At 40.1% G+C, this 72089-nt stretch overlaps 1 protein-coding gene and 1 pseudogene across 1 annotated transcript; one reads left to right on the top strand and one right to left on the bottom strand.

The window, feature by feature from the left end:
* Positions 1 to 15539: 15539 nt before the first annotated feature.
* Positions 15540 to 16730, top strand: LOC128047544 (ferritin heavy chain-like; annotated as a pseudogene).
* A 22321-nt stretch (positions 16731 to 39051) lies between these two features.
* CDK1 (cyclin dependent kinase 1) lies at positions 39052 to 48354 on the bottom strand. The gene is made up of 7 exons (XM_052640500.1): positions 48318 to 48354; positions 45652 to 45808; positions 44748 to 44871; positions 42727 to 42897; positions 41456 to 41619; positions 41203 to 41344; positions 39052 to 39150 (listed from the first exon to the last, which is right to left on the bottom strand). Exons 1-7 carry the CDS (start codon positions 48352 to 48354, stop codon positions 39052 to 39054), a joined length of 894 nt encoding a protein of 297 aa, XP_052496460.1.
* Between the last annotated feature and the right edge of the window lie 23735 nt (positions 48355 to 72089).

The raw sequence follows: 72089 nt of genomic DNA on the forward strand, positions 1-72089 counted from the left end.
TCTGTATGCAGGTCAGGAAGCAACAGTTAGAACTGGACATGGAACAACAGACTGGTTCCAAATAGGAAAAGAGTACGTCAAGGCTGTATATTGTCACCCTGCTTATTTCACTTACATGCAGAGTACATCATGAAAAACGCTGGACTGGAAGAAGCACAAGCTGGAATCAAGATTGCCGGGAGAAATATCAATAACCTCAAATATGCAGATGACACCACCCTTATGGCAGAAAGTGAAGAGGAACTAAAAAGCCTCTTGATGAAAGTGAAAGAGGAGAGAGTGAAAACGTTGGCTTAAAGCTCAACATTCAGAAAACGAAGATCATGGCATCCGGTCCCATCACTTCATGGGAAATAGATGGGGAAACAGTGGAAACAGTGTCAGACTTTATTTTTGGGGGCTCTAAAATCACTGCAGATGGTGACTGCAGCCATGAAATTAAAAGACGCTTACTCTTTGAAAGAAAAGTTATGACCAACCTAGATAATATATTCAAAAGCAGAGACATTACTTTGCCAACTAAGGTCCGTCTAGTCAAGGCTATGGTTTTTCCTGTAGTCATGTATGGATGTGAGAGTTGGACTGTGAAGAAGGCTGAGCACTGAAGAATTGATGCTTTTGAACTGTGGTGTTGGAGAAGACTCTTGAGGGTCCCTTGGACTGCAAGGAGATCCAACGAGTCCATTCTGAAGGAGATCAACCCTGGGTGTTCTTTGGAAGGAATGATGCTAAAGCTGAAGCTCCAGTACTTTGGCCACCTCATGCGAAGAGTTGACTCATTGGAAAAGACTCTGATGCTAGGAGGGATTGGGGGCAGGAGAAGAAGGGGATGACAGAGGATGAGATGGCTGGATGGCATCACGGACTCGATGGACGTGAGTCTGAGTGAACTCTGGGAGATGGTGATGGACAGGGAGGCCTGGCGTGCTGCGATTCATGGGGTCGCAGAGTCGGTGACTGAGCAACTGAACTGAACCGAAGTGAAAACAGCAAAGTTTGGAGGTGTGTAATATGCTATATCTAGCATATTATAAAGAAATGTGAGAATATAAGAAGCCCTATTTGCATTTGCTTTTCTTTGCACAGAGCAGCATCAGAAAGATACTTATGGGAGGAAGGGGAGTGGTGTTAGACATAGATAGGAGAAACTTTTTAAGTGCAGATCTTTGAATGTCCTTCTGACTTTTTGAGCCTCATGGATTCAATGCCTATTTTAAAAAAAATACATTGTTAGTTTTTTGGTTTTTTTTAAGGAGTATGAACCTCAGAGTCATGATATTCTGAACTCTGCCTCCACCACTCACTAGCTCCAAAGCCTGGAACAAAATTACAAAAGTTATGACTTCACCAAGGCTGAGATTTTTTTTCCTCCATAAAAATCATACCCATCAGTAATTGAGATATACCAGTAACATGTCTGATGTAAGGCAGGCCCGTGACATGTGTTCAGACAGTGTTAAAGGCCTCTGATTACACTTGCTCTTCACTTCCACTTTCTTCCAGGTGCCCGCAAAGACGCTGATTCTCCTCCTCCAGCTGCTGGCATTCCAGAACTAGAGACCAAATTACATGGGGATGGAAGAGGAAGGCCAGACTCGGGGGTGAAATTAGAGCAGAGTTCAAATCCCAGCTAAGCGTATTATTACCAACAGCATGGACTTGAGCAAGTGGCCTCAGTTTCTTCACTTGTGAAACAGAAACCATAAGAATGTCTCCATCTTGTAGGGTTGTTGGGAGAACTAAAAATGGTATTTGTGAAGCACCCAGCTTAGCACGGAGGAGGCACTGCATCCATGGACGTGATTGTGAAGCGGAGGGCTGGAGAGGCTGGGAGAGATGGGGAATGACTTTTATTCCCAGCTCCTGCTCTTCCAGTATTGACAGTGGCTTAAGCATTGAAGGTGGATTACTAAGTCTTGCCCTCTTCAGCCTCCTGGGGAACCAAGAGCATCTGGGTTAAGTGGTCACATTATCATTCTCAGTGATGCTAACAAGGCAGATGAGGCCCCAGTTCTCAAAAAGTCTATACTCTGGTGAACCACAAACAAGCAAGCACAGAGGATTAGGATCGTGTTTCTGGGGTAATGTCAGAGTGAGATGATTACGAAGGTAAACTGGGGAGCTCAGGTCATTGGTTCAGGGTTTGACTATGCTTTTTTCATTGGAGAAGGCAATGGCACCCCTCTCCAGTACTCTTGCCTGGAAAATCCCATGGGCAGAGGAGTCTGGTGGGCTGCAGTCCATGGGGTCGCGAAGAGTCGGACACAACTGAGTGACTTGACTTTCACGTTTCACTTTCATGCATTGGAGAAGGAAATGGCAACCCACTCCAGTGTTCTTGCCTGGAGAATCCCAGGGATGGCGGACCCTGGTGGGCTGCCGTCTATGGGGTCGCACAGAGTCGGACATGACTGAAGTGACTTAGCAGTATGCTTTTTTCATACTGAAGATGTCTTAGTCTCCAGTTTTTTGAAAGATTGAGGACTTCATCTGAGGGGGAAGGGAGAGGTCAGGTAGAAGGCCATTTAAATCCTGCCTCCAAAGAGACACATGAAAAGATGTTCAACATTGCTAATTATTACAGAAATACAAATCAAAACTGCAATGAGATATCACCTCACACTAGCCAGAATGGCTATCATCAAAAATTCACAAACAATAAACAATGGAGAGGGTGTGGAGAGAAGGGAATCCTCCTACACTGTTGGTGGGAATGTAAATTGGTACAACCACTATGGAGAACAGCATGGAGTTTCCTTAAAAATCTAACAATAGAACTTCCATATGACCCTGCAATCCCACTCCTGGGCAAATATCTACAGACAAACATGTTCCGAAAGGATACATGCACCCCAGTGTTCACTGCAGCACTGTTTACGACAGCCAAGACATGGAAGCAACCTAAATGCCCGTCGTCCATCTACAGAGGAATGGATAAAGAAGATGTGGTATAGATATATATACCATGGAATGTTATTCAGCCATCAAAAAGAGTGAAATAAGGCCACTTACAGCAACATGGATAAGCCTAGAGACTGTCATACTGAGTGAAGTAAGACTGAGAAGGGGAAATATTGCATGACATCCCTTCTTTGAGGAAATCTAAAAAGACATGATAAAAATGATCTTACTCACAAAACAGAAAGAGACTCACAGACTTAGGGAATGAACTTATGATTACCAGGGTGGGTGGTTGGCAGAGGATGGAGAGAAAGGATAGTTAAGGCATTTAGGATGGACATGTACACAAAGGACCTACTAAAGGGCACATGAAACTCTGCTCAGTGTTACGTGGCAGCGTTGATAGGAGCGGAGTGCAGGGGAGAATGAATATAGGCATATGTATGGCTGAGTCCTTTTGGCACTGTTCACCTGAAACTATCATAACATTGTTAACAGCTACACCCGAATACAAAATAAAAAGTTAATAAATAAATAAATCCTGTCTCCAGCTTTTGCCTGGGCCTGGTCTCTCAATTGATGAAATAGCAATTGGGCTGCAAGGTGGCTACTTCTCAAAGTTCTGACACCGGGATCCCACTGCTCAACTTAACATTAACCATAATATTGATGTGATGTCATTGCACAATATGATTTTTATGTCTTTGTGGACTTTTTATTTTTTTCACTTTTCCTCTTGCTGAGAGCCATGTGCAGCTCCATGTATCATGGAGTCAGGTTTTTACTATCCTGAACGTGAAAGGTCACAATTTTGGCAAGATGTGGATAAGCAAAACCCCAGGTGTGTCTATAAAACTAAATAGTAATTCCAAAGTATCTCTTAGCATGTGCCTGGGATGTTTCCCAGGTTTTAAAATATATAGTTTAAAATTCATGATCCTTTTGAGAAAAAATGCAGGAAAGTCAAATAAATCTTCTCTTTTATATACACATACCTCAGGGAAAACAGGATTTTATGTAAATAACTGCAGGTGGTGATGTAACAGTACTACAATAGCCCCTATAAATTCTGGAGTTTTTCAACTGTGCTCTGGGCAAAGGCTCTGAGTCTCTGCAAATTCTCTTCCTTCTCCCTGGAGTACCCTTTCCCTTCCTCCCTACTTATACCTAATTCACCTGAAAATTTTCTAATTTTCTTTTAGTTACAAGGGAGACAACCCTTTCTCTGGGAAGAGGTCTTTCTGTAATCTAAGACTGGTTAGTTGCCCCTCCCCTGTGCTCTCAGCTACCTGAGTCTTTATGAAATGACTTAAATAATCTTCACCACACTATTTAAAGTTCTTTTTTGCCCTTGACTTCATAGGCACAGTAATGGCTGAAAAATAATCCTTGGTTTGTAATGCATTATCATTGCTGATTTGTACTTAACCCTGTTTTATAATCATGTTCTAATTTGTTTTATTTTTGGCCACACTGCATAGCCTATGCGTAGAAGGCAATGGCACCCCACTCCAGTACTCTTGCCTGGAAAATCCCATGGACGGAGGAGCCTGGTAGGCTGCAGTCCATGGGGTTGTGAAGAGTTGAACACCACTAACAGACTTCACTTTCACTTTTCACTTTCATGCACTGGAGAAGGAAACGGCAACCCACTCCAATATGTGTTTTGTTTTATCTCTTTACTTATTTGTAACCATACCACCTAGTATAAATATAATGGAAGTTACGTATGTAGCTTTAAATTTTCTAGTAGCTCTATTTTTAAAAGTATAAAGTAACAACTGAAATTAATTTTAATAATAAATTTGTTTAACCTAATACAGCCAAAAGATTATTACTCCAACAAATAATCAATACAAACATTACTAATGAGATATTTACATTTGGTTTTTTTTCCATATGAAGCCCTCAAAACTTGGTATTTTACATTTAGAGCATTTATTAACTGTTTCTAGTCATATTTCAGATGATCAGTAGTTACACACGGCCAGTGGCTACCATATTAGACAGCACAGATTTATAATATAGCCAGATTCCACGCACACATGACCAAAAACAAGAACTAAAATATTGCCAATAACTTATATCTACCTCGGAGGAGGCAGTGGCACCCCACTCCAGTACTCTCGCCTGGAAAATCCCATGGACGGAGGAGCCTGGTAAGCTGCAGTCCATGGGGTCGCTAGGAGTTGGACACGACTGAGCGACTTCCCTTTCACTTTCCACTTTCATGCGTTGGAGAAGGAAATGGCAACCCACTCCAGTGTTCTTGCCTGGAGAATCCCAGGGACAGAGGAGGCTGGTGGGCTGCCATCTATGGGGTCGCAGAGTCAGACATGACTGATGTGACTTAGCAGCAGTATATCTACCTATAGATGCTTCCTTCATCTTGATTTTTGTCAACTGCTCTGTTGACCCAGCTAGAGGTTAAGTTCATGGAGGACAGAATATGTATTAATATATTATATAGATGTTTATGTTTCATGGTCTTCTCAAAGTGTGATCTCTAGACACAGAATTCCCGAGACACTTTCAGTTCAAAGTGTTTTTATAATAATATTAAGATGTCATTTGCCTTTTTCATAGGCTGACATTTGCACAAATCATGAAAGCAACGGTGTGTAAAACTGCTGGCACCTTAGCATAAATCAACATAGTAGCCTGATGTAGTATAGTATTACTATACCATACTGGTAGTCCTTGTAATCATCAATGCCATGCACTGTTGGTTTTTTTAAAAAAAGAAAAGTTTCACTTTAAAAGTCCTTAAGCATTAAAATGTATTTAATTTCATTAAATCTTGACCCTTTAATGATCATCTTTTTAATATTTTGTGTGAGTGATGATATGCATAAAGCACTTCTGCTGCACATCAACGTTCAAGTGCTGTCCCAAAAAAGCATTTGTGCAATTGTTTGAGCTGTGAACTGAGCTAGTGGCTTTTTTTCCTGTAACACCATTTTGATCTGAAACAACAACTGACAAATCATGATCATTCAGAATTGAGACTTCAGTGGACATTTTGTCAAAATAAACAAAGTAAACCTATCACTTCAGAGAAAACAACTTGCAATATTTATTGCCAATAATTTAAATTTGAGTTTTCAAATGAAGACTCAAATTTTGGAAAATTTGTATCTACCACTGTGAACTTCACAGCTTCTCAATATCTAAACACTTTTCAGAAGAAGTTAGGGGGGATATTGACAAATGTGAAAATTTTTTTGGTTGTTATATAAAGAAGTGGCAACATTAGGAAGACAGGTATAGCTCAGAGTGCCAATATTTTCCAAATGACCAGCGTATAATGTTAACAAAATCATGCATGGGTAACAGATCCAATCAAAGTACACGATAAACCAGAATTTTAACCTAACAGAGAACAAAATGTTCATTGATGTGGTTTCAGGTTTTATACTGCAAATACCTTTAAGAAATTATACTCATTGAGTTTTAGTGCAGTATCAAAGATTACTAAGGTTACTAAGATACTTCTTCCTTTCCCAACTGTGTACATATGTTTTTCTTTTCCTTCATATACTTTAAGCAAAAAACATACTGTAAAAAACTGAATCCATATTGTAAGGAGATATGAAAATTCAGCTGCTCTCTATTAGGCCAGACATTAAAGAGGTTTGCAAAAATGTATAAGAGTGACACTCTATTCATTTTTATGCTTGGGAAAATATAGTTATTCTTATAAAATATATATTATTCATGTTTCCATGTAACAGGTGCATCATTATTTTAAAATAATAAGTCAATATTTTGAAATTTCTGTTTTAATTTCTACTACAGTACGTATTGATAGACATAATGAAAATAAACAAAAGTTCTTTGAGACTCTCAATAAATTTTAAGACTGTGAACTATTTCTGAGATGAGACCAGAAGTTTAAGAACCACTAGCCTAGCACATTTCTTATCATATTATACTATACTATATTTTGCTTACATATTATATTTCACTCAGATATTATATACTATATGTGTTACTATATATTTTATAGTTTTCATATTATATTTACTGTTATCTTAACAAGTTATTGAAGTTACCACCCCCAGTGATGGGACAAACCAACATCATGTGCTTTCCATGTAATGTACTGAGAAAGACACAACATCATTTTATGGTATTCTTAACACAAATGCACATCCTGAATCTAATCATAAAGCAACATCAGACAAACCCAAACACTGACATTCTACCAAATATTTTACTTGTATTTTTAAAAAATATGTCAATATAAAAACATAAAGCTAACAACAACAAAGCAAAACCAAGAAATGGTTTCAGTTAAAACTAGCCTAAATAGATATGACAACAGAAATGCCATCTAAATCTGGGGGTAATATTAACAGCAATTGGAAAAACCTGAACAAGTCTGAGATAAGAAAATAATAGTCAATGTTAATTTCTTGATCTAGCTCATCGCACAGCGATTATGTCAGAGAATGTTCTTGTTTTTAGGAAATACACAGTTAAAGAGGGAAAGGTATAATTTCTCTTATTGACTCAGATGGTTCAGAAAACAATATGAGAGGGTGGAGAAGAGAAAAGAGCAAACGTGGTAAAATATTAATATTTGGAATTTGGGAAAAGGAAGTTCAGAAATTCCTTGCCTATTTTTGTCATCTGGTGGCTCAGATGGTAAAGAATCTGCCTGCAATGTGGAAGACCCTGATTCGATCCCTGGGTCAGGAAGATCCCCTGGAGAAGAAACTGGCAACCCACTCTGGTATTCTTGCCTGGAGAATCCCATGGACAGAGGAGCCTGGCGGGCTATATATAGCCCATGGGGTCGTAAAGAGTCGGACACGACTGAGCAACTAACACACACACGGTTGTCGTTCAGTCACTCAGTCGTGTCTGACTCTGCAACCCTACGGACTACAGCACGCCAGGCTTCCCTGTCCTTCGCCATCTCCAGCAGCTTGCTCACACTCAAGTCCATTGAATGGGTGATGCCATCCAACCATCCTCTCTCAGTCGTCCCTTTCTCCTCCGGCCTTCAGTCTTTCCCAGCATCAGGGTCTTTTCCAATGAGTCAGTTCTTCACATCAGGTGGCCAAAGTATTAGAACTTCAGCATCCTTTCAATGAATATTCAGGACTGATTTCCTTCATGTTGACTGGTTTGACCTCCTTGCTGTCCAAGGGACTCTCAAGAGTCTTCTCCAACACCACAGTTCCAAATCATCAATTCTTTAGTGCTCAGCCTTCTTTATGGTCCAACTTTAGTTCAACTTTTCTGTTAGTCCAAAATTATGTCAAAACAAGGAGTTAAACGTAAAAGGTTTACTTGACAAATACATGAGTGGATCATTTTCTAGATACTCCACTTTCTTTAGTTTCTGGATTTAGATGTAAGAAGGATTATATGGAGGAAAAATTAAAAGTCTCTTACAGATACAGAGAACAGACTTGCGGTTGCCACAGGGGGTGGGAGTTAGGGGAGGGAGGGATTGGGAGTTTGGAATTAGCAGATGCAAACTAGTATATATAGGATGGATAAACAACAAGGTCATACTGTATAGCACAGTATTCAATATCCTGTGATAAACTGTAATGGAAATAATATGAAAATGAATATATATATATATATATAACTGAGTCATTTTGCTATTCAGCAGAAATTAAAACATTGCAAATCGAATATATTCCATAAAAACGTTTCAAAAAACAACAAAAATCAAAAAGTCTCTTAATGATTATTATATCCTTAATTTGCTTTAACAATGTGTGCCAAAACTACCTCCCAAATTTACCTCCTTTTGTCATTTTTTCTTAAAAGGGCCTTTGGATCCCAGAAATTGAGGTTTTCATTACATGAACTGCAAGTCATTTTGCTCCTACTTTGATGTGGAGGGAAAGAGGATCGTTTGCCAGCCTTTAGCACAAAATGAAGAGGAAAGAGTAATTAGAAAATTACTCTTGGAATAAACTAGAAAGGCGCTTGGGTCCCATTTTAGCTTCGGCCACCAGGAGTTAGTACAGCTGAGAGCGAAGTTGATCCTCAGCGGCTCTCAGTTTCAGGAGGCTCTGGGCAGCAGGGCCAGGGGGCGGGACGAGGGAATCTGTGAATCTTCGTTCCGCTCCTCTGGTCTGAAAGTGCATCTCCTGTGGCTTGACTGCTGGGAGGGTGAAAAAGGAGTCTAGGCCGTCTAGGATTGGCTGAAACGTGTGTGGTTAAGAGTCTAGCCCAACGGATAATTAGAAGCGGATTCTGGGAACGAGCAGAGGATTTTTTTCTTTTTAAAACAACACACCCTCCGTCTTTTCTTAATTCAATTCTGCACAGGTTGCCTCGCCCGACTCCCTCTAGTGGCCCCGAGGAGGATAGTCACGGCAGGAGCAGCCTTTGTGTTTCTGACCGTGGCTTCCCTGTTCAGACAAGAGTCATGAGAAGTGGTTTCTTGTTTTAAGAGGAAGAGCCTTATAAATTAGTTAATTCAACCTTAGTTAAGGATGTTAAAATCTAGAGAGGTTAAAGAAATGTCCTGAGGCCACAGCAAATTAAAGGGGCAACCCAGGACAGGAACAGCAGTCAATTGACTGCAGTCCCTAGCCTTTCCCAGGATAACCTGAAGAGGAGCCCCACTGGCTTCCCACATGCACGGAGAATCTCCAAAGCCATACTTAGAAGAAAATACAAAGCCCTTATCTCCTTATCAGAGTCCTGCAGACCTTGCCCAACTTCTTTTCTGCCCTTCTCCCAGGTTCCATGGGCTCCCACCAGTTGCTTTGGTGTCGAGCCCGCAGAACTCTGACTTTAGATGGTGCATCCATGTATCTGTTCATAATCTGTGTTCCAAGGTAGAGTAACCTCTACAAAGGCTGCTTTTTCTTTCTTGCTGTTTCCCCAACACCAATCACAGGATAGGTGTATTTGATTCCCATGACTGACCTAACAAATCACCACAGCCTTGGTAGCCTAAGGCAAGCCTATGCGCTTACCTTTCTGGAGGCCAGAAGTCTAAAATCAATTTCACTGAGCCAAAGTCAAGGTTTTGGCAACTCCCTTCCAGGGGCTGTATGGGAGAATCAGTTCTTTTTCTTGCAGTCTCTGGTGGCTGGTGGCAGTTCTTAGCTTGCGACTCTATCATCCAATCTTCAAGGCCATCTTTAAATCTCTCTTTGTCCTTCTCATAAGGATACTTGTGATGACATTCAGGACCCACCCAGTCCCTTTGCAAGGCAGGAAATTGCGGTTCCTGAAGACTTAAGTGATCGTCCTAGTCAGACAAGTAGGAGGTCGCAGACATAGGTTTGAACCCAGGCAGTCTGACTCCAGGGCCCCTCCACTACCCTGTACAGCAGTCTGACGACACTTGTGCTTTTACAGTTCCTACTTTACAGTTAAGCCCAGTTAACTATCCTAAGTCCTATTCTAGACTGCAGGGATACAAGGAGATCTAGGGTCGATCCTTATTCTCCAGGATATATCCATTTATGTGTAAAGAAAAGGCATTAAGTCAGAGAGTGGTTACCCTTGTGTGGCAAACTGACTAAAAGAGCATGAAAGGCTTCTGGGAGCCTGTAATGTCATTTCTTGCCCGGGAGCCTGTAATGTCATTTCTTGCCCTGGTGCTGGCTACAATAGTGTGTGAAACAGTTTGGAAAAGTTCATCACTGTACACTTGTAATTTATGCACTTTTGTCAGTGGGTACTATATTTTGAAAAAGACCAAAGAGGGCATAAAGTCAGGGCTCTAGGAAATGTCAAGAGAGGCCATAAGGCAGTCTCTCCCACAGCGCTGAATGTCTAGGCCATTTCTTAGCCTTCTCACTAACTATCTGACTAATAAAGGGCTGTGAGGTAGGCGGTAAAGAAGTGAGGATTTTCCAGGGTCTTTCCTATCAAAATTCCCAAGGTCAGCCCACCTCAAATTCAGTTTGGCTGTAAAGCAGAAATGAACAGACATTTTTAAGTAACATTTAAAATGTTGCCAATAAGGATTAACTCCTCTCCCCAAAGAAATCTGTTAATATTATGACATAAACTTTGAAAATCCTAGGCTAAACAAATTTTGATCCCTTTTTGACTGCAGGACTTATCAGAGCCTTTAATATATTAACATGAAATGTAAGACTATCCCTGGGTCAGGAAGATACCCTGGAGTAGGAAATGGCAACCCACTCCAGTATTCTTGCCTGGAAAATTCCATGGACACAAGAGCGTGGCGGGCTACAGTCCATGGGGTCATAAAGAGTAGGATACAACCGAGTGACTGAGTACACGTGCACACACAATGTTCAGTCGCTCAGTCATGTCCATCTCTTTGCGACCCCATGGACTGCAGCACACCAGGCCTCCCCGTCCATCAACAACTCCTGGAGCTTGCTCAAGCTCATGTCCATCAAGTCAGTGATGCCATCCAGCCATCTCATCCTCTGTCATACCCTTCTCCTCCCGCCTTCAATCTTTCCCAGCATCAGGGTATTTTCCAATGAGTCAGTTCTTCACATCAGGTGGCCAAAATATTGGAGTTTCAGCTTCAGCATCAGTCCTTCCAGTGAATATTCAGGACTGATTTCCTTTAGGATGGACTGGTTGCATCTCCTTGCAGTCCAAGGGACTCCCCAATGCCACAGTTCAAAAGCATCAATTCTTCGGGGCTCAGCTTTCTTTATAGTCTAACTCTCACGTCCATACATGACCACTGGGAAAACCATAGCTTTGACTAGACAGACCTTTGTTGGCAAAGTAATGTCTCTGCTTTTTAATATGCTGTCTAGGTTGGTCACAGCTTTTCTTCCAAGGAGCAAGCGTCTTTTAATTTCATGGCTGCAGTCACCATCTGCACTGATTTTGGAGCCCAAGGAAATAAAGTCTGTCACTGTTTCCATTGTTTTCCCATCTATTTGCCATGAAGTGATGGGACCAGATGCCATGATCTTAGTTTTTTGAAGATTGAGTTTTAAGCCAACTTTTTCACTCTCCTCTTTCACTTTCATCAAGAGGATCTTTAGTCCCCCTCTTGTGCACATGCAAGAGGGAGATATATTTTGCTTTTTTTCACAGACTTATTTTACTATGGAATACTTTATTTGTATTCTTAAGACTTTCATGATTAATGTTCTAAGGGACAAATTTTGGGAAGTGCTATTGTAGAATCCTAATTCACAGATCCATTTCACCCAAAGATTGTGCAGACTGATGTTTCAAAGTATTCCCTGAGGCCTGTCTAGGTTACTCTCACTGTCCCTCCACAAGCCATAAGTGTTGCTTCAAGTGACCAAATAAAATATCCCATAACCTAAAGGTCTGGTAAATGATGGGGGCCAGAAGACAGCTGGAGAACAGAGAAGGATTGGAGAGCAAAGAGAAAGAATTACAGTGACTTGAGCTCCAGATTATCCTGAAGAGTCATAAGAGTATTTTGGTTGAACAAAATGATCATTTACTATGAAGATGCAGCATGTTCTCTCCTTTAAAAAAAAAAAAAGGAAAAAAGAGTGGACTCTGGACTCAAGGACAAGATGGAACTGGAAACCTGGATGCCACCAAGGCTTCCTCTCTGTCAGTGGTCCTCAGGATCCCCTTCATCATTCTCTCTCTGTAGACTTCTGATTTTGCTTCTTGGCTGGCAATATGAAAAATATGGTGACCAACATTTCCAGAGTTTGTCTGTCATTGTCCAGTCATTAGGAAAAAGGGTCAACTGACTTTAATCCCAAATTCCTAAGAAAGAGATATTGGTCAGGCTGCTAGCTACTGGTGAGAACACTGGGTAGGTCACAGAACATGCCAGTCATACAATGATTGTGGGGTATAAGGGTACAGTATGGATGCCCATATACAGGTGTGGAGCTGGGCAGACCACCTAAAAGATGGCTGTTCAAATACAAGATGTGTTCTGGGTGCAGCTGGTTTTTAAAAGCACTTTCTCGCTTTCTATAAATAAATAAACAGGATTTTTTTTAAAATGATTTTCAGTTCTTCAGAATCATGATCCAAAGCAGTGGCTCTCCTCTGCTGACCTGTAGATGTGTCCTATGGAGGGGATGCTACAGTCTGTGCTAGCCATTTCTGAAAATCATTTCAGCCAAGAAACATGAGAGATTGCATTTTTTAAAAAATGATTTGTTTCTTTCCTCTAAAATCTGAGTCCATGGAGGGAAATTTGGTTAATTAACAATATTTGTTTTGAGAAACTGGTTATTTAAAGCTTCACTGGGCGGAATTTCAGTTGTTTTAGACTATTACATCCTCCATATTTAATGCCATCGTTTCGAAAATGGATTGACTTCAGAAGTACTTTTCTCTTGCTTTGGAGATTTTGCACATTGGCCCAAATGGGTTTTTATTTTCCATTTTAATTTATACAGTATAAATACAATGTTGGACTTCTTCAGAGTTAACAGTTTCACTGTGCAGATGTTTCTTGAAAGCCTTTTCAATTCATGTGCTGGTTTAAAAAAAAATTTTTTTTTATTAGCCTGGCAGGCAGCCAGAAAAAAGAAAATTCCATTTTGCATAGAACTATAAGATTTTCTTCCTTGTTCTTTCCCCACCCCCAGCCAGCTACAGGATTATTAGGATTAAAGATGCCATAGTGACATCTTGTGGTCAACTGCCAGAGACACAGCAAAAAGCGGTGGGATGACAAAAGTGATCTAGTTCATTCTCCCACAAGTATTTCTTGATTTATGTTATTTGCTTTTTATTTACCAGTTGGCTGAAATCACTCTAGAGTTCCAGGTTGTTTTGCTCTACGGGAACTACTCAAATTTACCCCATAGAAAGGATAAACATGCTGTGTTCTGGAAAGGAAAAGAAGGACATAACTTTTGTTTTGCCTTTTTGTTGGACTCTCTCCTGCAAACAGTATTGCACAAGCTACTCAGTAATAACTCTGAAAAATACTGAACTCTTTTCACTAAAAACAGACAAGAAACAGTGATTCTAAATGAGCTCTCATTCTTTATAATTCTAAGCTTTTAGCAACTAACAGATTGTTTATTTAGCTTGTTTAGTATTTAGATGAAATGTATAAATAATAACCTTGCAAACTTTATTTCTTCACCCAAACTAGTGTCAGTTCAGTTCAGTTCAGTTCAGTTGCTCAGTCGTGTCCGACTCCTTGCGACCCCATGAATCGCAGCACGCCAGGCCTCCCTGTCCATCACCAACTCCCGCAGTTCACTCAGACTCATGTCCATCGAGTCCGTGATGCCATCCAGCCATCTCATCCTCTATCGTCCCCTTCTTCTCCTGCCCCCAATCCCTCCCAGCATCAGAGTCTTTTCCAATGAGTCAACTCTTCGCATGAGGTGGCCAAATACTGGAGTTTCAGCTTTAGCATCATTCCTTCCAAAGAAATCCCAGGACTGATCTCCTTTAGAATGGACTGGTTGGATCTCCTTGCAGTCCAAGGAACTCTCAAGAGTCTTCTCCAACACCACAGTTCAAAAGCATCAATTCTTCGGTGCTCAGCTTTCTTCACAGTCCAACTCTCACATCCATACATGACCACTGGAAAAACCATAGCCTTGACTAGACAGACCTTATTTGGCAAAGTAATGTCTCTGCTTTTGAATATGCAATCTAGGTTGGTCATAACTTTCCTTCCAAGGAGTAAGCGTCTTTTAATTCCATGGCTGCAATCACCATCTGCAGTGATTTTGGAGCCCAAAAAAAATGAAGCCTGACACTGTTTCCTCTGTTTCTCCATCTATTTGCCATGAAGTGATGGAACCAGATGCCATGATATTCATTTTCTGAATGTTGAGCTTTAAGCCAACTTTCTCACTCTCCTCTTTCACTTTCATCAAGAGGCTTTTTAGTTCCTCTTCACTTTCTGCCAGAAGGGTGGTGTCATCTGCATACCTGAGATTATTGATATTTCTCCCAGCAATCTTGATTCCAGCTTGTGCTTCTTCCAGCCCAGTGTTTCTCATGATGGATTCTGCATAGAAGTTAAATAAGCAGGGTGACAATATACAGCCTTGACATACTCCTTTTCCTATTTGGAACCAGTCTGTTGTTCCATGTCCAGTTCTAACTGTTACTTCTTAACCTGCATATAGGTTTCTCAAGAGGCAGTTCAGGTGGTCTGGTATTCCCATCTCTTTCAAAATTTTCCACAGTTTATTGTGATCCACACAGTCAAAGGCTTTGGCATAGTCAATAAAGCAGAAGTAGATGTTTTTCTGGAACTCTCTTGCTTTTTCGATGATCCAGCGGATACTGGCAATTTGTTCTCTGGTTCCTCTGCCTTTTCTAAAACCACCTTGAACATCTGGAAGCTCACAGTTCACTTATTGCTGAAGCCTGGCTAGGAGAATTTTGAGCATTACTTTACTAGCGTGTGAGATGAGTGCAATTGTGCGGTAGTTTGAGCATTCTTTGGCATTGCCTTTCTTTGGGATTGGAATGAAAACTGACCTTTTCCAGTCCTGTGGCCTGACTAGTGTCAATGGAGATTAAAAACCTGCTTGCATAATTCTTGATTTTTAAAAAATAAATATAGTAAATAATATACAACAATAAAAAAATATTATTGGAAGCTTTGTAAAATATACAAAAAAGATATGATATAGTGTTAAAAAAGCACAACACCAAATTATATATCAGCTGTGATCCTATATGCACACCAGTGTGACAATCTATACAGTGTAGAAGTCTACACAAGTATGGATGCGAATGTCAATATCAAGGCCTACGTGGAGAAGGGTGTAGACACAGAAATAAGCCCAGAAAAAACACTTATACTAATAAGCATTTTCTGTTTCATTATACTATTGTTGTTGCTGTTCAGTCACTAAGTTGTGTCCAAATATTTGAGGCCGTATGGACTGCAGCAAGACAGGCTTCTCTGTCCTCCACTGTTTCCTGGAGTTTGTTCAAATTCATGTCCATTGAGTTCACATACTGCTGAAGCCTAGCTTGTAGGATTTTGAGCATTATCTTGTTAGCATGTGAAATGAGTGCAATTGTATAATAGTTTGAACGTTCTTTGACATTGCCCTTCTTAGGGATTGGAACAAAAACTGACCTTTTCCAGTTCTATGTGAAAAAAAAAAATAATTACCAAATTTCTTCCAAACCAGAAATTAAAGCATATTATAAAATTATAGTGATAGGCTTCGTGGAGAGTCGCCAGTTTGTTGCTTCAACAGTGCTTGAACCGAACCGGCTGCTCATCCCCCGCACCTGCAGGCCACTCGGAGCAAGCCCTCCTCACCACCTGACAGGGCCCTCCGACCGCCCAAGGTCCCTGCTGCCAGTCCAGTGCCGCGCAGCTGCCGCTGGCCACCGCTGCCTCTTGTCAGCCACCTGCCGTGACGACCGCACCCCCCTTGCAGGTGCGCTAGAACTACCACCAGTACTTGGAGGCCTCCATCAACGGCCAGATCAACCTGGAGCTCTACACCTATGCCTACCTGCGCATGTCATACTATTTTGACCACAATGATGTGGCTTTGAAGAACTTTGCCAAATACTTTCTTCACCAATCTCATGAGGAGAGGGAACATACTGAGAAACCGATGAAGCTGCAGAACCAACGAGATGGCCGAATCTTCATTCAGGATATCAAGAAACCAGACCACGATGACAGGGAGAATGGGCTGAATGCAAGGGAATGTGCACTGTGCTTGGAAAGAAGTGTGGATCAGTCACTACTGGAACTGAACACGCTGGCCACTGAAAAAAATGACCCCCATCTGTGTCACTTCATTGAGACTCAGTACCTGAATGAGCAGGTAGAAGCCATCAAAGAACTGGGTAACCACATAATCGCATTGTGCAAGCTGTGGGCCCCTGGATCTGGCCAAGCAGAGTACCGCTTTGACAAGCACACCCTCGGACACGGTGAGAGCTAAGCCTCGGGCTGCCTTCCCACAGCCACAGGGGTGACTTTCCTGGGCACCAAGGCGGTGCATGCATATTTGGGTTACCTTCACCTTTCTATAAGTTGTACTGAAACATCTACTTAACTTCTTTCTTTAGCACCATTCCTTCAAATAAAGTAATTTGGTACCCCCCCCCCCAAAAAATAAATAATAAAACTATCGTTATTAAAAATATATAGCGCTGATACATAAATAGATTGAGAGACCAATGAAAAAGAATAGAAAGTCTAGAAGAGACCTAAGAACACATGGGAATTTAGTATGTGATAAATTTAATATATCTTAAAGAGCAATATCGCAAATCCACAGAGAAAAGATAGGTTACTCAGTTAAAGACTTTAGGATAGCTGCATGGCCATCTAAAAAGAAAGTTGGATCCCATACCTCACACCTTACACCCAGAAAAATTCAAAGAGGTATGAAAATTTGAATATAAAAAAGAATAGTGTATTACAAGTGATGTAAGAAACCATGAGAGAACTATTTAATAATCTCAGAGTGCAGAATACCTTTGCATTTATGACACACATGAAACAGAAGCCACAACACTGTGCAGAAAAAAAAAATCAAAGACAAATGACAAAACTGGAAGGAAGAAATATTTGTAATAGACATCATGCTAATTTCTCTAAATATATAATGAATTTCTAAAAATCAATAAGGAGCAAACCAATGACCCAATTAAAAAATAGGCAGTGATTTGCAGCAACATGGATGGACCTAGAGACTATCATACTAAGTGAAATAAGAAAGAGAAAGACAAATATCTTATGATATCACTTATATGTGGAATTTTTTAAAGTGATACAAATGAACTGATTTACAAAACAAAAACGTACTCACAGACATAGAAAACCAACTTATGGTTACCAAAGAGGAAAGGTGGTAAGGGATAAATTAGGAGTTTGTGATTAACAGATACACAATACTATATATAAAATAGAGATGCAACAAGGACCTACTATATAGCAGATAGAACTATATTCAATATCTGGTAATAACTTATAACGGAAAAGAATCTGAAAAGGAATGTGTATATATATATATACATATGTATAACTGAATCACTTTGCTGTACACCAGAAACTAACACAACATTGTAAATCAACTGTACTTTAATAAAATTAATTTAAAAAATAGACAAATGTTATGAACCAACTCTTCTCAGCAAAGAAAACCCAAGTAAGTCTTAAAACATGTGAAATGGAATTCAACATCACTCACAATTGGAGAAATGTACTTTACAGCTATCAGAAAATGCCGTTTTGCATCTAGCCCATTGGCAGAAATCAAACTTTGATAGGAGACTGTATTGGTGGGGGTGTGGGGATAAAGGCCTTCTCCTACATCACTGGTGCAAGTGGAAATTAGAACAATCCTTGTGAAGAACAATCTGTGAATGAACATATCCTTTGACATAGCTATTCCACTCCCAGGAATTTATAGAACAGAAGATGCTCCCATATGCAAAATGACTTATGTACATGGTCATTCACTGCAGCAATGTTTAAACAAAAAGTTTAAACAGCAGTGTTTCAGCAAAATGCTGAAAACATCAGCAGAATATTAGTTAAGGAAATCATAATACATCCACATAAAAGAATACTGTGCAGCTCTAAAACAAGACAAGGGTGACATTCTTTATGGATGGATGCAGATCATCTCCAAGATATATTGTTAAGGTGAAATTCAGGGCTTAAAAATGTATAGATTGTGCCATCATTTATCTTACAAATCAAAAAAGAAATACACTGAATATACATATCTGCTGATGTTTACAAAATCTGTCACTTGAAGAAATCCTAACAATATTTAGCTAAAAATCCAGAATGAATGACCTCTGAATGTCCAGACTCACTCAACATGCGGAGACCTTGGTTATGCTCAGGGCTATATACTCTTCAATGGAAGGTCAGGGAAGACTAATAGCAGAGATGTGAAGAGAACCCTCAGGGAGGCCTGAGAGCTCCCTAAAGGTGTCCTCCCAAAAATGGGATTGTTTTCAAACCATGTGAATTTTTATTTTTTTCTTAATCAATTGATATAAATCTGACATTCTCATCAACAATATATTTACATTTATTTTAAGATAATGATTTCTTTTCCTGCAAGGAAGATGCACTGTATCGGTCTGAGGTCTCAGACACCCACAGATACATAGTGGCCTCCACTCACCTTTGGCAGCACCAGAGATTTACCTAGGATCATACTCACATCTTTAACTATCCAACTTATTATGCTTGATCTTTCCTCCAGAATTCCAAATAACAACAAAAATAACAGATTTGTTGCACACTTGGCATTCTATTTGAATGCTCACAGTAATCCTAGAATATGAAGATGATTAATACCCTCATTTTAAAAATGAGGGTTAAATGGCTTGTCCAGCATCACACAAGCTAAAAAGTAGAAAGGCTAACATTGCGCCACAAATGAATCAGACACCAGCATTATTTCTCTTTCTCTATATCAAGCAATTTCCAGTTTTCTCTACACTCCTCTTCAACACCGTCTTTATTTGGTTCTCTTTCTAGTGTGCCTCCTTGATTTATTAAACATTATAATTTCCTCTGGTTTCAGAGTCTACAAATTCTAGTGATTCTCAATCCTAGCTGCACATTGGACTCTCTTGAAGGGATTTTAAAATACACCCATGACCAGAGAATTCCTGGCGGTCTAGTGGTTAGGATTCAGCACTTTCACTGCCATGGCCAGGGTTCAGTTCCTGGCTGGGGAACTAAGATCCTGCAAGCCACCCAGCAAGATATATACATATCTCCATACCCATGACCAGAACTCACCCCTAGACAGTTTGTTCTCATTAGTCTGGGATGAGATCTAGCAAACAGTGTTTTCAACCACTTATCTCTACTCCTAGTGTCTAGTAGACATTCACTAAATATTTGTTACCTGAATGAATGAATGGATGATGAAAGAATAAATGAATGAATGAACGAACACTTGAGAGTCCCTTGGACTGAAAGGAGATCAAACAAGTCAGTCCTAAACGAATCGAATATTCATTGGAAAGACTGCTGCTGAAGCTGAAGCTCCAATACTTTGGCCACCTGATGCAAAGAGCTGACTCGTTGGAAAAGACCCTGATGCTGGGAAAGACTGAATGCAAAAGAAGCGGGTGGCAGAGGAGGAGATGGTTAGATAGCATCACCAACTTAATGGACATGAATTTGAGCAAACTCCAGGAGATAGTGGAGGACAGAGAAGCCTGGCATGCGGCAGTCCATGGGGTCGCAAAGAAGTGGACACAACTTAGCGACTGAACAACAAGATGCCAAAATTGTTTTTGACCATAAATCAAGAGCAGTTTTGAAAGCCCTAGGCTAGGTGATAAATACAGAATTGTTTTCCCATCTCCTTCTGGGATGCTGGGATAGAAGGAAGCTGCATCCCTGTAACCCACTCCCTTTCCACACAAAGGATAACTATAAATAGCAGCTCTGAATCACATGAGGGTTATGTAATACAAAGTTCACAGAGCAGGCTGCCTTTATCACTCAGGCTTAAGTTGCACTGAAATGGAAACTCAGCTGATGCCCTATGTATTAGTTTCTCCAAATGATGAAAGTCTGCAACATTTGTCCAGATCATCTATTTCCATCGCCCAGGTTTGAGGCTAGTTGCCAGGACCCTTCTTGCCAAAGAATTCCTCCTGTCTTTCCAGATAACAAGTAGGCAATTTCAGCAGAATTATTTTTATTTGCAAAGATAAGACCAGGAATTTCCCCTGGTCAAATGCAAAGGCCATGAACATTAGCTCTTCAGACACTTGGGAACACTAGATCACAGCCTCCAGTGAGGGGGTAGATATAATACACTTCTGATTATGGTTCCAGAGAGGTCACCCCTGCTTGTTTCTGTAGAGATTTACTGATCATCTGAAATCCTTTGGTGAAACTCAAATCCACTGTGTACCATTTAGAAGGGGTTTGGCATTCTCTAACAATAGGGTTACCAGCCTGCCTAGGGAACGGATTCTACTACCTCTGAACACACAATTGACTCTCACTGGCTGATAAGGGGGACTTTGGAATAAATGTTTCCACGAGTCAAAGGGCAAGTATTCAGTGGCAGAGATGGGTATCCACATTCTCCTTTTCTTTTTTAATGCCCAACTAGCCCTTATTTCCCAGCCTGGCTTGCAGTTAGCCATGGCCATGTGACAGTGTCCTAGCTGATGCAATGTGAGAACTGAGGTGTACTATGTTCAGACCTCTCCAGGCACTTTGCTCTGATTTTATCTGCCTTCTGGACAGTTGGTATGGAGATGCCTCCTAGGCAACTCTGGAAGCCATGGGTTGAAGATGCTAGAGCATCACCAGTCTTGGAATTGAGAAGCTCAGAATTCTTGTGTGAAATTAGGTGAGGATGTTTGCAAGGGTCACCTGGCTTACCTTTACAAGGATGGGCAATTTTTCCAAATTTCATCTCAAAACACAGACACTCTGTTCCAAGCCAAGGCCTGAACTGGAGGAAAGGGATACTTCAAGTAAAATTCACATTATACTCTGGATGGCTCTCTGGAACAGTTGATCAAAATTGAAATCTTTATCAAACTGTAAGTCAAGAAGATAAAAAAGAATCTTTTAAGACCTTTCTGTAATTCAAATCATAATCCACATTCCTGACCTAAGTACTTTTAAAAATATCACAGACTAGTAATTCTTTTAGTGAAACACAATTTATATTTTTCAGAAGCTGTAATGACTTCCATGATATCACTGAAGTGAGAGCAAAGGCAGAATGGGGAAAGAAGAAAATATTAATTGAACACTTAAATGAAAGTGAAAAATAATCCTCAGCCTAGAAATTGACTGTGGTACAGCCGAAAGGATTCCTGGGCAGAAAGCAGACAGAGTGTTCAATGCACAGACAGTGAGTAAATAAGCAGAACTTGTTGGTGAAGTTGGTAGAATGCTCTGGAATTCTATTCCAGAGACAGAATGATCACGATAGATGATGCTTGCTTGGCATCTATTGTCAAATGTAGATGTCTGGCAACAGAAGAGAGGGGAAGTCTGTTCCCAGTTGATGCCCTTCCAACTCATATCAGGGGCAAGGAGTGAAGGGGGTTAATAAAGCATGGTGCTTATTTGGGAAAATAAGTGAAAAGTCACTCTGGAGAAGAGCTCCAACATCAAATAAAAGAATTCTTCAAGTATGAGGCGGGAAAGTAAGCTCTTAAAACTTAAGATCTTGGCAGGAAGGAAGGGCTGATTGAACTAAGAAGAAATCTATCCTTCCTTTGTCTGCATTAGAGAGATATGGCACAGACTGAAGGACCTTACTCAAATTTTACCACTCGCTCTAGAAACCTTGTATGAAGTCCCTCCTCAGCCATCAGGCCAAATCTGAAAGCAATGACTTTAAAACGCTTCCCAAATGAGCCTTTCAGCAGTTTCTGTTGAGAAAGGAGAGCGAGAAGAGCTACTATGGCTAGAGAACAAGGAAAACCAAGTTCCTGACTGCCCACTCCATAGATAAAACACTATCAAGCAGATGTACAGCTATGAATTACGGAGGTATATGTGCACTACTGCATGTAATACTAACCCATTAATGTTTTCTTCTTGCACTCTATATTGTCTTGTCTTACATATGCTGGATACCACCACCTTCGATCTTACTACTTGAAGAGACCTTATCTTCATAAAAGTGGCTGTAGTATCAAAAAAAGATGAAAACCAATTCTTGGCTTGGGCTTTAGCTACGTGACACTTCTACAGAGCTGTCCCTTAGTCGTGTCTAGGTTGAAAGTACAGACTGTGTGTTATCTAATAATGCTACACTCAAGTCTTATTGCCTGAGTAACCAGAAGAATCATGTGGAAATGGAGCTCCTTAAGGGTATAACTCGTGTTTTATTTATCTTGTTCTCCACTAGGGTTAGCAGGATGCCCTAGGACACCAAGGATATGCTGGGTCCTCAGTGATGCTTGTTGAATTCAAAGATGAGTGAGTAAATGATTGAACAATCAAATGAATGCATGACAATATTTTTAAGCTACAGAAAAAGCACAATATTAAGTGTAACTCTCACTTGTCAGTGAAAAATCTCCATTGCTGGAGGAATGCACATTTTCTGCCTGGCCTACAGTCTGAAAATCCCACGACCGGAATTTAGCTAAAGTTCTTTCCAATTTCTCAACAGGAGCTCTTCTTCAAAGGCCTCTGCAGTCTAGGTAGGTACCACAGAGTCCAGAAGACCAAGTAAAGCAACAAGGAGAAGTGATGGAAAGTGGCAAAATGGAGGATGATGCATAGGGCCTGATGAGGGTGACCATTTTTGCCTCCACTAGGCCAGGTGTTGTCTTCTCTGGGTGTCTAATGGTTTTGTGACTTGTCTCATCAACTACTTTGTAAACCTAAAGATGTCTGGGAACATGAGGTGTTTCTTGTTTCTTCTGTCCCCACCATGGTCTGGCGGGATAAGAACTAGACTTGGAATCCAAACTTGCAAGTCTTCAATTCAATTAGCTAGACAGCCTTAGATAAGGAACTTAACTCCTGTGACCCTCAGTTTACTTATCTAGCCAATAAGAATAGTACTACCTCACTCAACAGGCTGTTCAAAGAGCAGACAAACTTTTGCCAACTGTAATACTGTACACAAATGTAAGGATTACTATTAATTATATCATTAAAGTAGAGAATGAATACTTGTTGAAACCCATTGAACTGAATAGAGAGGTGATGCAATTTCTATATACTTGGCAAAAAAATCAATATCTGCCTCTACTTAACTCCTTTTGAAAACAACATGTATAGAGAATATTAAAAAATATATGTAGAGAAGGCCAGCTAACACATATATCAACACATCACATTATTGTTACTGAAAAGTTGGAAATAGTGAACACTTGTGATTTTATGGTAAATAAACAAGTATTGGGCTTCCCTGGTGGGAGTCCATCTTGCAATTCAGGGGATGCAGGTTCAAACCCAAGTCTGGGAAAATCCCATATGCCTTGAAGCAACTAAGCCAGACTGCCACAATTACTGAGCCTGCTCTCTAGAGCCCCAAGCCACAACTATTAAGCCCATGCACTGCACTACTGAAGCCTGAGGACCTAGAGGCCATGCTCTGCAACAAGAGAAGCCACCGAAACGAGAAGCCTGCACACCACAACCAGAGAGTAGCCCCCACTTGCTGCTACTAGAGAAAGCCCATGCATAGCAATGAAGACCCAGCACAGCCAAAAATAAAATAATATTTTTTAAAGTATTGATAAATGCTTTCCCACTTTACAGTTTAAAATGTATGTTAATTGTGCATGTGCTTTATTGGGACATGCACTATATCAATTATAAAATGAATCCTAAGCACTATAATTGTTATCACTTGAATATTTCTGTGTAGTAGAATTAGTTAAATTTTATTTTCTTCTTTGTGCTTTTCTCTATTCTTCAAATTGTCTTTAATAAACACATCACACAACATTTTTTCTGACTCTGAAATATTTAAAAAGAAAAAAATTGCCCAGTTCATTCCTGACTTACTTCTGTCTTGGAGTGGTGGGTGACCACAGATGTTTGTAAGAACATTTTTAAACTATGGTAGGAGATTAGGAAAAATTTATCAAAATAACACAGTCATTCATAGGAAGGATATAATTAAATAAAATCTAATTTTAAAATTCTTTATCTAATGTCTCTTAGATCTGTGGTTTAAAAGAAAAATCTGTCTGTATATGCTATTTTTGTATAAAAATGGAGACGTATAAGAGCATACATTCACACCTGCTTATTTGTATAAAGAAAACATTAGCAGGGAGAGATGGAGACCAGAGTGAAAGGTAGGAATTCAGATGATGAGAACAAGAAACAGGACTTCATGTACTTTTTGTTATATTGTTTGAATTTTTTAAATGTTATGTATCATTGTAAATCAACTATATTCCAATAAAATTAATTTTTAAAAATAAAATTAAAGTAATAAAAACATCATGTGCAAGTAATAACAAATCTAGTAAGCAAATGTTACAAGTGCTCCTGACCTTTGCTCTAGGGAGTCAGGCCTCACACTGGGTCTGGGCTAGAGGCCGCCCTCACCAGTGGAGAGGTGGATATGGAGGCTTATGTGGCCGGGGAAGCACTAGGCTGGTCCTGGGCTCACTCTCCTCAGCCTGCTGTGTCGTCCTCCTTAGATTTATCTGCTTCCTCTGGCAGCATGAAACCCTGGCTGCACACTGCCTATGTTCTCTGCTCTAATCCAGGAGGGTTCTTGGTTGTCAGTTGGTCACATTGAACATAGCTGTCTGTTTCAGAGGCTCTCTCTGTTCAACAAACTTTATAAACCAGGCTCAGTACAGCCTGAAAACAACACATGCCCATTATAGTCTTGTGTTCAGTGGAGTCTGAGATACAGTTGGCCGAGAAAAGCCCAGGAGGTGTCCCCTAGTGCAACCAGGCCCACTCCATGCTCCCAGCTAGGATCTGCATCAAATGGAGCCTCAGACGGCCTCTCTTGACTCCATCCATTTATTCTACTGGGAAATGCAGACATATGGTTCCTTGATTAGCCAACTGCAAGCTGCCTCATGCACATGTTCTGTGGAAGGGATCTGGGTTGCAGAAGTTTGTCAATACAGGTAGTCTAGTCACATAACTTGGCTCACAACTGGCCTGATCTGATTAGTGATGTTCCATGCAGCTCAGGGAAATGTTAAAACTTCGTGAGAACTACCTTTAGATGAGAAACTTCAGCTCACCAGAACATACTATTGAAAAAATGACAACACGAGGAATGGAAGCAGATATTTACCACACATTTAATCAACAAAGAATTAGTATGTATAACATAAGTAACTCCTATAAATCAATAAGAACCAACCAATCAATCAATAAACAGGCAGTGTGTGTGCTCTGCAGTTCTGCAGATCTCTCTCTTCAACAGTATTTGGATGGCACAGACCCAGAGACACCCCTTGCTCCAACCTCCCACCACCCTCCAACCCTTTTAACAGTCAAAACCTTCAGAATGAGCCACTGAGGTATCCCCAGCCACTGGGACAAGTCAACACCACTTTTTGAGTTAAACTCCTTAATAATGACCAACCACGAGCTCCCAGATCCATCAGAATTATTCCTGAGGTGGAGGCTGTCATCAGCTGCCTGGTTAATATGCATCTGTGGGCTTCCTACACTTACCTCTTTCTGGGTAAGTGTGTGTGCCTGCATGAGTGTCTATTTCCACTGTGAGGATATGGCTCTGGAGGGTGTGAGCCACATTTTCTGCGAATGGGACCAGGAGAAGCAGGAAGGCTCCAAGTGTCTCTTGAAATGCAAAACCAGTGCTGCAGCTGAGCTCCTTCCAGGATATGCAGAAACCATCTCAAGAATGAGTGGGTAGGGACTTCCCTGACAGTCCAGTGATTAAGAATCTGCCTTCCAATGCAGGGGGCATGAGTTCAAGCCCTGGTTTGGGAAACTAAGATCCCACATGCCGCAGGACAACTAAGCCCAGTCTGCAACTACTGAGCCCCCTCACCACAACTAGAGAGACACCAATGTGCCACAGTGAAAATCCTGCACCCCAGAGCTAAGACCTGATGCAACCAAAAATAAATAAATATATAGGGAGGGGAAAAAAACGAGTGGGGTAAAACCCAGGATGCTATGGAAGCCGCCATTCTCAAGGAGAACCTGAGCCAGGCCTTTTGGATCTGCATGCGCTGGGTTCTGCCCACACAGACCTCCACCTCTGTGACTTCCAGGAGAGTCGCTTCCTAGATAAGCAGGTGAAACTCATCAAGAAGATGGGCAACCCCCAAACCAACCTCCACAGGCTGGCGGGTTCCCAGGCTGGACTGAGTGAGCATCTCTTCCAAAGGCTCAACTCCAATACAACCAGGAGCCTCTGCAGTCCGGCGGCCTTGGAGGTGCCTCTTTGGTATCAGGGCTTCTGCCTGAAGCCCCTCTCTACAGCCACCAGGCAGCTTTTTAACCACCTTGGAATCCTTGCCCAAACCTTGGACCAAATGGAAACAATAAAGCTTTCTGAAGAAAAAATAAATAGGCAAATAATTTTATACCTCTTAGGTAGTTACAGGTGGTGTTACCAAAACACACATCCATGTGCCTGATGCACATTGAGGCCAAACAATACCAAAACATCAAAGTTTGGAGCAGAAAAAGGTTTATTGAGGGCCATGCAAGGAGAAAGGTGGCTCCTGCCTTAAAACCCCTAAACTCCCCAAAGCTCTCAGCAAAGCCTATTTTAGGAAAGGTGAGGGAGGGATGTGCTTAGTTGTTGCAAACTTCTTGGTGTCAGATCCTTTGTTTCAGAGGTCAATTCACAGTTCCTGTAAACCTCCACCAAAAAAAAAAAAAAATGTTATTCTCTGTTCTGAGAAGAAAGGGAAAGGTCCCAAGGCTCAACTTTCACTCTGTGAGGTCCAGGTCCTGGCTAAGAGGAAGCAGGTCTGTTGGCAGCTCCCTCAGGGCCAGGTCCCCAGCCCCCTGCCCAGCTGTCATCCCTGAGGAAGCCAGGAGCCCAGGGCCCAAGTGGCCCTCAGGCTCCTCAGGCCACCCAAATCGCAGAGGCTGGTCCAGCAGACTGCGTCCCAGGCAGACTACGCTGCCTTTGGTCACAGAGGCAGGGATGGGGGAGAGCTTCACCGCTGCCTCAAGGCCTGGACCTGGCCAGAGGGCAGCCTTGGTGCGGGCTCTGGAGCCCTGAAGGGCACAGCCCCCAGCCTGCTCCCCTGACCCCAGCCCAACTCATCCACTGGCCAGAGGCGGGGTGAGCTGGAGGGTCCCAGGGAGAAAGCCCAGATCTGCCTCTTACCTCACCTCCACCAGAGGACCTCCATCCGCGAACAGTTGGCCGCCTGGCGCACCAACGGTCGCTCATTGACAGTTGCTGCTTGGGGGAGGGGCCCACTGGAGCGCCAGCCAATGGCTTAGCAGAACCACTAATGGTCGGCGGAAACCCTGCCTGGTAACCGGGTTGGAGGGTAATGCAGAGCGGGAATGCATACTAAGGGTCGCGCAGAGCGGCCGCACTGGCGTCTTGTGGGTTGAAAACACTGAGAAGTAAAACCGCAGACAGTGAGACAACCAATGACCTGCCGCTTCAGGAGCCCACTCTCACCCCAGTCTATAGGGACAGAAGAGTGAGGCTGTCAGAAGACCAGGAGTCAGCTGAAGCATCTGGGTAGAAGCTAGAACCAGGGTGGACCTGTGAGGTGGGAGCTGGAGGTGCAGAGGCAACATCATCTGAGTGACAGAGAGATAGGCACTCTGACCTCTCTCTCCCCTCTTTCCTGCCAATGGGAGGCATTGAAACACAGGAATCTGGGAAATGCAACCTGAGATACCGAATGAGCAGGGGAAGGACACGGATGGGTCTGTCCCCACCGCAGTGCCCCAAAAAAGCCCTTGCACGGGAGCAGATGGAGACACACATAACAAAACTTATAGCACCACTGTTCATAACAGCAAGATAAGAGAAACAAGTGTCTATTAGGAAACGTGAATAAATTTTAGTAGAGTCTTACAATGGAATATTCTACTGTGGTGAAAGCAAATGAACAATAGCTACATTTATCAACATGGATGAGCCTCACAAAGCCAAACAAAATAAATGTTAGAATTTTATATATTTACATAAAGCATAAAGGCATGCAATGATGATGATGAAAAAGATAGATATGTTGTAAAAGTATACAGAAAATTTGAAAAAAGTATAAAGGAATACATCTTCTGGAAAAAGAAAGGGAGTTGTGAACAGAAACAGACATGCCGAGAGTTTCAAATGTAGTAAAAACGATGCTGGGTGATGGGTACACAGGACCCATCAATATACAGGACCACTGTATATTGCTATTGATAGTTCATACAAAATTTTTTCATAGTATGCTTAACTTTACAAAGGAGCCTGAAGGACTGTGAGTCAGAGTGGGCTATTCTAAATGTCAGGAAAAGACTCCATTCTTTGTCTGGAGACAGAACTTGATGCCATCTGGCAAATACAGATTGGCCCAAGAAACCCCCTCCCAGCTTCTCCCCCTTGGACCCAATCCAATTAGGCAAACAACACTTGCCCCACGAGTTCTAGACATGCAGGTGGATAGCATCCCAGTGGCATTCTCCTGACTGTTCTGCAGATATCGTGGGTAGGAGCTATGCACCTGGTCAGTCTTCAATGTTAGTTTCTCAGGCCTCCAAGAGGCACTGGGTCTGTGTCTCCTCATGACAAGAAACACATTTCAAAGCTCTTCAAGGGTCCCTTTGAACCACTTCCCCACTAGACTTGGGTGAGTTAGATAGTAGCATTCCCAAAGCACAGCACAGTTTTCGGAAGATCACAATCCCCCAAATCTCTCTTCTCTACTCTAAGCTTTTCTACTTTTATTTTTTTGGCTAAAGGATCTAAGCAGGGCCAACTTCATAGGCATGTGACCTGTCAGACAGGCCCCCACACTTGGAAAGGCCCTGCGCCTGATTTAATGTTCTGTTGCTGTTGTCTGGAATTCAACACTTTAACAGGAGGTCCCACATTTTCATTCCATTTTGTACTAGGCCCTGGAAATTGTGTAGCTTATCCTGGACCTAAGACTTGTGGGACAGGTTCTTGGAGTCATTTCCTTGTAAATCTGCATACCAGGTATGGAATTCTGAGAACTACTCTAACAACTACCCTAACGGCCAAAGTAAAAACAGGAAGAGTCCCTTCCTAATATCCCATTACATGTATTTACTTGTTTGTAACCTGTCTTCCCAATAAGGGGTTGTAAAGTCCACCAAGATAAGATTATTTAGCTGAACACTGTCCTCATGACATAGTATCTGGCTTATAATACCTCTCAATAAATACCTATTGGAAGAATAAACATTTACAGAATCATTAAAACTGTGTCTCTCCTAGACTTGTTTTCTAAGAACTGTTTATATGAAAAGCACATACCATATTTTAGAGGATATATTCTTAAACAATATACATAACTCAATACTGATTTTTCCACAGAATGGGGCATGCTTGCTCAAAATCTACAACTATAGTACATTTTGGCTTTTATGCTGCTTTCTGTTTTCTCAAGACTAACACTAACATTTCACTCTAACTAGAGACTTGCTCTAAAATGTGTCACAGGCACTGTTTGGCCTTCAAGACCATTAAAGCCCATCTAAAGCTCATTTCAAAAACCAAAGTTTCAGTTTGTTTTTCAGCCCTAACATTGTCACCCCCATTTAATGAATGCTCAGGTAAGACTGCCTCAGAGTGTAAAAATATCTAAAATTATAAAATGGCCAATGTGAGGGACCTCCCTGGTGGTCCAATGGATAACAATCTGCCTTCCAATGCAGGGAATGCAAGTTCAATCCCCAGTTCAGAAACTAGGATCCCACATGCCTTAGGGCAGCTAAGCCCTCATGCACAACTAAGGTACTGGGCACTGCAACTAAGACCTGATACAGTCAAAAATAAATATAAAATTTTCTTTAAAAAAAAAAAAGGCAAAGAAAACAACCTCCCAAAGTCTCATCCATTACTAGTTAAATACAACTGCACAATCAAAATACAACTATATAAGGAAATACTATGCAGCCATTAAAAAACTGAGGAGGTATATGTTAATGATATGGAATATATAATTAAGTTTTAAAAATGGTCAATGTGAAAATAAGCAAAGTCCTCACCATAGGCACCTACCTACAGAAGCTCTAACTCAGGGAAGCCACAGCCTGGTTGACACAACACTGACAAAGGGCTGCAGGCCTGTTTTTCCTGCCAAACTGCCCAACAGCAATGCATATACCAGTGCTACCGTTCACATGGCTTGCCAACCTCAAATGAATTTTCAAAATCTGGTGGTATTTCCATTACTTCTGATTTTACATGTGAGCGCAAACACACTTATATTACCTGACATTTGCATAATTTAACTCCCACATATGCCACCACTCTATGTATCACTTGGTCACCTGTGTTTCCGTGTGTCTATAAACACACTGCTTTACACCAAACAGAAAAACTCATGGACGGTGAAGCAAGAAAGCAATGGAGGCTCTGCAGCACCAGATGACCTGAAGTGGTTCTGGCAGCAAAATCAAACACAGGGATACTTTAATGCAATTTGCTCCACATGGCAAATGAGTGAGGAAGTGAAATATCTGACTAATACCTAATATTTAAATCCTAGACAAAACATTTCTGTGCAAATAGGGAAGTGCTTTATTTACTCTGATCCAAGTCAAAGGTAGCTGGATAATTAGTTTTCTTTAAACAACATTCAGCTTTGCTGACATCTCATTTTCCAAAAGCAGCTGTTAGCCAAATATAGTATTGTTTATTCGCTCCCTGGAAGGCTGTTTTTAAAAAGCACTTCTTCTGGTAAAAATATTGCATCACATAATTGGAGATAACAGGAAAAGTAGGAGTTGCTGTTTGTATTTAAATAAACATTTGCTCAAAAGTCCAGTTTTCTGTTTGTGAACAACTCCTTTATTTTGTGCCATTAGGCACACTGAATTATTGCTGTTTATTCCCTGCTTTTCAGCCTTGCTAGGAGATATTCCAAATATGGTAACACATGAGATATTTCCCTTAAAAAACAATATAAGAGATAAGGCAGAAGTTCTTTGCCTTTTTCCTTTATACATGAGCCAGCTATTCCATTGACAGAGACTTATGAATATATAATATTAACATCACAATGTTTATTATCTGATACATACTTTTATACAATTGTATTTGGATAAAGTTTGCTTTTTGGTTATTTTTCAGACTGTGACTATTTAAAATACCTGTAGATCTGAGTTAAACTCCCTATTACCCTCTGAGGGGAAGTGAAGAATGAACATCACCATTGCTCTTCCAAAGAAAAACTCCATACATCTTACAGTGTGCTTGGCCTGCATGTGCTGCGTGCACTGTTGGCTATTACACTTTTAATTTCTAGGAACTGAAAATCTATGCAGCATTCTCTGATGACTTCACTGATCACCTGGGTTCTCTCTTATATGAACATTTTATAGTTGGAGTGGTTTGCCATTTCCTCCTTCATGGGGCTTCCCAACCCAGGGACCGAACCTGCGTCCTCCACATCTCCTACATTGTTCAGCTCAGTTCAGTTGCTCTGTCGTGTCCGGCTCTTTGCAACCCCACAAACTGCAGCACACCAAAACTCTCTGTTCATCACCAACTCCCGGAGTTTACTCAAACTCATGTCCATTGAGTCGGTGATGCCATCCAACCATCTCATTCTCTGTCATCCCCTTCTCCTCCTGCCTTCAATCTTTCCCAGCATCAGAGTCGGCTCTTCGCATCAGGTGGCAAAAGTATTGGAGTTTCAACTTCAGCATCAGTCCTTCCAATGAATATTCAGGACTGATTTCCTTTAGGATTGACTGGTTTGATATCCTTGCAGTCCAAATCTCAAGAGTCTTCTCCAACCCAGCAGTCCAAAAGCATCAATTCTTTGGTGCTCAGCTTTCATTATGGTCCAACTCTCACATGCATACATGACTACTGGAAAAAGCAAAGCTTTGACTAGATGGACCTTTGTGGGTCATAATGAATACCAAAATCTGGGGTGAGAGAGGTGAGATGTTTGCCCTTTATGGTTAATGGCAACCCACTCCAGGGTTCTTGCCTGGAGAATCCCAGGGACAGCGGAGCCTGGTGGGCTGCTGTCTATGGGGTCACACAGAGTCGGACACGACTGAAGCAACTTAGCAGCAGCAGCAGCAGCAAGCTGCTAGAACTTTCTGTTAGCATGGGTAAGAGCTCCCAACATATAAATAACATCGCATTTGTCATCCAGTCCCTGAGGCTTCAGATTGATGTTGACTAGTCTAAAAAGTTTTGTGCTCACCTGGGAAATCACAAGCCTTTTATGTTTTGAACCATTTTCCATTAGTGCCTGTGCATGAGAAGTAATTCAAATAAGAAGTCAAAAAGCATTTCTAAAACTATGTTCAAATTTTAGCAAGATTTAAGATAGAGCAAACGTTTGGCTTCCCATTTGGATCCTTGAAGCAGTGAACACAGTTCATGAAGAATAGATTTATATTTTCTTGCACATAAATATGTTTGTCATGATCACCAGAACCATTGAGACAAATGGCTGTGTTCAGTTGGGAAATCTACCTTTTCTGTCCTTTATAATAAGTATATATTGTGGTATAATTATTCTTGTGGTTTTATAGTTAAGGGCATTTTTATAGTACAGGAAGCTTCTATTGAAATAGCATAGGCTATTTAATTACTACAAAGTTCTTTACAAAAGCTAACGCTCATTAGGATATAAATTCTCCCCATTCTGCTTCTGTTATTCCATCATTTCCTTAACAGAAAAGAATAGCATGGTTTTGAAATTTTATCTCAAGAGAAGAAACGACTGCCTGTGGCAGTGTATTTTACAGATTTCTACTCCTTAACTGGTAAGAGTAGGTACATATACATAAACATTCCTCAAGTTTGTAGGTTCTTTGAAACAACAATAGGGATGCATTTCTATCAGTACCATTTTACACAACCAAAACTAGAAGCTGCAGTTAAAACAATGATTATGAACAATAGAGCTTTTAAAGGGAAGATATTTAATTATGTAAGGATTTATAACTGTAAGGGTGCTTAAGTTGGAGGTTCCTTTAAAAGCATACGATTGTTATTTTAGTATGGATGGCTGTGACTCTTTGGGGTTGGAATGACAGAACCCCAACTCAAACTAAATTAAGCAAAAACAAAAAACCCACAACTCTACACCTACAAGGGATCCTGAGTAGCTCCAAACGTTAAGGTAGCTCTGCCAGAACCAGGCTTGAGGACCAGAGTCCAGGGACATCAAACCCCCAAGAATCTTTCTCTATTTATCACTTTCTTGGCAGAATGGGGGAGATGCCTCAGGCTCCTAGCCCTGTCATCCCAGTTTAGCAGCGTCAGCAGAAAGACTTCATTCTCTCAGGGTTTCCATAGCAAAATGGACCCTCATCGGTCTTATAAGTCATTTGCCCACCCCTTGAACCAATTATTGCTGCTGGGTTATGATTTATCACTCTGATCCAATCTGGGTCATCTGAGTGAAAAAGGAGCCAGGATTAAGAAGCTCAAGAGGACCATATGCAGCATCGTAAAAGTGGGACAGGAAAATGAACACTGAAAACTATCTCACCTTGGTCCTTTCAACCTTGAAGCAGAGGTCTCAGGAGCTTTGGGGCTCCATGGGGAAGCCTGAAACCTGGGGGGCTGGTTTGGACCCTGAGCTGGGTGGGAACTCCTTGGCACCTGGGTGGCACTGGCTTTACTATTTGCCTGCCTTCTTCTTAAACTTTAGAAACTAAATACATGTTCTATCAATTTATCTTGGGAACCAACCCAATGCCAAGAAAAGAGAACATTGTGAAGTCAGAAAGCTCCCAAGTCCTTGCTCCTCCTTTTAACTAGCCTTGCAACCCTTGGCAAATTACTTAAGCTCTATGAATCTTAGTTTCACCATTTCTAAGATGAAGATGCCCGCTCCCTTACAAGATTGCTGGGAAAAACAGGAAGTGTATGTGAAGCACAGTGGCTGCTCAGAGATGTTCAGTTATTGTTGAATGGAATCATAACCTATGAGCGACCTTAAAGGCCTGGGATTAGTCTAGCACTTGAGGTTCTAGACAGAGGGCTGTGGGGATGAAAGAACAGGACATGGCCCCAGCCCTCAGTAAGGGAAAAAATAAAATTGCTAAGAGTAATGTAAGAAAAAAGTGGGAGACTTCCAAGGAGAAAGGAATTACCATGTACCAGGAACTTGACCCATATCCCCCATCTAGTGCACCTTGTAATGCCATTGTTAAATGCCATGTGTTAAGATTTAAGAACCAATTACTGTGACAGAAAAATAGCTTACTGCCCAATTTTTGCAACGCATTGAAGAGAACATTAGGGGATCCTGATAAAGAGACATGTACTATATCTGTATGCGTACGTCTGTGTGTGTGTGTATGCATGACGCCTGGCCGCCCCATCTATATCCCTAACGATCTTACAATCCTACTTATGTATTTATATAAATAAATGCCATTTATTATCTCTATTGTGCAGTTAAGGAAAAAGATTCAGAGACTCTGAATGACTTACCCAAAGCCACAGATGGAATTGGCAGAACTGGGAACCAAGCCCTAACATGGCTCTAAAACTGGAATCTTTATATTACGCCGTTCACTTTTCTCAATTCTCAATAATGACAATGTAAGATGGAGAAATATCAATAACCTCAGATATGCAGGTGATACCACCCTTATGGCAGAAAGAGGAACTAAAAAGCCTCTTGATGAAAGTGAAAAGAGGAGAGTGAAAAAGTTGGCTTAAAGCTCAACACTCAGAAAACGAAGATCATGGCATCTGGTCCCATCACTTCATGGGAAACAGATGGGGAAACAGTGGAAATAGTGGCAGACTTTATTTTTGGGGGCTCCAAAATAACTGCAGATGGTGATTGCAGCCATGGAATTAAAAGATGTTTACTCCTTGGAAAAGTTATGACCAACCTAGATAGCATATTCAAAAGCAGAGACATTACTTTGCTGACTAAGGTCCGTCTAGTCAAGGCTATGGTTTTTCCTGTGGTCATGTATGGATGTGAAAGTTGGACTGTGAAGAAGGCTGAGCGCCAAAGAATTGATGCTTTTGAACTGTGGTGTTGGAGAAGACTCTTGAGAGTCCCTTGGACTACAAGGAGATCCAACCAGTCCATTCTGAAGGAGATCAGCCCTGGGATTTCTTTGGAAGGACTGATGCTAAAGCTGAAACTCCAGTACTTTGGCCACCTCATGCAAAGAGTTGACTCATTGGAAAAGACTCTGATGCTGGGAGGGATTGGGGGCAGCAGGAGAAGGGGACGACAGAGGATGACATGGCTGGATGGCATCACTGACTCGATGGACATAAATCTGAGTGAACTCTGGGAGTTGGTGATGGACAGGGAGGCCTGGCGTGCTGATTCACGGGGTCGCAAAGAGTTGGACACGACTGAGCAACTGAACTGAACTGAACTGAAGATTTAAGTTTAAATTCCAATTCAACTTCTACATGTATGCTGACTCTGGGTCAGTTTCTCCTTCTGCACCATGCTTCCTCAGGTAACAAGATGACTAGGTTTCTGTTCGGTTCTCCAGATTTCTGAGAACTACCCATGCAGTGATTTTCAAACTGGTCCTTGGACCATCATATCACCACCTGGAACTTGCTAAGAAAGTATATTCATGGCTATGCAGGACCTACTTAATCTGGGGATGCACAAGAAATCTCTTAACAAGCTCTCCAGATCCTAATTCAAGTTTGAAAACCAGACTTTTCAGTATTCTAAGGAATGCAGGTGTTATGATACCTTTTTCCCTTCTCAACAAACAAGTCTATGACTCTCAACACATTTCTCCTGAAGTTTTTAAGGCATCTTAGAAACTCAATATTCAAACTACTAAATAAATATCCAAACATTCAGTATGGGACTGAATAGGTCTACTCTTGCTTCCAATTATAATTCCTTTCTCCAAAGGTCAAAAGTTACAGTCCTTGTCAGTACCATTACTGTCCCAGCTGAGCTGCTTCCTAGATGTTATTTCTAAGTCAGGAGTCTCTCCCTCTTTAAGGACTTTCACACTTTATCCCTCCATCCTTCGCTTTCTCTTTAGTCTCTCAATACTCTATCCATCTTGCCCCAGACCTATTCAAACAATGCCTACTACTCTCAAACTCTACGGCCCACAGACATATCTAAATGTCTCTGTTTTGTCCACAAAATGCAAAATGACCCTAGGGTCCTAGGAATATGGCAACTATTTAAATAGGGATGGGGCTGAAGTTGACCTGTTATTAAGTACAGTTTGCTAGAAGCACTAATGTAGAAGTATATTTCACCCAGAACTTTCAAGTTTCCTTTTTTTACTAATTGAAAATTATTTTATTGTAAATCCAAGTCCCCAAAAGACCTTTTATTCACTAAAAAATGTTTTTTTTTCAAACATTTAATTCACACAGGCCATGTCCACATATAAATTAATGATTTTATTATACATTATGTATTAACTTCTTTGTATCATTACTGCCTTTATATTTTATGTTTAACAACAACAACAAATCCTTCTCTAAAGCCTACAGACAATAAGATACAGCATTAGTCACAGTATATGGAAGTCTCCTATTGGTGATAAAATACACAAACCTCTCCCCTCACCAAAGAACTTTGTACAGCCTAAAACAGAAATAGAAAAAGTTAGAGATAATGCAGGATAACATAGTTTTCAGACAACTAAAACTAGATGTTGGTCCGAAGTTGTTAAAGTCACCACCAACTGGCGATAACTGGCTACATCAGAATCATCTTGGGGGACTTTTAACTGTTCAGGGTAGGAAGAGAGTTAGTCACAGGTGTTTCTAGCACAGAACAGATTTAAGAGCTACTGACCCACAGACAAGATCCACTTTAAAATCAATCAGAAGTGCCACTGCACAAGCCAATTTAAAAATATGTATGAGATGAGGACCCAATTCAGTGGCTTTTCAACTAGTCACTGAAGCTGACATAAACACTTTACTTAGGACTACACAGAGAGCTGGAGCAGAACAAAAAGTATGTCTCATTACAGCAACTGATGGCAGGGTTCTTCCATCTCATTTCCCTGGTCCACCAAGTTGGTTCTAAACTGATGAACTACTGACTTTTCAAACAATTAGACTGCATGGAACAATAGCAATGAGCATGCAGGCAGGCTGCTGCTACAAATCCACAAGGCCCCAAACATCGGTGACACCAGTGCATCTACATATTATCGAAACAGAAGGACCAAGAAATAATTATATAAGACACACTGATAGTCTGTGGGGGCAGACGGGTAGCGGTATCAGTTATCAATGCTGATTCTACACTGCTAAAGTTCTGTAATGCACAATTGAAAAGTAGACCCATTTCAATACTTCATAGACAGTCTGCAGATACTCCATTTCACCACCTCAATTACCTCTTTTGCGTGACCTTTCACTTAACAAATTCCTGCCATGAAACCTCTCAACAGTGTGACCTCAAACGACTTCCATCTCTAGCTGCATTCCCTTACTGCAGGCTGGCCTCCACCAAAAGACCTAGAAGGCGGCCACCAAACCTCTCACCTTATGCCCTGTTGCCAAAGAAAGTGACCCATACCTTCTCCTCAAGTGAAAAAATTAGAAGACAACAAGATTAGGTAGATCACCCATTACATACTCAACTGGATCAGCCACACAAGAAGGCTCATTCCGGTCATGGGTAACCAGCATAAAAAACAGAGCATATGGGCGGCCAATGGATAAACGTACACTAAAAACGATAAAAATTATTTTTAGAGACACTTCTTTTGCCTCTAACAAACAATCTAAATTAGGCTACGTACAGGTAAAAAATCACAATGAGCAGCATTATTAAACAATTCCAAAAGCTAGTGATCTTGGCTAAATAATTATACATTAGAACCTTCTAAGAAGGCTGCTAATAAACTAAACTATGTCAAAATTTGCAAAGAGTTTTAGTCAGACTTGAAAGCCAAGATAAGCAACTCCTTTGTATGGTTATTACCTCTGACCAAAGCACAAGAATTCACTCAGACAAAGAACTTTCATAACCTACCTAAAAATAGGACAGCTCATAAATTTTCTAAACTGTTCTTTCCTGCTGTGGACAGCCCTTGATCTCTGACTGTAAAACTTAGCAAGCTTTGGCATATACTAATGTTAGTTTTACAAGTTACTAAAAACCTCTATAAATTAAGCATCGTCTCTCAAATCTGGATAGTTCTCTCATTCTGAATGCCTAAACATTTAGGTCACAAATTGAAATACCAGTAGAAAAATATTCATCTTTAGGCAGGTTGTATAGTTACCACATAACAAGAAACTGACAAGAAAATTTAAACAGAGTATAAAAATACTTCAAAGCATTATGAACTTTGAATTTAGCACACTTTCCTAAATTTTAGTATTTCCAACAAGAAAAGAAGACTGGGGTAGCATTTTAGATGGTTTAAGCTAACTCAAAAATTTCCTGATTCCTGACATCAATACTAGATTTATATAGTTTTATTATAGTAACAAACAGCTGTTACAGTGGGATCTACAAACATATACAGAATTATTATATTTAAATTCATATAGAACAGTATTTACATTTTTTAAGTTACTTTTGAAATTAGAAGATGAAGTACAGATTAAGTTTTACAACGAAGAAAAGAAAAATACACAGGACAAAAACAGATAAGAACAGTAAAAATACAATTATCTGCTCTTGACACAACACAGGAAAATTGTCAGAAAGCTACATCTTCTTAATTTGACTGTCCAAATCATTAAAGTACGGATGATTCAGTGCCATTTTGCCAGAAATTCGTTTGGCAGGATCATAGATTAACATTTTCTGTGTGAAGGAAAGATATTTTAAAAGGTTATTTATTTAAGAAAAAAAAAAATCCCCCAAAAGCCTTATTTTTCTACCAATAAGCCATATGCTAATAATTTTAAAGAAAAACTACTAAATGAACATTCCCATTAGTTTAACACCAAACCACATGAATGTTTTACCTCACCCTCTAGCTCTAAAATGATCTATTCTTTAAATCACAAATATCTTGATAACCTTTTTGGTATAAATTACATTTTAAGACACAAGCATTCATGGATAACTTTAAAACCAAAGCATAAATTTAAGAAAGATTATCTAGTTAATTATATTTACTTCGAGAATTAAAAGGCCCTCTGAGTTATTTACAACATTCCTGAAATTGTGCTAATTAACTATAGAGGTTTCTAATGTAGCTTTCAGCAAGTTTCTAATAAAAACAAAACCAGGGTGCACTATGCTATAAACAGAGTTAAAATGAGTCACTACCTGAACTATGGTCAGAAAACTTAAGCGTTAACGTTTATTTACACATCAGCAGAAAAGTTTGGATAAAGTTAAAATGTATCTTAAAGAAATCTTAAAACTAAATCAATAAGCCAACCTAGAGATATTTTTACTATCTTGTTACCACTTAAGCTCTTATTCTATAGCTAGCACTCTACTTCGTTCATTTCATGTTATTTAATCCTGACAACTAAAGGTAGGAATTAGTCCCACTTTACAGATGAGAATACTGAGGCTCAAAGAGGTTAAGGAACTTGCCGAAGTTCAGAGAGCTTACAAGTGAGAAAGATGAAATTTGAAACCAAGACTAACATATGGTTTACAGTAGGAATTATCAACCTGGTGAGACTGCCCCTAACGGGATACTTGGCAATGTGTAGATACATTTGGGGTTGTCACAACTGGGATAAAAACGTGTTAGTGGCATCTAGAGGACACAGAAACAGGATGCTGTTAAGTATCTTAATGATGTACAGGACTGCCTCCAGCAGCAAAAACTGATCCAGGCCAAGATGTCAATACTGGCAAGACTAAGGAACCGTGATTGACAACACGATTTTCATTTGGTTAACTAAAGTGACATTCTTTGAAATGTTCAAGAATCCCAGACTGGGCCAGGAATACAGAGGGCCTTTTACATCACATCATCAATACTGATGCACAAAATATCTGAGAGGCAGTAAAGGACCCTGGACTGCACTGTAAGCACTTGGGAAATCTGAGCTGGAGTTGGCGGCATGATTGTAACCTATCAAAGAGGCCCAGAGATCAATTAGAACACATGTATGACGATACAGCAATAGATGTTTTTCCTCTGTTTAGTAACCTACCAAAATTTCTTTTTTGGAATTACATTACCTGAGAGTCATAAGATTTAGCTCCTTCTAACACCTCAGTATTTAAATACTGTTCTAGAATAAATTTCCTGGGGCAGGTCTAGGACAATTTATTTTATCCTAACAAATTATTTTTGTCTTATTTTTAAAGAACACAGCTGTTTAGTTGGAACAGCAACATAATACAGGGGAAAGTTTTAAGAACTACATTTATCCCTTTGCTAACCTATCTGATGTGGAAATGAGGCACAAGGTGAGAAATGGAAATTCATGCAGCAAAGGCTTAAATAACTAAAAATATGAAAAAATAAGGAAGATACCTATGTCGAAAAACTAAAAACCAGTAAATACTAAGACAAAAAAGCTGGAAAGGAGGGCCACTCCAAGTCAGTCACTTACAGCGTTATTATTAACCCTGTCCTCTCCTTCAGAGTACCTATAGCTATCTATCAGATTAAAAACAAATCAACAAGGACAACAAAAAAATGCCAAATTCTCCTCTCAAAACCACTAGAGGTTTTCATATCTAAATTGGAACTAGTAATGTGCTTGCTTCAGCAGCACATATATTAAAATGGAGCTAGTAATAAACATAACAGACATAACAGCTATGTGTCTAGGTCAACAAATGTTGGTTTCATTCCTATTTCCTAGGTAAAGACAAAATCAAGTACATTCAGAATTAATTATCCATGGTGTTAAAACCAATATAAAGGGCATTCCTTACCGAGAGCAGATCCAAGCCATTTTCATCCAAGTTTTTGACATGGGATGCTAAGCTTCCTGGCTTCCACTTGGGAAATGTACTCTTATAGTCCTGTAAAGATTCCACTTCTGGCCACACTTCATTATTAGGAGTCCCCAAAGCTCTAAAAAGCCAGAGCAAAACAAAAACTTACAAGTTAAAGCATCAACATAATTCTTGCTATCTACATGTTAATTTTTAAGTTCTTAACAGCTCAAGCGTAAATAAAAAATACCTGAAAATTCTGAAGAGTTGATCAATTTCTGAATCCCCATGAAATAGTGGTTTCTTCGTTGCTAATTCAGCAAATATGGTACCTATACTCCAAATGTCCACTGGAGTTGAGTAGCGAGCTGACCCCAGCAACACTTCTGGAGATCTATACCAGAGTGTCACTACCTATTACAAAGAAAATACCTTACTTGGAATAAATGTGGCACATTAAATTACCTAAATGTAAACATTTATATTAGGACTGTCCTTGAGAATGCTGCACGATTGTCTCTGATAGTGTTTTAAAGTCAATTAACTATACACAATACTAAATGTTAGATAAATACTTCATTTGTAAGTTATATTCACTAAGCAGGAAAAGATAAAAGCATACCAAGTCTTTTCAAATCAGTAAAAGGCAAGGATCAAAACAGTCAAGACAGCTTTCAGTTAAAAACAAAAGCACAATGACACTGGATTTGGGCTGACACTAAACGGTACAAGTGCCTGCACTGCTTACAAGATAAAACCACAACCAAGGCAAACAACAGCTTATTAGTGGTCTAGCACCAATCTGCTATTTTAGCATATCCAATTTATCACAATGGAGGGCAACAGTGTCTATTTAAACCAGTGGAAACCAAATAATATATATTTACAGATCCATGGGAAAAATTATAAAAAGGAATGATTAAAAAGGAGCCAAGACATCTGACCAGAGGTGCACTGTCACAAGTTTTGATCTAGCGGAAGTCTTTGAGCACAAGGGTAGACAACTCCACAGAGGACAAGGTTTTCCAATAATCCTTAACTGTGATTCAGCATTCCCTTTCCCTCCAGAAACAGCAAACAAAAAGCCAAGTCATCAATACACCAGGGACAAAATGTGGTTATACCTTTTAACTAGTCTTTTTCAAGACAGGAAGAGACAGAAATCACATGTAATTTGAACAGGGAACCTTTACTATACAGGACTAGTAACTGTAACAGAGGATTGTAATAATCGGAGGCTGACTTGTAAGAATAAATGACTCCTTCCTGCAATGCCTCTCTAGCACCCTCTACTGTCTCTAGCACCCTCTGCTGTCAAAGGTAACATCCCAGCAAAGGAAAAACACTCAAAAGTTTCAGATGCATTTTCACATAGCGGACAATGAAGGGTTACTTTAGACTAGAGAGGCAATAAACTGATACTGGCACAGATTGGAAATCTTTCTGAGTATTTTTTCTTGTCTTAAAGAATACAGAAAACAATCCCTCAATCACACATAACAAAAGCACCAAAAAACGTACCTCATGTGTATACACTCTAATAGGAATTCCAAAAGCTCTGGCAAGGCCAAAATCTGCCAGTTTAATTGTTCCTTTATCATCAATCAATAGATTTTGAGGTTTTAAGTCCCTGTGGAGAACTCTTCTAGAGTGACAAAACACAATCCCTTGTAGGATTTGGTACAAATAACTCTGGAAGAAGGAAATATAAATTAGAAATGATATGATGAAATGATTTTCTAAATAATCTTGGCAGCCTTCTTTCAAAGATGTAAGAAATTTTCTTTTACTTATTCTGGTCCCTAATTCTTAAGTAATAAGGTAATTTTCTACATAGAGAATTTCTTAAACTTTTGTTTTATATACTTATAGCAACTCTAGTTCTGCCCTGAGTAGTTTAATCTTTTCCATTTCTATCTTTTATCTTTATATATTCATTTCCTCTTTGGAAACACTGGTAACAAATTTTTTTAAAAAATAGACTATTATGACTGTATTTAAATAGATATAATTATGGCAAAACGTTGTTTAGCAGTTCAGAGAAGTGTTTTTTAAGATACTTGTTGCCAACACAATGTAACTGACATTTGAAGCAACATGGGTACTACAGAAATATAAAATATAGTATTGACTATAAAGTTCAATATTATAAAATACATAAAACCAATCAGTTGGAACAACTGGCTAGCATTTGGAAAAAAAATTAAGAACTCTAGTTCTTACATCAAAATAAATCTTTGATCCATCTAGAATTTAAGACAAAAGGAGAAATGGTAATCTACTGAAACCACTAGAAAAACACTGTCATGTACTGTTCCAATACATGTGATCTTTGCATGAAGAAGACTTAAATAAGACATTAAAAAGTCATGTACTGATATGTAGAAGTATGTTAAATTGTAAAAATAACTAATGGTATATACACACCATTAACAAAAGACAAAAAAAAAAGGAATTAAAGAACTATTATTAACACATTATCAATAAAAGGCTCTTAGAAACCACTGAAAAAAGTCTAACAGAATCATCAGTGAAAAATATGTAGTGTTTATAAAATGGCTAAGAAACAAAAAATGTTAAACGAAAGGCAAAATGATGTTAATGTATTTTTCACATAGTATCATTATCAAAAAGATTAATGACAGTGATGTGCTAAAAAATATACATACACCATGATGTTGGTCTAATTTTTTAGAGGGTTAACTGGCACTATCAAGATTTTAAGCGTAAATAAACATCCTCAACCCACTGATTTCAGTGGTGAGACTCCTATAAAGATACACAGGAATATCAAGATATTCCTTGCAGCACTGACCATAAGGACATGAGTCACCAAGCTGGAAAACAACTTCAGTGTCCACCAGTGGGGAACCGGTTTATGCAATTATATCAGACATTAGAAAGATGGGTAGACCTACGTAGACTAACGTTTTACACAGTAAAAGGGAAAGTAATGCATATATTCTAATATATATAAAATCCCATTTTTATAAAAAGTTTATGTATATACACATACAAAGTTGACATACAAGTTATCTCTAAGATTACTAATAAAACAAAGGCTACATCTGAGGAGTGGTTTGGTAGAGATGGTATAAGGATAATTATTTTAAATTTAAATGAAACAATCTCTACAATAAATTAACCAAAATATATATTCAAATCCAGAATAAAATGAAACTGCCTGCTAGCATCACCCTGTCCCAGGCTTTTGTTCTTTTATTTTACACACATCTGACTGACAGAGAACAGAATATCCGAGTTTCCAACAACACACGTTAGTTCTTTCATGTTTTTTCAGGCAGCACTTTTCACTTTACAGCCAGAAGCACTATCCAGTAACGAAATGGGTAACTGTTAACAACCTAACCTGTAGACCATGTGAGAAAAAACAAACTATTCTTTAATGAAACATCCTTTTCCTTGTTCTGCTTTCTAACACTTTTTCCACGTATATTCTCATGAAACACAGGTACTTCTAAAGCGCAGACTCTTTACATTCACAGTAGGTAAACACTAACAAAATTAGGCAAGATTCTTACCTTAACAAGTGAAGAATCCATGAACTGACCAGGAGGGATAGAATCCAAGTATTTCTTGAGATCCATGGAAAGGAATTCAAAAATGAGATACAACCTAGAATCCTGCATAAGCACATCTTGAAGACTGAAAAATAAAACCATTACAAATCTCAACGTTTTTGATCTCTCACAAAATAAAATGGCTTCTTATACACATCATAGTTGCTATTAGAAAAAGCAGGCCATAAGAAATTTCTACAGTAACAAATTCATGCTATACTGTTTTGGAATAGAAGAGGTGGTACCTTCCCTAGTAGTGAAACCGTAGTATTAAACTAGAATTTGAGAAAGGAACCTCAGGGCAGCAACTGAAAATTAAGTGATATTACAGGTGCTAACTTGGTAAATGGCCTGTAGTCCAGAAGAATATTTCTAGGCTGACTACTTGTTGCTTAGAGTTTGTCTTTCCATTGAGGCAAATCATAGAAATTAACTTTTTAAAGTATTATCTAACCTTACCAGTTGTTCACAATCTCAAGCTCCCAAAATGCAATTAAATCCTAACTTTCACCTGATCTAGCTACCTATCTCAGGTCGCTGATTAAGGAATCCTTAAAGACCAGAGCTCTCAGAGTTGGAACAGTGACAAAGCTTTGTGAAAAAAGACTTCCTTGTCTCCCTTGACCAGTTTATCCTGATTTTCCAGCCCCCACTACTAATCTCTATCACCAAGCCCCTCTAACTCTATTCCTGCTCTAAAAGCCTAGGTTTTTCTATGTCCGGCATTCTCAATGAACAAAAATAGGATTCTATTCCACTCAGAAAGGTTCGATCAGAAATTAATCAACTGCAAAAATTTTCACAATGAAATTCACTTGTGAAATAGCATGCGTAAAATGATTCAAATTCAGATATTATACCATACCTGACTATATTTGGATGACGAAGCTCTTTTAATAGAGATATTTCCCGAATTGCAGTACTAGGAACCCCTTCCTCTTCACTTTCTAGTCTGATTTTCTTCATGGCTACCACTTGACCTGTAGTTTTGTGTCTACCCTTATACACAACTCCATAGGTACCTGAAATAGACAAAGTAAGTGTCTGCTATGTGACAACCTCCACAAACTAAAAAAATTTTTAAAAAGATGACTGAATTCCATAAGGTGTCACATGATAGAAACATCTGCTGTGGCCACAAAGGAAGCATCTCACTCATAATTATACTCTCATCACTTCTGAAAGAAGAGGCTAATTACAACCTAACCTATCTGCAGTTTAGAAAATCCATATAGTCACCACAGGTTCCCCATACAATTCAAATTACTAGTAATTTTCCAGCACATTTTAGAGAAAAAGGATCATTTGCAAATTGGAATATATGTCCTGTCAAATATCCTACCCAAGGTAGGCATAAAATAAATGCAGGAAGCCTCACATCCATTTGGAAGTTGAGAACATGGATTCCGATGTATGGGCTTTAGCTAATGAGCAACAATTTCAATATAAGGGATCCTGGGGTGGTTGGGCACCGAATGGAAAAGGCAGTAAGGGAGATAGACTAGTCAGCTAAGCACAAGTTCACATGCATGATATGCCAAATCCCCCAGCTAAGTGATTTTCAATCTGGAGTTGGACACTTTAAGGGAGGTCTTGACTCCCTTAATTATATGAAAATTTTCTTAAATAGCTTTACTATTTTTCCTATGATATCAGTGTAACTTCAAAAGCGATTAGGAGGGCCTTATTTATATCTAGGGAAGTCTATTTTATAGTTTTTTAAGAGTTTCTCCAAAACTAGTAGTATTTCAAAAAAGGATAAGAACCACTAACAAATAAATGATCTACTTGTTTGATCAGAATATTAAGGATGGTTTGCTCAGTGACAAACTGATGCTATATAAACTCTTTTTAAATAGAGAAATTCTATCCAATTGTCTGTGTCATGGTGTCATTTTAAAAACCTAAGTTAACATAAAATCCATTGTATATTATTTTGATGAAATTTGGAGTAGTTGTGCTTTGGGTAACCAGTTGATCTGGGAATTCCCTGATGGTCCGGTGGTTAGGACTCAGCACTTTCACTCCTAAGTGCCTGGGTTCAATCCCTGATTCAAGGAACTAAAATCCCACAGGTTGCGTTGTGAGGTCAAAAAAAATAAAGGAGAACTGATCTTATTTGATCTTCACCACCATCCTTCGTGGGTGGACCTTCTGTACACTTAAAATCTGTACATTTTTCAGATGTAAATTATACTTGCATTAAACACAAAAGTAGGTAAGCCAGTAGCACCCTCACCCAGCACACTATTAAGAAAGACTCAGGAAGATCAGTCATTTACATAATATGGTCAAATAAGTAGTTAATGGTAAATTCAAACTTTTTAAAGTATTCTTACCTCTCACTCAATTGTACAACACTCACCTGGTCCTAAAATTTACTCATAATAGCCACTGATTAACTTATAGTGAACACTCAGTATATACTGAATTGAGTTTTAGACATCGCAAGTGCTCTTTGTCTCTCCTGACTTGCACTTTGTAATGAACTAAGCATTATAAGAAATGATGCTGAAGCTGAAGCTCCAGTACTTTGGCCACCTCATGTGAAGAGTTGACTCATTGGAAAAGACTCTGATGCTGGGAGGGATTGGGGGCAGGAGGAGAAGGGGACGACAGAGGATGAGATGGCTGGATGGCATCACGGACTCGATGGATGTGAGTCTGAATGAACTCCGGGAGATGGTGATGGACAGGGAGGCCTGGCGTGCTGCGATTCATGGGGTCGCAAAGAGTCAGACACAACTGAGCAACTGAACTGAACTGAAGCATTATAAAATTTAAAAATCTTCAATATAGGCAAATTATGGAGACTGAACAATAAACAGAAAAACTGTTAATCAACAAATGGTTATAGCGTATCTGCTAAATGCCAACTATGGTTCCACATCATGCATATAGTTACATTCTCTGTGATCTAAAAAGGCAAAAGGGGTTCAAATTATTACCTGAGTTCAATGAATTATTTTTGTTAACTTAGAAGGAAATCACAGAACAACTTGGTAATGATTGAAATAAGAGTTGATATATTTAAGAAATGAACTAGGTAGTCAAAAACTCAATGTCAAGGGGGAGAAAGACAAGAGGACTATTTTAATCAAAAGACATGAAGACATTAACCACCAAATGAAATACATGACCCTGACTAGAACTTCAGAGAGTATATGCAGACGTACTTAAAACTAAAGCACATAATTTCACTGCCCTAACACTCTCAACACACCTACAAAATAGCAATAGTGTTTTTTTAAAAATATATAGATGTATTGCTTTAAGTGTTTAGTATTAGAAGAATGTAAGATTATTGGAGGGATGCTGGTAGGGAGACATGTCAGAATAATTTCAGTGCTCTTGAAAGGTTAACTTTTTTTTTTTTGCTTATGCTACTATATATATAGCATATATATATGAGAACATATATATTAATGTACTAATGACTGTTAGATACTTTAAAAACTGAATTTGAATATTTACATGTCAAACCATTAAATCATTTTTTAAAATTCCTTGTATATTATTAAAGCCACTCACCTTCTCCAATTTTCTCTATTTTGGTATAGTCTTCCATAGTTAATCAGTGGGTACGGTAGATCCTAAAATGAGAAGAAAAGCTTATTTGATCACATGCCACTAATTCAAAGGGTGCTTTTAAGTTATTGATAAGATATTACAAGTAAAGAATTTCCCACTGTGCCTAGAGCAGTATTAACTTTCCATAATAGGACTTCCCTCACGGTGCAGTGGATAGGAATCCACCTGTCAATGCAGGGAACACAGGTTCAATCCCTGGTCCAGGAAGATTCCACATGCCACAGGGCAACTAAGCCCAAGCATCACAACTACTGAAGCCTGTGCACCTTGCTGGTGCACCGCAACAAAGAGTAGCATCCACTTGCCTCAACTAGAGAAAGTCACTTGTGGCAATGAACATCCAGTGCAGCCAAATACAAATAAATTTTTAAAAATTTTTCCATAATATTAGCTATTCTATTAAAACAATATTTACAAGGGGAAGAGCTCAAGACTCTCCCACCTTTCTTAGCTTCTGAAACATTGGAAATGTTTGTATATCCTATACCTGGATAACTTTGGTATACTAAGTCGCTTCAGTGTTCGACTCTGTGTGATCCTATGGAGCCTGCCAGGCTCCTCTGCCATAGGATTCTCCAAGCGAGAATACTGGAGTGGATTGCCATGCCCTCCTCCAAGGTACCTTCCTGACCCAGGGATGGAAACCACTGTCTGTTATGTTCCCTGCACTGGCAGGCAGGTTCTTTACCACTAGAGCCACCTGGGGGCTTCTTTAAAAATTAACTTTCAAATTCAGACATCAACATCTATCCGTCCCAAAGAAAACCCTGATGTTCTTTACATAAGACTTCCAAGGCTCATCAATGTGTGCCAGTTATACCCAAATAGTTTAACAATGAATGCTACTTGAATTTGTAGCTTCATGATACTTTTATGAAGTTAATAAACAATTTTTAAAGACATGAGTAGGGAGCTAAAATGTGGTCACACTGTTCAACCATTAGAAAATATTTAAAGCAGCAAAAGTATATTCATTTCAACTTGCTCAAATGACAGTTTTTATCTTTCTCTTGTTGTCAGGAGTCACGTAACACAAACATGATAAAAAAAACTTTCAAGATACCTTTTGTAAAGTAGGAAATATCACTAAGCACTCTAAAAGAAAATGGGCAATTCCATACATAAAGTCTAATTATATCCCATGCAATGTCAAGAACAAAGAATGTCCATATACTTGAATCACACACACAAAAAAATGGTTAAGAAAAAAAAGCCCAAATGACAACCAGATACTCAAGACTTCCTGGTAAGTTTGCCACGGAAACATCAACTTCAGAAGCCCAAACCATCATTTTATATCACTGATAAAATCATAAAGGTCACTGAACCTTAAGTTATATTGACCCTTGAGTTAAATTTCTCACATTTTTTTTTCAAAATCATTCCAGACACAAGCAGAGATAAACTTTTTTAAATAAACAAAATTGCACTACTCTGGCCATCTTAAAAATGTTCAATTTTACAAATGGCAATGGATTAGGACTAACTATCTTTTCTTCAATATCCAGCTGTAATATGCCCAAATCACAATGAAACTATGGAGCTTATTTTAAACAAAATAACTGAAAACTAACTCAATTTCAAAGCTGGGTTCAATTACTCTTCCACCTTTTCCTGGTTGCAACTATTTTAAATAAAGGATGTGGCTTCGTAATGCCTTTTGAATGCCTCCTCTATTCCTAGTGGCAGGATGTAAAATATCAATGGCTTCATCCACCCAGACACCTCCAGGTCTTTAAAGAAAGCAAGACCTGCACGTTAAAACTGATTAAAGGATTTTAAATGACACGTTTCTAACTCTCGGCGTTTCTTAGATTTCCAGTTTTTGCCAATTCCACTGTATGTAACAACCACCAAGCATAAAATAAAATCCAAAAAATCCAAGTTCTCTCGGGGTCTATGCCCAGGATAAGTCTTCTTAAAAGCTCCAGGTAGGCTAGGGTCATGGGAGCAGAGAGGCAAGCTGAGAAGGCCCACAAGTTAGTTCTTCCGGTCGGTTTCCCGCGACCACCTGGGATTAGAAGCAGGCATTAGAGCACCGGGCTGAGATGCAGTCTTGCTTTCCACTCCCGGAGGCGAAGCTAGGAGCTGCAGGGCAGAGCCTGGCACTCCACAAGCGCTTGGTGTCGGCGAACGAAGGCACAAACCTGCCTTCCATCAACCCCAGAAAGCCTCCTCAGCCGCCCGCGACCCCAGATTGCAATTCAGAGGCCACAGCAATGCCAACCCTGCCTGGCCGGGCTGGGCTCCCCCACGCCTCCCACTGAAGCCGAGGTTGGGCGTCGCTCCCTGCGCAGGCCCGGGGCCTCTGGTTAAGGCCGGGCTTGGCGGTACGCAGAACCCCACTGCCCAGAGCCCAGCCTCCCAGTTATCACCTGCTTCATTAATACTCCCCCTCCAAGGTCCGCGAGCCAGCCCTTCCGAGTCGACACCCCATAGGCAACACCCTGACCTCACCAACGCTACCCGGCTTTATCCCGCGGCGAAAGCTGCGGCGGCTACCAAGTCGGCGACGCTCTCCCTAACTTCCAAGCGCCAGCTTTGGAGCTAAGTGCGAGCAGTTTCAAACTCACCGCGCTAAAGGGTCCTGGATTCACCAATCAGATAGCCCGTAGACTTTTAAAGGAGCCAATCAGAGCCTAGCTTCCCTTAACGCTGGCCTCCCCGGGTGGCTAGAGCGCGAAAGGTGGAGGAAACGGCGGCTGGAGAAAAAGCAGAAGGGCGGGCGCCAACTGAGTCTGAGCGCAAGCGCGTTCCAAGATAGGGTCGTCTTATTGTTTCTAGTCATAAGAAATCTACTGTCCTCTCTGGGTTGGGTTTTTTTCTCTCCCAATATTGGCACAATAAAAATTTGAGGTATTCAAATAGTTCATCACAGAAGTGGTGCTACACGTAATCCAGATCCCATTACTTTCATTTCTGATACTGAAAGCTAATGTATATTTATGCTTTTCTAAAATAATGAATCTCAGTCTGGGTCAAAGGAGCATGATTCTGCATGTCCCAAGGGGAAGATCCCTCATGCTCAACTTAAGACTCAAGGCAGCCAAAAAACAAAACAAATAAAGTTTGTTTTAATAGAAAGAGATAACAGAAAACTAGGAAAGATGTCCTCAACAGGGTAAAGAAACTTTTCATATATATATATGAATATGAGTTAGATACATTTTTGTCACATTTCACACACATATATGGCTGAGCTGTTCTCACCTCACTGTTTTAAATTTCATTTTTTAAATCTGTGTAACATTTTGATTTAAAAATTAAAAAGCAAAATTTTTCTTTTCTTAAATGTTAAAATATTCTCACATCAGAATTTTAAATGTTCTTAAAAACACAAAAATTCACACTTCTGTGGGAGAAGAAAAAGATCTAAATTACACTTTAAATAATCCCGTATCCCCAAACTCTTTCATTGCCCTCCACCATATCCTAAAGAGATTTCTGCACCTGAACATCATTCTTAAGTCTTTAAGAAAATAAAAAAGTAAAATAGAACTGGGGATAGTAAGAGTCTTTCCACTGACTGTATCGGGATCTGGAACAAATACTGATTACCATGCCCTCTACAACTATGTATTTGATGATCCAGATTAGGATAAGGAATGGAATAAGTTTATCACATGGCCCCCTATATGTGGCACAAACACTCAACCTTGGCAATTTTGTGCTCCTGGGTGACAGAATATTTTAAATTCATAGTAGAAGTAGGAGATTTGGGAAAACTTGGCCTGAACCTAATAACTTTTAAAACTTATTTTTAAAATCTCAAATTCACATTTTAAATGAAAACTGCCTTAAATTGCCTTAAATAAAATGAAAACTGTGTTCTAGAGAAGACTATTCTCTGCTAGTTTAGGGTACTAATTTTAAAGAATAAATATATATAGCTTTCTCTCTGAGAGGCTTAAGCAAAGGATTTAATTTATATCATCTAAAAACAGCTAGTAATTCATTATATACATTTGACATTCAGCATAAAGAAGACCACAAGCTTCCACACTTTCATGCTAGATTTTTATTTAAATTTAACTCAGTTATCTTTCTCTATTTTTGCAGCTTGTTTTTATTTGTTTTTAGTTATCTTTTAAAGTTTCAGGTGGGATGAAGCGAAGTGCAAGTCACTCAGTCATGTTTAACTCTTTGCGACCCCATGGACTATACGGTCCATGGAATTCTCCAGGCCAGAATACTGGAGTGGGTAGCCTTTCCGTTCTCCAGAGGAATCTTCCCAACCCAGGGATCGAACCCAGGTCTTCCGCACTGAGGGGGAATCTTTACCAGCTGAGCCACAAGGGTTCAGGGGTTATTCTAAATGTAGGCTCTCATCTTGGCAAATACAATTTACTGTTCATTGGGTCAACTTCTATACAATGTCACAAAGATCAGTCAGGTATTTTCCTGCTTGAGATGTTGGGAGTGGGAAAACACAACCATTACTTGTAACTTGCTTCTGGCACTTACGCTGTAACTTATGCTCTAAGGTGACATGAGAACATAGAGGAGGAAATTACTAATTCAAAAAGAGGATGTGACATTTGAAGAAACATTGGATATGACATTCTCCAGGAACACTGGAGAAGGAATGGTGAGGCAGGCCTTCCAGGCAGAAGTTGTATGAGTAAAGCCCTGAAGTCTGCCCATATAATTTAGGGTGCCTTGATCAGAGGGTAGAGGGCCCCTTAGGTGTTAAGCAGGGAAGGGAATTTGGAGTCAGAATCTAAAAGAGCCCTGAATGCTCTTCTGAGAGGCTGCTTGGAAGAGGTTCAGCTTTGCAACAGTATTTTAGAACTAGGGAACTTTCTTGGTGTTTCAGCGATTGATTCCTTGTTTCCACTGCAAGAGGCGCAGGTTTGATCCCTGGTCAGGGAACTAACATGCCGCAGGGAGGAACCTGAAAAGTAAAAATTTTTAAATGTATATAATGTGGCATGGAAAAAAAAAAAAAACAACTACAACAGAGAGGATAAGAAGGTATGTGCTCCCCAAACTTTCATATTCATATTTTGGTGACCTCCATTTAGAAGAGGGGGTGTGCAGAGATCCATTGCCATTGCACAGAAGTTTTGTTTGGCTTTGAGATACAAGTGTTGCTATGGACTGAACTATGTTTTTCCTCACCCCCACCCCTTTCATTTGTGCATTGCAGCCCTCTGGTGTTAACGCACCTCTATATATGGTGTTATTTAAAATGGGCCCTTGGAAGAGTAATTACTTTTAAATAAGATCATGTGAGTGGAGAACTCGCTGTGGGATGAGCATTCTTATAAGAAGGCCTTATAAGACCTCGCTCACTCTGTTTCCTCCGCGTGAGGACACAGAACAAGTCACCATCTGCAAAGAAGTAAGAGAGCTCTCACCAGATCCCACCCTGCCAACACTGTGACCCAGCCTCCAGAATGGTATGGAAATAAATTTCTGTTGTTTATCCCACCCACTCTGTGGTATTTTGTTATGGAAGCCCAAGCAAACACAAGTATTTTTTCAGATAAAAACGTTTCAGAAACATTTGCTTGTAAATACGTAAAATACCTGGAAGGAGATGCAGGAAACTAATAACAGTGTGCCTGTATGGAGTTGGAGAATGCCTGGAGCACAGAGATGGGAGGAAGGCTTCGGAGCTTTTGAATTTTGAACCATTTGGGTGTGTTGCTGCTGCTGCTGCTGCTGCTGCTGCTAAATCGCTTCAGTCGTGTCCGACTGTGCGACACCATAGACGGCAGCCCACCAGGCTCCCCCCGTCCCTGGGATTCTCCAGGCAAGAACCCTGGATTGGGCTGCCATTTCCTCCTTCATTGCATGAAAGTGGAAAGTGAAAGGGAAGTCGCTCAGTCGTGTCCGACTCTTTGCGACCACATGGACCGCAGCCTACCAGGCTCCTCCATCCATGGGATTTTCCAGGCAAGAGTACTGGAGTGGGGTGCCATTGCCTTCTCCGTTTGGGTGTATTACCTAGGTCAAAAATGAATAAATGGATAAATGGATGAATGTATGAAGAAATGCACGTATGAGGAAATGAATCTTGCCAAGGCCTCTTTTGCTATGGGATAAAATTCAGAGCAGTTTTTTAAAAAGTATCCAAAAGGAAAAGACTGTTCCTTTTCATTAATTCAGAAAGTAAAATAGTAGAAAAAGTAAGACACACAGTTTTGAAACCTTTTTTTTTTAATTTCTTGGCCACGCTGCACAGCATGTGGGATCTTAATTCCCTGGCCAGATATTGAACCCATGCCCCCTGCATTGGAAGAATGGAGAGTTAACCACCAGACCACCAGGATGTCCCCCACCCCCTTTCCCCTGCCCCCCTTACCCAGAAAGATCCCAAGACCTTTTAATCATGACTGAAAACACTGAATTATCATGACTGTTTCTCAGTTAGGCATTTCTCTGATAACAAACGTAATGTGTTTTTTGGAAGTGTTAGATACAACTCATCTTAAACTACCTGTATCTTCAATTTAGCATCTCCTGAGCTGAATCTCAACAGTGTTCACGGACAGGTCACTGGACAGGTGGGAAAGTGTGACTGACTGGGAATTGAAGTAGGAAAAAAACAGCAGTGTGAACAAACTGTTTAAAATATCTTGTTATACATTTTACAAAGACATACCCCTGTGAAAACCTCTTTCAGAGACCAGAAGGGGCTGTGCAAAGGCAGAATCCTGATACATAAGTTTCATGAGCTTCATGGAGAACTGAACTCTGAAACTAGCAAGCATTTTCATACATATTTGGAGCCAGGAGAAACTATCAGGGCTGTTGTTTTAGCTGAATATCTGAGATTCTTTTACTAATTTGAATGAATTAGTAATGTCTCTTAAATTTTATCACAATACCATTAATACCTAGTATAGGGCTTTCTGCCAGAGCTAAAAATTTATAGTGAGAAGTAATTCTTTTTTTTTTTAGAAGTAATTCTTTTAATCATTCTCTTTGAAAAGTCACTTTGATAAACCAGGACAGTGGATTGTAACTATGTCTCTAATCAGTAAGTTAAGGGATTAATGTAAAAGTCTCTTTTCTAGTGGTGTTAACGAAATGAGGTTCTATTTTACCTAAATAAACTGTCATCTGGATTGATACAGACCTGCGATTTCATACCATGAAATATTCTGCTTCAAGCAAAATGTTTCCTATAATTGGCAAGTTTCAAAGAGCAAAGTTAGAGTAACACCCTCTTACTGCTAAGATGTTATGAAACATAATTTACTCTATCCTTCGAAATGAGATAGGCACTTGGGAGCCTTGTAGCACCCGAGGCTTTCCTCTCTACCATGAACATTAGTTGTTTGGCTCTTGGCTGTGCATCAGTTTATACCAGTGATGTGAGAGTGAAATATGACAACAAACCAAACTCTATCAGCTCCACTCACCAAACATTTGAGTTTCTTCAGTTTATCTTGTATTATTTGGTGGCAACCAAATATCCAAAGATGAATTAGATATCTATTCTCATTGAGCTTGACAGGAGAGGCCCAGATGAGAAAAATGCAGCAAGTGATCTTACTTCTTTTGTGCTAATTAATTAAATATCTTCCTTTAGCTGGTACCTTGAGCCAAGTACTGAGGAAATACAAGGTAAAGTGATGTCATTAATACATTCAGTTAAGACAAAGAGGCTGCACTCAATATGCCAGCAGATTTGGAAAACTCAGCAGTGGCCACAGGACTGGAAAAGGTCAGTTTTCATTGCAATCCCAAAGAAAGGCAATGCCAAAGAATGTTCAAACTACTGCACAATTGCACTCATCTCACACGCTAGCAAAGTAACTCTTCAAATTCTCCAAGCCAGGCTTCAACAGTATGTGAACTGAGAACTTCCAGATGTTCAAGCTGGATTTAGAAAAGGCAGAGAAACAAGAGATCAAATTGTCAACATCCATTGGAACATTGAAAAAGCAAGAGAGTTCCAGAAGAACATCTACTTCTGCTATATTGACTATGCCAAAGCCTTTGTGTAGATCACAGCAAAATGTGGAAAATTCTTAAAAAGATGGGAATACCAGACCATCTTACCTGCCTCCTGAGAAATATGTATGCAGGTCAAGAAGCAACAGTTAGAACCGGACATGGAACAACAGACTGGTTTCAAATTGGCAAAGGAGTATGTCAAGGCTGTATATTGTCACCCTACTTATTTAACTTATATGCAGAGTACATCATGCAAAATGCCGGGCTGGATGAAGCACAAGCTGGAATCAAGATTGCTGAGAGAAATATCAATAACTTCAGATAGGCAGATGACACCACCCTTATGGCAGAAAGCAAAGAAGAACTAAAGAGCCTCTTGATGAAAGTAAAAGAGGAGGTGAAAAAGTTAGCTTAAAACTCAACATTCAGAAAGTGAAAGAAGAGAGTGAAAAAGTTGGCTTAAAACTCAACATTCAAAAAACTAAGATTATGGCATCCAGTCCCATCACTTCATGGCAAATAGATGGGGAAACAGTGGAAACAATGACAAACTTTATTTGGGGGGGGCGCTCCAAAATCACTGCAGATGGTGACTGCAGCCATGAAATTAAGATGCTTGCTCCTTTGAAGAAAAGCTATGACCAACCTAGACAGCATAGGTAAAGCAGAGACACTACTTTGGCAACAAAGGTCCACCTAGTCAAAGCTGTGGTTTTTCCACTAGTAATGTATGGGTGTGAGAGTTGGACTGTAAATAAAGCTGAGCACCGAAGAATTGATACTTGTAAACTGTGGGGTTGGAGAAGACTCTTGAGTTTCCCTTGACTGCAAGGAGATCTAACCAGTTCATCCTAAAGGAAATCAGTCCTGAATATTCATTGGAAGGACTGATGATCAAGCTAAAACTCCAATACTTTGGCCACAAGATGTGAAAACTTGACTCATTGGAAAAGACCCTCATGCTAGGAAAGATTGAAGGCAGGAGGAGAAGTGGACAACAGAGGGTGAGATTGTTGGATGGCATTACCAACTTGATGAACATGAGTTTGAGCAAGCTCCGGGAGTTGGTGATGGACAGGGAAGCCTAGCCTGCTACAGCCCATGGGGTTGCAAAGAGTTGGACACGACTGAGAGGACTGAACTGAACTGAAGACAAAGAGAGAAAGATACCTGCTGTTTCAATAACATTTGATAACTTTATGAAGCCTTTATTATGCCCCAAGCGCTAACTTAAATAATTGGCCTACAAGCAAGAATCAAACGCAAGTCCCCAAACTTCAAAGTCCAGATGGGGAAACATAAAATGAAAAAGAGGGAAGTAGAGCTTTTCATTCAACAAAACAAGATAAATACCTTTTCCTACCCCCAGAAATTGTTTTATATTTCTTCCCCAACCAATCCCAAAGAGCACTCTCAAAACGAAAAGGAGGAGGAGGAGACACTGTCCTGACAAAAAACCCCTCTGGAATGGCTAGCTATACCATCACAGTTAAAGCTCAGGCTCCCAATGTTAATAGCAGCACTGTTCACAATAGCCAAGACAGACGAGCAACCTAAAGGTCTTTCAACAGAGGAATGAATAAGGAAGATATGATACATATATACAAAGGAGCATTACTCAGCCATAAAAAAGAATGAAATAATGCCATTAGTGATAACATGGATGGACCTAGAGAGAATCATACTAAGTGAAATAAGTCAGATGAAGACAAGTATCATACTCTATCACTTCTATGTGGAATCCAAAAATGATACAAAGGAATTTATTTACAAAATAGAAATAGACTCACAGACAGAAAACAAACTTATGGTTAACAACAGGGATAGTGGGGAGGTAGTGGGAGGGGAGTTGAGATAAATTCGGAACTGGGGATTAATATATACTCACTCCTATATATAAAATAGGCAAACAATAAGGACCTACTGTTTAGTCTAGGGAACTGTACTCAATAGTTTGTAATAGCCTATAATTTTGGGGCTCCAAAATCACTGCAGATGGTGACTGCAGCCATGAAATTAAAAGACGCTTACTCCTTGGAAGAAAACTTATGACCAACCTAGATAGTATATTCAAAAGCAGAGACATTACTTTGCCGACTAAGGTCCGTCTAGTCAAGGCTATGGTTTTTCCTGTGGTCATGTATGGATGTGAGAGTTGGACTGTGAAGAAGGCTGAGTGCCGAAGAATTGATGCTTCTGAACTGTGGTGTTGGACAAGACTCTTGAGAATCCCTTGGACTGCAAGGAGATCCAACCAGTCCATTCTGAAGGAGATCAGCCCTGGGATTTCTTTGGAAGGAATGATGCTAAAGCTGAAACTCCAGTACTTTGGCCACCTCATGGGAAGAGTTGACTCATTGGAAAAGACTCTGATGCTGGGAGGGATTGGGGGCAGGAGGAGAAGGGGACGACAGAGGATGAGATGGCTGGATGGCATCACGGACTCGATGGACGTGAGTCTGAGTGAACTCCGGGAGTTGGTGATGGACAGGGAGGCCTGGCGTGCTGCAATTCATGGGGTCGCAAAGAGTCGGACACGACTGAGCGACTGAACTGAACTGAACTGAACTGATAATGGAAAAGAATCTGAGAAAGAAAAAATATGTATGTATGAAAAACTGAATCACTTTGCTATACATTTGAAACTAACACAATATTGTAAATTAACTATACTTTAATTAGATAAAAAAAAAAAAAAAAAGAAAGCTCAAGGCCCAAAGATCACCTGGGGTGAAATCCTTTTAAATCTTGTTTCTTGCCCTTAACTTCTCTGTGGCTTTGGGCAAGTCAATTAAATTTTCTGCGCCTCATTTACTCAAACGACAATAGTATTAGCAACCAACTGTGTTGCTTTGAGCATGACATGAGGTAATCCATTAAATGTTTACTTAGATCAATGCATCACCCCTAGTAAACACTTCACATGCAGGATTTTTCCTGATTGTGCTGATCACAAAAATAGTTCTGGCGGTAGGTACTGAAACAGAGACTTGGGTGAATTGCTAAGGTCACAGAAGAGAAGCAAAAAAAATTGGGGGAGGCAGGTCAGGCTTCATTAAATGACCTGACCCTTGCATTGGGTTGGGAAGGAAAGCCAATTTCAGTTTAAATGGGAATTGAAGGAGACACCTGAGAAGAACAACCAGGCAAAGAGAATAGCATACATAACAGGTGGCATAGTGTCAGAGATGTATGTATCTGGCTTGCATGAAATTGATGAAGGGAGCTTGATCACGCTGAATGAAAGTGCACTTGAGGGACATCCCTGGGTGGTCCAGTGGCTAAGACTCCACACTCCCAATGTAGGCGGCCCAGGGTCGATCCTTGGTCAGGGAACTAGATCCCACATGCAGCAACTAAGACCCAGTGAAGTCAAATAAATTTTTTTTAAAAAGTAAGTAGTGACCTTTGAACAGAGAAGGCACTGGCAACCCACTCCACTACCCTTGCCTGGAAAATCCCATGAGCGGAGGAGCCTGGTAGGCTGCAGTTCATGGGGTCCTGAAGAGTCGGACACGACTGAGCGACTTCACTTTCACTTTTCACTTTCATGCATTGGAGAAGGAAATGGAAACCCCCTCTAGCACTCTTGCCAGGAGAATCCCAGGGATGGGGGAGCCTGGTGGGGAGCCTGGTGGTCTGCCGTCTATGGGGTTGCATAGAGTTGGACACGACTGAAGCGACTTAGCAGTAGCAGCAGCAGCAGTGACATTTGAAAGAAGTCTTGAAATGTGAGCATAATTCTGGCAAATAGAGATGGAAGAAGGAAGTTGGTGGGGTGGAGATTACTATTAGAGTCATCTCCAAGGTAAGCAGAAAGGGAAAGCATAGGCCAGAAGTGGAGAACATCAAGCAGTGGGATTTGGCTGGAAGGTGGGGTGAGACAGGAGGCAAGGGGGTAGAAGAGCAGAAAGGAGAGCCGGATTCTTATCGTGAAGAGTTTTGGAGGTCACGGTGGGGAAGGATACCAGCAGCACTTCAGAAAGCCCAAAAGGAAGGACTGAAGGTTTTCTCACTCTGTTGAGCAGGGGAGTGATAGGATCACATTTCCCCTTTAAACAGATTAGTCTGGCAGTGCTCCCCAGAAAGGATTAGTGTGGGAAGAGAGAGGAACAGGAAAGAAAGTGAAAGTGAAGTTGCTCGGTTGTGTCCGACTCTTTGTGATCTCATGGACTGCAGCCTACCAGGTTCCTCCATCTGTGGGATTTTCCAGGCAAGAATACTGGAGTGGATTGCCATTTCCTTCTCCAGGAGATCTTCCCAACCCAGGGAATGAACCCAGATCTCCCGCATTATAGGCAGACACTTTACCTTCTGAGCCACCAGGAAGAGGAACAAGAATGCCAGTTAAAAGATAAGTCCCTCCGGGCATTTCTCATATTCAAGGCTGGGACCAGCTCTACAAGGCAGAAATTTATAAATCTCTACACACACACACACACACACACTCACACGTGCACACATGCTCTACACGCATACAAGCGTGCATGTGTGTGTGCGTGCACGTGTGTGTGTTAAATCTGGAGGCAATGCTGTAAGGCTATTATGACTATAGTTCCACTAGAGGGTAGTAGAGACAAACTGGTAAAGTAGATGAAGCTGTTATCATCTCTACTGGTTACAAGCCAAGTATTTTTCTTGTCTATATTTTGGAATGGTTGTAAGCTTGATTCAGTTATTCCATGGCTAAGAAAAATATGACAAGTACATTTTGTAGATTGTAGATTTAGACAAACCTAGACAGCATATTGAAAAACAGAGACATTACTTTGCCCACAAAGGTCTGTCTGGTCAAAGCTATGGTTTTTCCAATAGTCATGTATGAATGTGCAACTTGGACTATAAAGAAAGCTGAGCACTGAAGAATTGGTGCTTTTGAACTGTGGTGTTGGAGAAGACTCTTGAAAGTTCCTTGGACTGTAAGGAGATCCAACCAGTCAATTCTAAAGGCAATCAGTTCTGAACATTTATTGAAAGGACTGATGCTGAAGCTGAAACTCCAATACTTGGGCCAACTGATGCGAAGAATTGACTCATTGGAAAAGACCCTGATGCTGGGAAAGATTGAAGACAGGAGGAGAAGGGGATGACAGAGGACAAGATGGTTCGATGGTTCACTGATGGTCCACTGATTCAGTGAACATGAGTTTGAGCAAGCTCCGGGAGATAGTGAAGGACAGGGAAGCCTGGTGTGCTGCAATTCATGAGGTCACAAAGAGTCAGACATGACTGAGTGACTGAACAACAACATCTTTAGACAAGTGAGTAAACTCAAAGTACCCATTTTTAAAAGGTGATCTAGCTGAGTTTGCAAGCCCAGAAAACTTGTCAGTATTTAGCTTCTTCACAATAACCAATATCTAATTATGGCCTTGAATGGAAAGTCTTTTTTTAAAAAAATGGAACCTAGAATATTACATCTAAGTCTCTTATTGATTATTGTAAAGGAAGAAGGAGAAAAAGAAGATGAAGAAGAAGAAAGAGGAGGAGGAGGAGAGAAGAAGAAAATAAAAATTAGTAAAAGTTAATTTTGGTGTGTTCTCTTGGTTAAATAATTTAAGTGGGAAAAGGTATATTTTTGGTATACTCATTATAGATAATATCCTAAAACATATGTTGTTGTGCTGTATTGCTCTATTTTATACACATACACACACCCTTTTGGAAAGTAATATAGCACTGAAGAGCTAAAATAACCAGGCTGTTTTTTTTTTGTTTCTGGAAATTTAGTATTTCCTCCAACATTATTTCATCATAAGGAAAAAATTTTATATGAATAAGAGTCATATATTTGGAAAAGCAGATTGCAACATTTTCTAATAGTAAAAAATTAGAAAAACAATTTAGAGCCAATCTAGAAATCTAATAGGGAAATAGTTTAATCAGTAAATTATGACATTTCCCTTAATCAAATACCACAGACTCAGACACATATGCTATGATAGCAAGTTTATAAAAGCATGAATTTATCCTAGAAAGAAATAGACACAGAATTGCTCTCTCAGTGTGATGGAAAGTGTGGTTACTTAAAAGCATTTCCAAATAGCTTTATGTTGTTTTTACAGTGCTGCTGCTGCTGTTTAGTCATGTCCATCTCTTCAGCGACCCCATGGACTATAGCCCACCAGGTTCCGCAGTCCATGGAATTCTCCAGGCAAGTATGCTAGAGTGGGTTGCCACGCCCTTCTCAAGGGGATCTTCCCAACCCAAGGATGGAACCCATGTCTCCTGCTTGGCAAGTAGATTCTTTACCACCGAGCCACCTGGACAATGACCACACACTAAAAGGCAATGTACTGCTACTAAAATTTACTTGCAATTTCAAGCTGCTGCCATTTAACTAACACTTTTCAAGGCTTCACAGTGCAAAGATCACTGTATATGAAAATTCATATCAGAACAACTCTCTTCAAGGACCTTGTTTTTTACTAAGAAAAAAACAAAGGAAGGAAAGGAAGAAACCAAAATGAGACACCTAGAATGATTATGTCTACAATCAATACATCTCTGGAGTAAAGTATAGTATTTGAAAAGATTTATAAATACCTTCCTCAACAGTTTAAGGAAAGGAATGCAAAGAAATCAGCAGAGCAAACAGAAATTTCAAATGAAATATGGCACCAGTACTGTGGTTACTGAAAATCAAAAATGCATGTCCTAGTGTAGGAGTAGACACTTTGTAAACTTGCCCGGTCATGAAAATGTCTGAGTTGACCATCCTCTTTTATCATTAAATATATAATAAAACTCCAAAACCAAAAATAAGCTTGCTTCCCATTCAATGCCTTCTGAGCATTTGCAAAGGCAATAATCATAGAATTTATAAGACAATAAAGTGTTAAAGCTGATGGAGCCTTAGAGATCATCCAATGAGAAATGAAGAGAGTGTTAAGGAACTAAAGTTTTTACATTTCCCCTGTCTTCAGAGCTCCTAGGACTTACTTCTGTTATTTAAGGTCCAGACAATAAACAGTGTAACTTTGTCAGTAAGCAGGAAATACATAAACATGTATTAATATATGTATATGTGCACTGTGTGTGCTAAGTCGCTTCAGTCGTGTCCAACTCTTTGTGACCCCAGGGACTGTAGCCCTCCAGGCTCCTCTGTCCATGGGATTCTCCAGGCAAGCAAGAATACTGGGATGGACGGCATGCCCTCCTCCAGGGTTTCTTCCTGACCCAGGGATTGAAACTGTGTCTCTTACATCTCCTGCACTGGCAGGTAAATTCTTTAACCACTAGCACCACCTGGAAAGCCCATGTTCCTATGGAAAGAGATAAGGCAGTTTAAAAGTTTCAGTATGAAAATATTAGTTACTTTCTTTATAACATTTAGACTTATGCCATGAACTGTGCTAAGAACTTTACATAGTCTTTCTTCAAAAATGCAATAGTTCTATTGGTGCAGATTCAGCTCCAGAGGAGGAAAGCAAGATCTAGAGTGGGTTAATAGTTTGCCCACTGTCAGATATTTGATAAGAGGTAGAAGGGAGCCTTGATCCCAGGGTTTTCTGACTCCAAAGCTCAGCTTCTCTACTACCATGCAATCTTCCATGTGCGTGTGAGAAAAAGAAATATGACGCTCTAAGATGATAAATTATTGGAAATGTTATTGACACTGATTTTGGTAAATAGGAATTATATATTTAGCCCTCATACTGCATACCGCAAGGATAGTTTCATTCTCATTGGTGTCTCCTTAAAGAACAGTAGAAGTATACCGTTTTCTTTAAATAAGAATGTGATTAAACAAGGTTGAATCACTGGGTAATAATAGAGTATTTAAAATGGTTGTTCATTATTCCAGGACCACCGCAGTGATTAGTTTCAGTTGAAAGGGATGAAAAAATTCAGAGCTCATTCTCAAACAGCTGTGAGTGAAGTAAGTGAAGTCGCTCAGTCATGTCCAACTCTTTGCAACCCCATGGACTGTAGCCTACCAGGCTTCTCCGTCCATGGGATTCTCCAGGCAAGAATACTGGAGTGGGTTACCATTTCCTTCGCCAGGGTATCTTCCCAACCCAGGGACTGAACCCGGGTCTCCTGAATTGGAGGCAGACGCTTTAACCTTTGAGCCACCAGGGAAGATGGTCTGGCTTTTCTCTCCTTACTAGAATTTTCCACTCAAGATAGCTGGTTATTCCTTAACAATGCATTCCAGTATACAGTAGGTGCAGACAAATACTTTTTGACTCCACTTCTATGAGATATTTCAAATAGTCAAATAAATAGAGCCAGAAAGTGTTAATACATGGGTAGACGCCAGAGGCTGTAAGGAGGTGTAAGGAGGAGGGGGAATGGGGACTTAGTGTTTAATGCGGACAGAGTTTCCGTTTAGGAAAACTTGGAAGATGGATGATGGTGAGAGTTGCGCAGCCATGTGACACTTAGTGCCACTGAAATGTACAGCTAAATATGGTTAAAATAGTATGTTTTATATTATGTAATTTTTACCTTAATAAAAAGTTTTTAGAAAGAAATCTGGTAACTTTCAGTGTTTTTCTGGGCGTAGTAATCCACAAGGAAGTGGATGAACGGTTCATGACACATTTCCATCATTGGTGCCTCTTTAGCCATCTTTATTCATATAATTATTAATTTACAGTGATAATGTAATAAGCACTCATGAAACCATAACCCAGTATCAAAACTGGGATGTCAACAACAGCTTACACGTGTGTGATCCTCTGTGTGCCATCCTATTCCAGCCTCGAGTGACTGCTATCCTGAATCATCATTTCTTGTATTTGTGTGTAGTTTCATCTGTACAGTCTTAAAGAGTGTGCATATGTGTTTCCCCTCAACTTTTTATTAAAAATTTTAAAGTTTGCTTCATCTTAGGGCTTTATCTCTGCAGGTGGTGCAGAGATAAGGAATCTGCCTGCCAGTGGGGGAGACAGGGATTCGATCCCTGGGGTAGGGAAAATCACCTCGAGGAGGAAATGGCAACCCTCTCCAATATTCTTGCCTGGAAAATTCCATGGACAGAGCCTGGCAGGCTACACTCCGTGGGTTCACAAAAGAGACAAGGCTGACTGATCGAGCACTTGTATCTTTTCTCTCTCCTTCTCTTCCTCCTTAGATTGTGTAACTGAGCCCAGAAAACATCAGGGGAGGGTGGGGATGTGCTGGTCAAGAGTCGACTGCCTGGGAATTCCCTGGCAATCAATCCAGTGGTTAAGACTCCAAGCTTCCTCTATAGGGAGGAACTATGGGTTGGATCCCGGACCGGGGAACTAGGATTCTGCAGGCCCTGTGACAAAAATAAAAACAAAAATGAAAAACCCAGCTCTTCCATGCTGCCCTTTAGTCCAGCACTTTCCATGAGTCTCCTAGTGATTTACAGTTGTTTAGTTTAAGGTGACAAGAATGCCAACTATGAGGGCCTGAAGACAGAGACAGGTTATCTCTGAATCCACAGGGATGGGACAGGGCTTAGCACACGGGAATGGTCCAGTAAATGATTCTGTAGTGAAACAGAGATAAGGGTAGGGCAAGAATGGTATACACATACTGATGACAAAGACATATTGGCTATTTAAAAAGATCGAAGATAGAAGGCAAGGCTATAGAAGGAATTTGGGGGGGAAAAGTTCATTAGGTTATTTCACAGAAGTAAAACGGGTGTGGTTCATTATTCATACGGATACAAAAGTCAGACAGGAAGCATGTCTTGCTATACATGCATAAATTTGTATGACTTCTATGAGCTGTTCAATATTTTTGGCAATACTTTTTCTTTTGAAACTCTTTTAAAAACTACATCTTTCAAAAAAAATTTTTTTAATTAAAAAAAAGACATATCTTTCTCAATACCACAAGAAAACTCTCTTGTGATTTCCTTCTTACCACTGGTTTCTGCTCTCTAGTCTCCTTCACTGGTTGATTTCCTTTCTCTCCATCGTGGTTCCCAAGGTTCCACCTGGGCGTTCACTTCTCACTCTATTCTCTTTCTTTACAGAGATAGCCTCATTGAACTCGAAGGTGACCAAGTGCATATTTCTAATCTTCACCTCTCTTCTGAGCTCCAAGCTCACTTCTACTGGACATTTCCCCCGGGATTTCCCACTGGCATCTTAACCTCTAATATCTTTCTCAACCAGATATTGCTTCTCCATTTCACCCACTCTGGAAGTTGTGATGGTCTCCTTTCCTCCCCAACCATGTCTAATTCGACATGTACAGTCTACCTTTTCTACCTTTTCTTTCCTTTCCATTCCTATTGCCACTCCCTCAGCTTATGTCCTTATCACTTTTTTTTTTTTAGTATTTATTTGTCTCCAGGTCTTAGCTGCGGCATGCAGGATACTCAGTCTTCCGTGCAGCACCATAGATCTTTAGTTGTGACAGACAAACTCTTAGTTGAAGCATGTGAGACCTAGTTCTCTGTTGTCATTAGTCACTAAGTTGTCTCTTACTCTTTTGCGACCCCATGGGCTATAGCCTGCCAGGCTCCTCTGTCCATGGGATTCTCCAGGTAAGAATATTGGAGTGGGTTGCCATTTCCTTCTCCAGGGGATCTGACCCAGGGGCCTAACCCAAGTCTCCTGCATTGCAGGTGGATTCTTTACCGCTGAGCCACCTAGGGAATAGTTCTCTGACCAAGGATCCATTCCAGACCCTCTGCATTGGGAGCTCAGGGCAACTGGACCACCAGGTAAGGCCCCGTGTCCTCACACTTCCCGGTTATCATTTCAATAACTGCCTGGTTGTTCTCCCTCCAGTGTCTCCTCTATCTCTATAGCCATGTTAGCACTTTCTTTAAAATTATTCAGTAGCTCTTTGTCACAGAGATAATAGAGCCTAAATTGACGAGCCTGGCATTCGCCTTTCTTTACAGTACAATGCCAGTCTATCTAACCTATCACATCTCCTGATAGCCCTGATGCTTTATGCTGTGCTACATTCTGTCACATCAAACAACTTGGGATTCTTCAGTCACATTGTATTGCATTCTTTCTGGAAGGACTATCTGGTTTTTTAAAAAAACATATATTTTTTAAGATTTATTCCTTTATTTTATTTTTGGCTGTGCTGGGTCTTCATTGCTACTTGTGGGCTTTCTCTGGTTGTGGTGAGCAGGAGATACTCTCTTAGTTCTGATGGGCAGGCTTCTCATAGCAGGGGCTTCTCTTGTTGCAGAGCACAGCTGAAGATGCACGGGCTTCAGCAGTTGCAGCGCATGGACCTGGTTGCTCTGCGGCATGTGGGATCATCCCAGACCAGGGATGTCTCCTGCACCCCTGGTTAATGTCTCCTGCATTAACCCATGTCTCCTGCATCAGCAGATGGATTCTCAACCATTAGACCACTAAGGAAGTCCCTGGAATGACTACTCTTTTACCTATAATTCATTGAATGAGAAAGGTCTACAATGTTCTGGCTAAGAGGAGGAGAAAGGCCTCAGTTTTAGTCAGTAGTAATAGAAGGAATGAATTCAGTAGTTTCTTTTTCCTTTTACTTTCTTTTTTAAAAATTATTTTTTAAATTTTTGGCTGCACTGTACATGTGAATCTTAGTTCCCCAGTCAGGGATTGAATCCCTTACATTGGAAGCAGGAGTCTTAAACCACTGACCATCATGAAAGTTCTGAACTCAGTCATTTCAAGAGAAACTGAAAGTCAGCCAGAACAGAGAAACAGCAGCCTTAAAAAGTTGAAGGTAAACCAATGAAAGGAAATAGAACAACTAGTTAAAGTTTCACTGTCCATTATCAGGTTCTGGTTGACCTTGGTGATAGGATCATGAATTTAGGGTAATTATATCATAATGAGAAATCTTACATGCAAATAAAGCAGTCATTAGGGATCTTGGCCTAGTTAGCATTCTTTGGAAGAAAGTCAGGGGATAGTTTTGGGAGTGGTCTGTGCTTTAAACAAAGAATGATGTCATGGAGAAGAAAAGGGTTTATGTACATACAGGATTAACAAACCCATGCTAGGGAGAGTGTTCTGGTTCCATACACCTGTGTTTTCCTCACTGTTTTTGCTCAGAGTTGCTGTAAACAAAGCATGTAGTTATAAATATCTCTCAGAGTCTGTTCACATGTTTCTATTTAGAAGGAAATCCTAGTAATCAAGAAGTTAGACTGGAGGAACTTCCCTGGTGCTCTAATGGTAAGGAGTCTGCCCTCCAAATGAGGGGATCACAGGTTCAATCCCTGGTGAAGAAGTAAGAGCTCACAGGCCACAGTTCAGTTCAGTTCAGTCGCTCAGTCGTGTCCGACTCTTTGCGACCCCATGAATCGCAGCACGCCAGGCCTCCCTGTCCATCACCAACTCCCGGAGTTCACTCAGACTCACGTCCATCGAGTCCGTGATGCCATTCAGCCATCTCATCCTCTGTCGTCCCCTTCTCCTCCTGCCCCCAATCCCTCCCAGCATCAGAGTCTTTTCCAATGAGTCAGCTCTTCGCATGAGGTGGCCAAAGTACTGGAGTTTCAGCTTTAGCATCATTCCTTCCAAAGAACACCCAGGGTTGATCTCCTTTAGAATGGACTGGTTGGATCTCCTTGCAGTCAAGGGACTCTCAAGAGTCTTCTCCAACACCACAGTTCAAAAGCATCAATTCTTCAGCGCTCAGCTTTCTTCACAGTCCAACTCTCACATCCATTCATGCACAGGCCACAAGGCACCCTCAAAAAGTAAAAAATATATATATACACACATATGTATAAATGTATATGTATACATTTATACATATGTATAAAATGTATATGAATACATATATACATATGTATACATATGTATATGTATAAAATATATATGTGTGTGTATATATATGTATCTGTTCCTTTTATATATATATAAAAGGAAAGATTGGATTTTTTCCAATCCATGTGGTGGACACATGCTGTCTCCCAGGAATTTGCAACAATCTAGGCAGTTTCCTTGGAGAAGGAAATGGCAACCCACTCCAGTACTCTTGCCTGGAAAATCTCATGGATGGAGGAGCCTGGTAGGCTGGGATCCATGGGGTCACAAAGAGTCTGACACGACTGAACGACTTTGCTTTCACTTTTCACTTTCATGCTTTGGAGAAGGAAATGGCAACCCACTCCAGTGTTCTTGCCTAGAGAACCCTAGGGATGGTGGAGCCTGGTGGGCTGCCATCTAATGGGGTCGCACAGAGTCGGACATGACTGAAGCGACTTAGCAGGCAGTTTCCTGTGTTTCCCTAGTGGCTCAAATGGTAAAGAATCTGCCTACAATGCAGAAGACTAGAGTTTGATCCCTGGATCAGGAAGATTCCCTGGAGAAAGGAATGGCTACCCACTCCAATATTCTTGCCTGGAGAATTCCATGGACAGAGGAGGCTGGTGGCCTACAGTTGATGGAGTCACTGAGAATCAGATGCAACTGAGTGACTAACACTTTTTCATCACTTTCAGGCAGTTTCCTAGATTGGGTTGCTCTTCCTGTCCTGTCATTACTAAGCCAGGAAGGGGAGAAGGGGAGTAGAGGGCAGGGTTAAATTCATCTAATCCTATCCTGGGGGTTGGAGCAGGGAGACAGTCTATGAGGAACAAATGATATCTCCACAAAGTGTAATCCTAAGGTTCTTTTTTTGTTTTTTTTTTTTTTTTTGTTTGTTTTTTAAGAGAAAGCTGAGAGGGAAGTGAAGGGAAAAGAGAGTCAGTTTCTTATGTACTGAAATGGTATCATCTCCCATATACTGCTATATGAGAAAACAAGATGCAGAACATGAGTATGCAATGCTAGTTTTGGGGTAAGAAGTGGGAAAATAAGATTATATATGGAGCATTTGCTAATAGGTAGTTAGAATAGGGAAAAGGAGTCCAAAATGGCGGTGGCTAAAAGACAAGGAAGGGAAAAGCCTGCGAAAATAGAATAGAGGAATGTCAAAGGAAGGTCCGAGGACCGGAGTGAGGACTTCAGGTAGAACAGCACTCCTGGCTAAGCACAATTTGCACAGGACAGGCCCGGGGGGAGAAAAAAACATATAAAAAGAGGAGCCAAATGGCTCTCTCTCTCTCTCCTGCGTGCTGGGGCGCTCTTCTCTTTGCGTCTTTGGGTTGACATGCCCTCACAGCTGGAAGATGGATTTTCCTGCTATTATCTAAATAAAATAGAGCTGTAACATGGAGCTGTAACACTAATTTGGCTAAGAGCTATAACGGTCCGTTCGAGACCTGAGAGCTATAACACGGTCTGTCCAAGACCCAAGAGCTGTGATGAGCCAAGGGGGCCTTAATGTCCGTCACTCCAAATCTTTGTTGTGACGAGACAGAACCGAGGAGCATACACTTGCCTGACAATACCATAAAGTTACATAATAACGTAATCAAAATGATTTTCTATGATGGGAGAAACTGAGAAACTAGATGGAGACAGAGTGTTAGCAAGGTATCTTACTTATGATTTCTATATGGTTTTGCTATTTGAAATATGCAGATGTTTTATCTACTGAACAAAGTAAATAAAGTAGTAAAATAAAATTTAACTGTTGATGAGTAATTGTTCCCTTTAGAAAAATTATCAGATGATTATCAGACCACTGGCAGGAAGCGATGTTCTTTACAGTGTTGATTCTAATAGAACAAAGAAAAATAACTCTGACAGGCAATCAACTAGATACAATGTATGCAATTATACAATGAATACGTGGAACTGTAAAGAGTTATGGTGTAAATACATAATTATTGAGAGTAATGGGGAAATATGATACCAAATAGTAAGCTTAATATGATCTCTCTACAAGGAAATAAAAAACCATGGAACAATGTGTACCAAAGTGTTCGTTTGAGAATATAGGTGACTTATGTTTAGCTTTTGTTTTTCTTTTTTTAAGGTAAGAATGGATTTATTTAAAGAGAAACACACTCCACAGACAGAATGTGGGCCGTTGCAGAGGGTGAGGCCTAATCTTTGTTTTCTAATGCGATTAAGTAATAAGTTAGTTTTTTATGTATTAAAGAGGGGAGGAGAGATAAATAAGGAGTTTGCAATTAATTCATACATACTACTTTATAAACAACAAGGACCTACTGTAATAGCACAGGAAACTACACTCAATATCTTATAATAACCTATGCTGTAATGGAAAAGAATCTGAAAAAGAATATATACATATGTATGTATAATTGAATCACTTTGGTGTAACTGGAAACTAACACAACATTGCAAATTAACTATATTTCAATTAAAATGTATAAATAATGTTGACAAATTTTTAAAAATTAGGCATAAAATAAACAAAGTTTAAAAAAAAATCACCATTCACTATCCCTGTCTCTACTCATTAAGTAGGACATCCTTTCATATTTTGTTCTATTCAAGTAGTGGTAATAGAAGCACTGACATTTACTGAGTGTTTCCCATGTCCAAGGCATTACTGTTAATGCCTTATTTAAAGCACTTACTGTTAAGCGCTTTATAAGGATTATAAGTTAATAATCAAAATAACATTATAAAGTTCTGAGATATTATATGAGTTATTAGATTTCCATTCTACAGGTAAGGATCCCAAGGCTTGGCAAGGGTAAGCCTCTAGCCCAAGTAACCTTGATGATAATCAATGATCAGTAATCAATGGTGAGTGTCTTAGTCTGACTCCAGAGCTTATGATCTCATCACTGTGCTGTCATATTATATGTACCTTTGTTGGGGTCTTATCTCTCTTTGTTATAACAATCTTGGCACCCCTGGCGCTTTCTTTAGCAGTTCTTCAGTTCCTACAAAATAGTTCAGAGCTTGATTTTTATTTTTTATTTATTTATTTTTTTTTCAGAGCTTGATTTTTAAAACACAGCTAAGTGTTTGTTGGATAAATGAATGCATT

This window comes from Budorcas taxicolor, chromosome 5 (assembly GCF_023091745.1).
Source record: "Budorcas taxicolor isolate Tak-1 chromosome 5, Takin1.1, whole genome shotgun sequence".
In the NCBI taxonomy this organism is placed as follows: domain Eukaryota; kingdom Metazoa; phylum Chordata; class Mammalia; order Artiodactyla; family Bovidae; genus Budorcas; species Budorcas taxicolor.

Coding starts and splice junctions, on each gene's coding strand:
- CDK1 (XM_052640500.1), bottom strand. CDS start 48,354: ATGGAAGACTATACCAAAATAGAGAAAATTGGAGAAG. Junction 41,620..42,726: donor TTAGAGTGTATACACATGAG/GTACGTTTTTTG, acceptor TCTTTGTAATAG/GTAGTGACACTCTGGTATAG. Junction 41,345..41,455: donor CAACTCTTCAGAATTTTCAG/GTATTTTTTATT, acceptor CTGGCTTTTTAG/AGCTTTGGGGACTCCTAATA.